The sequence below is a fragment of the Lolium perenne genome, chromosome 2, assembly GCF_019359855.2.
Source record: "Lolium perenne isolate Kyuss_39 chromosome 2, Kyuss_2.0, whole genome shotgun sequence".
NCBI classification, from domain to species: Eukaryota; Viridiplantae; Streptophyta; class Magnoliopsida; order Poales; family Poaceae; genus Lolium; species Lolium perenne.
This window is the reverse complement of record NC_067245.2, coordinates 115284645-115354649: the sequence shown is the minus strand read 5'-3', so window position 1 is coordinate 115354649 and position 70005 is coordinate 115284645. Positions and strand designations below refer to the sequence as shown.

Sequence of the window (70005 nt, the reverse complement as noted above, 5' to 3'; positions counted from 1 at the left end):
CTCCCTCCCACACAATGAATGCTAGGATCCATTTTATTCAAACAAAACAAAAACAAAAACAAACCGACGCTCCAAGCAAAGCATATAAGATGTGACTGAATAAAAATATAGTTTCAGGGGAGGAACCTGATGATGTTGTCGATGAAGAAGGGGATGCCTTGGGCATCCCCAAGCTTAGACGCTTGAGTCTTCTTAGAATATGCAGGGGTGAACCACCGGGGCATCCCCAAGCTTAGAGCTTTCACTCTCCTTGATCATGTTGCATCATTTCCCTCTCTTGCTCCTTGAAAACTTCCTCCACACCAAACTCGAAACAACTCATTAGAGGGTTAGTGCACAATAAAAATCAACATGTTCAGAGGTGACATAATCATTATTAACACTTCTGGACATTGCATAAAGCTACTGGACATTAATGGATCAAAGAAATTCATCCAACATAGCAAAAGAGGCAATGCGAAATAAAAGGCAGAATCTGTCAAAACAGAACAGTTCGTAAAGACGAATTTTAAAATGGCACCAGACTTGCTCAAATGAAAATGCCCAAATTGAATGAAAGTTGCGTACATATCTGAGGATCACGCACGTAAATTGGCATATTTTTACGAGCTACCTACGAGAGAGGTAGGTCGAAATTTGTGACAAAGAAAGAAATCAGAATCGCTTAGTAATCCAAATCTAGTATGAACCTTACTATCAAAGACTTTACTTGGCACAACAAAACACAAAACTAAGATAAGGAGAGGTTGCTACAGTAGTAAACAATTTCCAAGACTCAAATATAAAACAAAAATACTGTAGTAAAAACATGGGTTGTCTCCCATAAGCGCTTTTCTTTAACGCCTTTCAGCTAGGCGCAGAAAGTGTATATCAAGTATTATCGAAAGATGATGCTTCTTCAGCGGGGTTTGGAGTTTTCTCAACCATGCATAGTATATTGGATACATAAGTTTCAGCGGCTCCCTTTTCATTAGTCTTGGGCTTGCTACTCTCATCAAACAAATTTTCAGGAACAAGCCAAGCATAGTTATTTTCTAGCGCTTCATTCATCGCTAGGAGCTTACATGGTATTGGTGCTTTGATCTCCCCACCATCATTAATATTATTAGTGTACCTTACTCTCTCCATGTCCATCTTTTCAAGGATACTAACAAAATTGGTGCAAGAACCAAGCATCTTATATTTAATAAAGACCTTTCTAGCCTCTCTTGCTATACTACCAAATTCTCTAAGAAGGGTTTCTAAAACAAAATCTTTCTTTTCCCCTTCTTCCATATCACCGAGCGTAAGAAACATGTGTTGGATTATAGGATTGAGATTAACAAATTTAGTTTCCAACATGCGAACTAAAGCAGCGGCAATTTCATAAGTAGGAGCAAGTTCTACCAAGTGTCTATCTTCAAAATTTTCAACGGTACTAACATGATTGAAAAATTCTTCTATATTATTTCTCCCAACTATAGACCCACGTTCTACCGGTATGTCTTTTACGGTAAAATTAAAAGGAAACATGTTGAAATAAGTAAGCAAATATAAGTAACTAATTTTTTTGTGTTTTTGATATAGAGAACAAGGCAGTAAATAAAGTAAAGCTAGCAACTAATTTTTTTGTGTTTTGATATAATGCAGCAAACAAGAAAGTAAATAAAATAAAGCAAGACAAAAACAAAGTAAAGAGATTGGATTGTGGAGACTCCCCTTGCGGCGTGTCTTGATCTCCCGCAACGGCGCCGGAAAAAGAGCTTGATGGCGTGTAACACACACGTTCGTTGGGAACCCCAAGAGGAAGGTATGATGCACACGGTAGCAAGTTTTCCCTCGAGAAAGAAACCAAGGTTTATCGAACCGGAGGAGCCAAGAAGCACGTTGAAGGTTGTTGGTGGCGGGATGTAGTGCGGCGCAACACCAGGGATTCGGCGCCAACGTGGAACTGCACAACACAACCAAAGTACTTTGCCCCAACGAAGCAGTTGAGGTTGTCAATCTCACCGCTTCTTGTAACAAAGGATTAACCGTATTGTGTGGAAGATGATTGTTTGCAGAAAACAGTAAAGAACAATTATTGCAGTAGATTGTATGCGATGTAAAGAATAGGACCGGGGTCCACAGTTCACTAGAGGTGTTTCTCCCATAAGATAAATAGCATGTTGGGTGAACAAATTACAGTCGGGCAATTGACAAATAGAGAGGGCATGACAATGCACATACATGATATGATAAGTATTGTGAGATTTAATTGGGCATTACGACAAAGTACATAGACCGCTATCCAGCATGCATCTATGCCTAAAAAGTCCACCTTCAGGTTATCATCCGAACCCCTTCCAGTATTAAGTTGCAAAACAACAGACAATTGCATTAAGTATGGTGCGTAATGTAATCAATAACTACATCCTCGGACATAGCATCAATGTTTTATCCCTAGTGGCAACGACATCCACAACCTTAGAACTTTCTCACATCGTCCCAGATTTAATGGAGGCATGAACCCACTATCGAGCATTAATACTCCCTCTTGGAGTTAAGAGTAAAAACTTAGCCAGAGCCTCTACTAATAACGGAGAGCATGCAAGATCATAAACAACACATAGGTAATAGATTGATAATTAACATAACATAGTATTCTCTATCCATCGGATCCCGACAAACACAACATATAGAATTACAGTTAGATGATCTTGATCATGTTAGGCAGCTCACAAGATCCAACAATGAAGCACATAAGGAGAAGGCGACCATCTAGCTACTGCTATGGACCCATAGTCCAGGGGTGAACTACTCACTCATCACTCCGGAGGCGACCATGGCGGTGAAGAGTCCTCCGGGAGATGATTCCCTCTCCCGGCGGAGTGCCGGAGGTGATCTCCAGAATCCCCCGAGATGGGATTGGCGGCGGCGGCGTCTCAGTAAGGTTTTCCGTATCGTGGCTCTCGGTACTGGGGGTTTCGCGACGAAGGCTTTAAGTAGGCGGAAGGGCAATGCGGGGGGCCACACGAGGGCCCCACACGCTAGGGCCGCGCGGCCTAGACCTGGACCGCGCCACCCTAGTGTGGCGGCGCCTCGTGGCCCCACTTCCTTTCCCCCTCGGTCTTCTGGAAGCTTCGTGCAAAAATAGGACCCTGGGCGTTGATTTCGTCCAATTCTGAGAATGTTTTCTTTGTAGGATTTCTGAAACCAAAAACAGTAGAAAACAGCAACTGGCTCTTCGGCATCTTGTTAATAGGTTAGTGCCGGAAAATGCATAAATACGACATATAATGTGTATAAAACATGTAGATATCATCAATAATGTGGCATGGAACATAAGAAATTATCGATACGTCGGAGACGTATCAATGATTCAGTTGTTTAGTCATTATCTTTACCATTGCTTCGAATCACTTCATTCACTTCATATGCTTTACAATAATATTGATCAAGATTATGATAGTAGCATGTCACTTCAGAAATTATCCTTGTTATCGTTTACCTACTCGAGGGCGAGTAGGAACTAAGCTTGGGGATGCTTGATACGTCTCAAACGTATCTATAATTTCTTATGTTCCATGCTAGTTATATGACAATACTCACATGTTTTATATATACTTTATATCATTTTGATGCATTTTCCGGCACTAACCTATTAACAAGATGCCGAAGCGCCAGTTCCTGTTTTCTGCTGTTTTTGGTTTCAGAAATCCTACACAGGAAATATTCTCGGAATTGGACGAAATAAAAGCCCACGGTCTTATTTTGCACGGAGCCTTCTAGAAGTCCGAAGAGGAGACGAAGAAGGGCGACGAGGCGGCCACACCCTAGGGGGGCACGGCCCCACCCTTGGGCGCGCCGCCCTATGGGGTGGGCCCCTCGGGCGCCTCCCGACTCTGCCCCTTCGCCTATATATTCTCTCCGTCGCGAAAACCCTATTACCGAGAGCCACGATACGAGAAAAGTTACTGTGACGCTGCCGCCGCCAATCCCATCTCGGGGGATTCAGGAGATCGCCTCCGGCACCCTGCCGGAGAGGGGGATCATCACCGGAGGGCTCTACATCATCATGCCCGCCTCCGGACTGATGCGTGAGTAGTTCACCCTTGGACTATGGGTCCATAGCAGTAGCTAGATGGTTGTCTTCTCCTCTTGTGCTATCATGTTTAGATCTTGTGAGCTGCCTATCATGATCAAGATCATCTATTTGTAATGCTACATGTTGCGTTTGTTGGGATCCGATGAATATTGAATACTATGTCAAGTTGATTATCAATCTATCATATATGTGTTGTTTATATTCTTGCATGCTCTCCGTTGCTAGTAGAGGCTCTGGCCAAGTTGATACTTGTAACTCCAAGAGGAAGTATTTATGCTCGATAGTGGGTTCATGCCTCCATTGAATTGGGACGATGACAGAAAGTTCTAAGGTTGTGGATGTGATGTTGCCACTAGGGATAAAACATCGATGCTTTGTCTAAGGATATTTGTGTTGATTACATTACGCGCAGTACTTAATGCAGTTGTCTGTTGTTTGCAACTTAATACTGGAAGGGGTGCGGATGCTAACCCGAAGGTGGACTTTTTAGGCATAGATGCATGCTGGATAGCGGTCTATGTTCTTTGTCGTAATGCCCTAATTAAATCTCATAGTAGTCATCATGATATATGTATGTGCATCTCTATTTGTCAATTGCCCAACTGTAATTTGTTCACCCAACATGCTATTTATCTTATGGGAGAGACACCACTAGTGAACTGTGGACCCCGGTCCATTCTTTTACATCTGAAATACAATCTACTGCAATCTCTGTTCTCTGTTGTTTTCAACAAGAAAATATCATTCTCCACACCATACGTTTAATCCTTTGTTTTCAGCAAGCCGGTGAGATTGACAACCTCACTGTTAAGTTGGGGCAAAGTATTGTGATTGTGTTGTGCAGGTTCCACGTTGGCGCCGGAATCCCTGGTGTTGCGCCGCACTACACTCCTTCACCAACAACCTTCACGTGGCCTTCATCTCCTACTGGTTCGATAACCTTGGTTTCTTACTGAGGGAAACTTGCTGCTGTACGCATCACACCTTCCTCTTGGGGTTCCCAACGGACGTGTGCTTCACGCGCCATCAACCGCCCTTAAAAATCGAGGGGCAGAATCGTTGTGGAAGGTTCCTGAGCAGGCGATGAAGCCCTCGGAGCTAGGGACGAAGCGCACGATGCAAGGGGTTGTTGTTGTTGCGGCAGGCGGAAAAAGGGTTGGCCCAGTGAATGCAGACACTTTTCGCTTGGCCGTACTGGAGGCCCTGGTTTGCCGATGTGGTCGCCGTTGTCGCGGCTGTAGTTGCCCGAGGCCTCGAGCAGACGCCGGACGTGATTTTAAGTGTCCTCGCCAAATCATACTCGGTGTCGGTCACCATCTTGTCTAGTTGTTTAGCAGCCCATAGTTCTTGCGGCGTTTGCTGACGGATTTGGAAGGAGGCGGTGTGACGGGGCTGGAGGAGCACCGGCCATGGAGGGAAACACCGTATAGGGGTGAGCGAGTGGAAGTTTTGGTGGTGTGGGTAGTGGCATGGGGAGTTAACTCCCGAAGTGTATCGACTCCCTCTCTTCCATATGCGTGCAGACAAGCGCCACATTTCACTTGTTGGAGCTAGGTTAACTAGAAACGTGCAAATCATGAACTAGGTTCTTGATATTTTCAATTAGTTACACTATCATGAAAAGTAATGTATAGCATAACCTGAAGCACATGGTTTCCCAAAAACCATATTTAGGAACACATTGTGGAAAACCATGCCAAGAAAAGTTCTCCTAAACAAGATGCAAAAGAATAACAATAAAAGCATTTAGGTAAAATGATACTTGTTTGAGAAACATGTCACATATGAGCAATATAAACTACAATATCAATTCTACGTGATACAACCTTAAATGCTCACATTTTCTCTCCAAACGATACAACCAAGTTACTCATTCGAGAGTCCTCTTGATAGTACGGCCAACTATCCTAAAACCTGATCTCCCAACAACAACAACAAGACCGGTAAGAGAGAAAGCCTATCAAGAACAAACCTTGACCTTGCATATTCCACTTGATGGAGATCTTGACCGCTTCAAGATGGAACGCTTTGTTAATTATACTTGCTTGGTGAAGTCTTGCGGATTGATCCCCCATTATAAACTATATCAAAGCTAACCCTTTCTGCCGCAAGGAGATTACTTTGGGTACTGTTGATGGTCCCGTTTCCATCAATCAGGTTTTGGCACGATTGCATTTTCCCCTATTCACGAGCTGATAGTCCTGGACGTGCGGGGCTTCCTTTCCCTTTTTCTCGCGTGAAAAAATCAGATCTAACCGGCTTCTTCTGGTATTACTCCTTATGGTTTCCGGTTGCCCATCCCTTCTTACAGGTTTTTCTCTCTTCTATACTCACAATCCCCGGTTTCCCGGTTCACAACGTGGGACGGTCAAAGCGGCGTGGAGACCCCACATCGAGCAACCATCGATCTGCACGTCTCCATCGCTCCGATTCGCCATGCCAAGAAAAAATAGGAATTGACCGCTCTCCTCCTTCCCAACGCCGCCGCCCACATCCTTCCCGACGATCTCCTCTCCCTGCCTGCCCTTCTCTCTGCGGCTGGCTGACGAGAAGGTCGGACCCCTCCTCTCCTTTCCAAGGGGACTAGCGGTGCGGAGGAGCATCGGTCACCCTCTGCGCGCGGCGCCGTCGCGATAATGGAGGGTGTCGTTCGAAGATGTTCTCAACGGCCTCCGGCACCGTCATGTAGATGCACGCAGCGGCGAGCCAGCTAACGAGGTTCGGTCTCATCTTCTCTGTCGATGTCATCTCCTTCAGACCTCGCCGGATCCAGAAGAAACCATGTGGTCATTGATGTCCAGGAGGAGTATTGAATGTCTCCACCGACCCCTTTGGCTGATCTTCACATCTACATCCACCGGACTCCTCTCTCCCTGCCGCCATGGAGGATCCTCGAACCCTTAGGCCATGCTATCGATCTCCGCGATTTCGGCTTTGCACAGGTATTCCTCGGCGTCGGCCCGGACCTCTCACCGTCGTTCGGCTTCCGTGGAGGACCGGTGCTCGCGGTGATGCGTGGCAGACCTCGCCGTTGCCCTAGATCCTTCTGGAAGGCGAGCTGTTCGCGGTGATGAGATTGGTGGTGATGGACCTTGCTGGCTCTGTGTGCTGGATGGTCGGATGAAGAGGGAAAGCTTCCAAGACGGTGTAGCGAGAGACTCATAGAAATTTATATTAATCATAGAAATTTACCAGCAATGTCATGTTGTTTACTGATTGATTGATGTTGTAGGTTGCCATGCCACTGTTGATGCCATGGCCGGGAGGCATTCCTCAGTGGTTCCATCTTCTGTTTTGCATGCTCCATCTCCGCTTGGAAGATGTATGTCTGGCCGGGAAGCATTCCTCAGTGGTTCCATCTTCTGTTTTGCATGCTCCATCTCCGCTTGGAAGATGTATGTCTGCTGCTTCCATGGTACTTCTGATGAGAGAGTTGTTGGGTCATTTTCTGGTGGATAATTTTCCTCTTCTGGGTGGAATGTGAGTCGGTGATAGTCCTATTTGGTGCTATCAAAAGTGAAAAATGACATGGTTATGAAGAACTTGCATCATTTTATTTTATCATCATGGCTTACCTTTGGTGAATCTGATTTGGGAGCCTCCTGGTGCCAAAAATCTACCACTGCCGCTTATTACTTATGAGAGAGGGATTCAGTTATTATCTTGGAAGCTCTGCTTGCACCGAAAGAAATGGGAAATCTGGTATTAGCTGTCTTGATATTTGGATTGGCGATTTCTTAAGAACAAGAAATACTGCCCTCACATATTTTACTTTGTGAAAGATTAATGTTTTTTCAGTCCAGCATGTCTTCAACTGTGATAACTCCTGTGATATTTTCCATGTTCCTCTTTTAGAGGAGGCCTGCGATGCTCCTATTCTATTATTTTCAACAAAGCCTTCGTCTCGGAAAGCTTCAGGTTTTAGCATCCGAAGGTATATATAAAGTTCTCCCATGACACTATTCTCCCATAAGTTTTCATTTTCTATGAAAATCATACAGTCATCTAAACTGTTGTTGTTCTAACTTTTTTACTGATAGGCTTAATACATGAGGCCTGCTGCAGTGTTAGAATATTTCTTTGGAACATAATAGATGTGGATTTTGCAACAACTCACAATTAAGACACGAGATTATGTGGACATGCTGGAAATGTCTTTCTTTAGATTTCACAACTACAGATTCTATTCATACTATTATTTCATATATGTTGGCCGGCACTTTTCATATGGTTATCATCATACATAGGCTCATACGGAAATGATTCTGATTGAGGTGGATTGATGTAGGCTGTTAGGTTCGGATAACTTATAGACAATGATCATGGCCTGTTGTTTTATATGCGCTGTGCAATAAAATTCAGAATCATTTGTTAAGATACCAGCTAGCTTATAGATATTTTTCTTTTATGAGTTCAGTGTACTTTTTATAAGGTTATCGTCACACAGAGAGGTCCAGTGTTGTGAGAATCATTTCTCCTTTAAGAGTGTGTTCTCACAACTTTCTCTGAAGAAATACTTCGTGAAGCTTCATTTTGAGAGTACAATGGTCAGTGGAGTGAGACAGATAATTAAAACCATTGCGGTTATTCAAACTATTACGTTTGCTTTAAAGATAAAAGGCTAGCAAGTTACTCCCATATGCTCAGAATTTATGTTCTCTCAATACCTTTTCCGAGTGCATTATAAATTTGTTTAAAGTTTTGATAAAAAATGATCTATCCATACAAGCTTTTGATTCATTTGCTTGGTCATGATGGCTCTGTTATGATGCTACGATCTAGATTTTGTAACACTGAAGACCTCAGGGCATGCGCGAGCAGTAAATATAACCCTATGCACTGTTTTAAATTGATCATTGTTGCGGTGGTTTGTTTGCTCAATCAGTTCACACTTGATCTCCACACTTATCTTGCAGGAAACTTAAGAAAATAGAAATGCAGGCCCCTCCAGTAAAAGATGTCTCACCTCGATCTCGGCGGAATTCTATTTTGCATCTTCCACGGATCTTGGAGAACAAGGACCAAGAATAGAATGTGTATGAATTGGGGTTCACTGTCGTTGACCAACTGGTATCTCCTGAACATTCAGTTTCTTCATCCTCCATGCTGACCTACACATGAGATTCATGCATTTAGCTTAGCCATCTCATTCAATTAACTGCCGATATTTACTCAACCTTCAGATGATGAAATCTATGACAATATATTTCATCTGAACGTTTGGATTTTTAGTTCCACTGTTCATCTTCATATGAAACGCCTACAATTAGACATGTTCATCTTTTTACTAGCTGACATTACATATTCCTTTTTCGGTTTATTGTGCCAGTAATTATTACAAGAACTAGTGATTATTTACAATAAGCGTGTACTTAGACTTAGATGATATTGCAGGGCAACACAATAGAAAGGCTCCCTGCTAGCCAGCCAAATGGATCAATTCAGATAGAAGCTAAAAGAGGGCCAGATCTACAGGCTCCAACCTTTCATGGTTGTTGGTCCCTAGAAAAAAAATACATAACAGCAAACCACCCCATAGAATCAGTATTGCCTCAGAATACAATGTGCGGCAGCCTGAAAACTTCCCCCTATATGCATACGACACAAAGTCATTTGATGCTATTCTGCCACGCACAGGAAACAATGTGCTCTTATCAGGTTTCCATAAAAAAACAGACTACTTATTACAACCTGTATTACCTACCTCTCATGCTCATTCAGTTCTCTCCTTTACTGTCAATTTTAGATATCGTTGGAGTAGTGACCAGGCTAACTTAAAATACTAGACCGTTCAAGTGTTTGGGCAGAAGTTTAGGTGCATTTATTCTTTTCATCCTTTCAGAAACTGCACTGTCTTTTTATTTTATTTTCAGAACGGATCAGTGTTATTGATTAGCTAATAATGGGAATATCAATGAATGAGTGCAAATCCTGATGGTTCCTCAGAACAGCCAGACGGCAGTATGTATGTATAGTCATAAATGATGGAACTGATTAAACGAGTAAAAAAGAAAGAAGAATCACCGGTTCTTCATGCAAGTTCCATGCTCTGAAAAAAGAGTGCCAGGTTTCTTTATTGTACTTTCTACCCAGGCTCTGCTTTGGTAAATTTTATTAATTGCTCACCATTCTGTTCTTTATTAGTATGAACTAATAAAAGCTAATTGTTTAGACTTTACTACAGGAGCAGATATACAACCAGGAATTTAACTCTGAAAGTTTGCACGGTGAAGTGCTCAGTGAGCTGAGCTTTAGGTATCTACATATAACAGAAACTGTTGACTGCTCAGACTACTATCCACAGTTGCTGCAGATATCGACGTAACTTAGCATATGTGTCTGCATATAACAACAGTAGGTGTTGGATGTTCAAACTATTGTCTACGGCTGCTGCAGCCATGAATGCAGCTCATTTGGCGCACATCATATTAGTATATGTTTGCTATTGCCATCTGATTCTGTGAGATGGCACCGTCAATAGTTTTTTTGTGTGTATTTGTACAACTCTTCACAAATGTAATGAATATGTTAAAGGCTATCTTTTGTTTCCCCTATCTCTATACGACCTCTAATTTCTGTGATAAGTCGATGTGATAAACGGTTATACCGTCCATCTATTTTCTTTTTAGTTTTGCTTCTTCGGTTACAACTTATTTGGGCAGGCAGAAAAGGCGAAACATGATCTGTTGTGCAACCAGAAAGTAAGACTGAAGAAAGCAGGAGCTTCATGAAACTAATACAGGCCTAATATGAACAAATTAGTTCAAATGGTTCAGAAAAGAGGAACATACCAGGTGGTAGCACAACACGTCAATTCGTCTTCCTGTACTTTTTGTGTACGGCCTACTAGCTTAAATCAGCTTCCATGCCTTTTTATCCGATGCCATCGACCTCCTTTCTACCTCTTACCTTGAGGCTCAGTGACAAAATCAGTGCTCCCAAAGAGATAGATCTTGATCAGAAACAAAATCCTATCGCTGCATGTTCCAGCAGAATGAAACTTCAGTTGATTTGAACAAACAAAAAGAACAAATCTGAGCATGCTGCAAGATCTAAAGACATAGCATTCAGAGCATGCTTACCTATTTAGATAACCAACACGTCCTCCGCGTCCGCGACCTTGCTCACCGCATCCGCCTGATGCGTCCCACACGGACGGGTGTAGCACAGCCAGGGATACGCATGCAGAGATGACCGGGAAGAGGATAAGCCAGACCCGATGTCGCCGCGTCATCGGCGACCCCGCGACACACCTTCTGCCCGCCCAGTCCCTTCATACCCCTTTCGGCTGCCAGCTCCTCTTCCCTCCCGGCCAAAAAAAAAGCTCATAACATCAAAATCTAGTGGCGCAGCTCAGGTGGCTAAGATCGAAAATGCCAATCCGGCGTAGCCTCCCGGACCGATCTGCTTGCTTTCCATGTTGACTGCAAGCGACGGTGATCAAGTTTGCTCAACATTTCACAGGCTCTAACCTTGCTATTTTTTCCCCTTCGAAGCATCCTCTGGAGATGAAGACAGATGTAGGTGACAGCCTGACAGCTACTCTCCACCGATCAACTCACCCACGCAAACCACCTTTTTTGTTTTTCTGTAGAAGCACTGCCTCTTATCTGTTGCTCGCAGCCCACCAGTAATACTAAGTTACGGCCTAGATGGGCCGTATAAAGTGGTCCGGCTCATGTCTTCGAATTACATACTTAATTGCACGATTCTGGAAAAGAAAAGAAATAACATCTACCTTTTTTTGACAGAAAAATAACATTTACATGTTCCAGCCATAGATTACACATGTTTGTTTAGCAAATTTTGAAAGAAATCTACAGCACCCATTTGCTCACTCTTAGCATTCAGATTTTTTCCTTCAAAATATCTTCTCTTAATAATACTACCATATATGTTGTGAATTTGAGTTTGCCAATTATCTACAAAAGCATATGTACAGATTAACAAAAGTAAAACAGCCTAATGATACAGCAGATGATTCCACAATGACCCAGCAGACGGTGCCACTGAATCCAGATACGAGGCCGTATGTCTCCTTTATTCTCCACATCTATCTATTTATTGCTATCATTTTGGATCTCCTTTTTACACCTTTAATTTTACACGGACATCACTTCAACAGTAGCCATCGCTAATAAGATCGGGCTTACATATATTCTTCAGATCCATACCAAAATATACAGACTAAGCAAGAGACAGTGCCACAACACTACAAGGCACAACTTTAGTTCCCTAAATAGAAACACCTCGAGGAGGATGCCCTTACAGACCCCCGCCTTCTTCTGCCAGCCCCAACACAACTCCGTCCGCTACTCGCGTGGATCCTATTGCAAAGATCCATCCTCCGAGGAGGAAGCAGTGGTAGGTGACAACAGCTCCATCCACTCTTTTTTTTCGCTGAAACAACGCGCTGAAGCAACGCACGGGCCACTCACTGACTCTCCCCTCCGCCGGCTTCCTTATTTCGGACAACAACAACCCATCAGCAGTGCCACAATACAATCTAAATGGGCCTTGCAAAGCTCATGTAGATCTGCACTTCTGGCCCTCCCGACAGCAGATTCCCCGCCGCTTAGCCAATCCTTCGCCGAGCCCACGCCGACGCCATTCCCGGCGAGGCGTACATCAGGCGGTCTTCGTTGACATCGCGCCAACATCCCTTACTGATGTTGCCATGGATCTCACAAATTTCCTAAACATGACGAGAAAATAGTTTCTTATGTTCTCTGCTTAATTTCCCACTGATTATGTGGGTACATATTTTGATACTCTAACATGTATTGATACACTATATATCTTAGTGTGTCTTCTCTTTTCAGAAGTTCAGCTCAGATGGTAATACTAGAATATCCAAATTGACAAGTGAACTCCACCAAATTCATTTCAGCAAGCTTTAAGAAATCTGATCAGTTATCTCATACAAGTAGATTCCACAAAAATATCGATAAGATCTAATATATCATCAGCAGATATTATTTATAACTCCTAAAGTCTTATGTCATACAGTCAAACAATCACTTATACCGAATAGCCCCATCTAGCCTCCCCCTCTCGAAGTATTCAACAATCCACCAACACAAACTACACCTCCCACACCCTAGACAGCATGGGCGCGGCGTGCGCCGCGCCGCAAACTTCCTAGTACTTCACTATGAGTGAGCTTCTTCTTTGGCCTATCTTCACGTATCCATGACCACCATTTGGATGGCAAGCTCTGTATTCATCCCTCTCATTCACTGCACGCCTTCGTCTTCATCCATCTTCTTCAATTAATACACACCAATATCTTCATTCATCTTCTTGAATGCACGCCATTTCTTCTTTCTTCAAATTATTGATGTCTTGAAGATTCACATGATATCTCACTCCGTCTTCTTCTCTAGGACATAATTGTCACTTGATCTTCTTCATTTGCTTCTTCTTGCAACTTTGATGCCAACATATGGTTCAAACATTGTGTATGGACAAAACCTACAAGATATACTCAATGCAACCATTAGTCCATAGGGATTGCCCTCAATTACGAAAACCACACATGGGAATCCATGCGCTTTCACCATCCTTTATTGCGGGCTGTATGGACATAATGACTTTATATTTAAGAAAAGAAGCTTCCCATCTTTTATGCAGGTTATCCCTTTGGTCACACATTGGATCCATGTGTGGTCCTTCCTGCAGCTGGTGGAGGAACATCGAGACATAGATATTGGGTGCAACCGTTTGGCAACGGCCGCACGGGATTTCTACAACCAGTACGGTTGACGGTCTGAGAAAAAGCTCACATCATGATGATGCATCGCTTTTTTTTTTCTTCTAGCTTTTTTTAGGTGGCTTATCCATGTTGATACTCTAAGTGATCCCTGAGCTGTAATAATTGTGTACTGCTTTGGTGTGACTTTGTTTAATAAAGAGCAATATGCATCAATTGATGCAGAGGCAGGGTACCCCATTTCGGAAAAAAAATGCGCTTTCACCATGGCTCACCCCAAAATTTGAGAAATATTTTTTATACCCATGATTTGAGAAATATTGGCTATGTATATTACTCTTTGGCATTTTTTTTATCACAGTAAAAAAGAGTTGTGCCCACCCTCTAATTATTCAAATTTATCCTAAATCTCGAGAAAAAGTATAATTTTATTGGGTAGAAATGTTTGTACCATCCCCGTCCCCAGGCGCGGGTGGGGAAAGGAAGGTCATTTCTACTGTGATAAAAAATTATCCTAAATCTCAAGCGGTAGACGGCGAGGAGTAGTTGTTGGGTAATTGAATGAAGCAACAAACCAGAAAAAGGATCTAGTGGAGAACCAACCTAAGGTAGGGTGGTTAGGAGGATGGTTTTATCCCCAGCCCACCAGAGTTTAAACCCCAGATTTAACATTTATGTGTCTCATAAAAGCGGAATATTCATTCAGTGGCAGGCGATATTCCTGTCGATAGGAGACGCCTGTGGTGACTTAGTGTAAGGGTATTTCACCCTTATCCATTATTTTGGTAACGATGACACCGTGCTAAAGTATTTGGCCTAATATGTCTATAAGTACAATCTCAGGTATTAGGCAATGAGGCGTAAATGGTGTATCAAAGGAACAAGAAGGCTAAAGGTGACCCCCCATTTCAACAAACAATCAAAAAGGGGTTACAGGAGAAATCCGGTCACCTGCCCGGTCCAACCGGGCCAGCAACCGGCCAGTCCGGCGTGGTGGCCGGTCAACCGGGCGGCAACCGGGCTCCAAAGGAGGAGCCAGCAGATCCGGTTTGCGCCCGGTCAACCGGGCTCTCGACCGGCGTGTCCGGTGCTCCGTCCAGGTCCACCGGGCGGCAACCGGCTCCAAAGGAGGAGCCGGCAGATCCGGTTTGCGCCCGGTCAATCCGGGCCTCGACCGCGTGTCCGGTGCTCCGTCCGGTCCACCGGGCGGCAGCCGGCGCCAACCGGCCGCCAACCGGAGGAGCTCCAGGACCAGCAAAAGGTGTCCAGGTCATCGGCCGATCGGGCCCGGCCTCTCGGCGGGCTGTCCGGTCAGGTCTTGCCGACCGGGTTTGTCGAGGAAAAGCTGAGGTGGCAAGTGGCAAACGGCCATATTTCGAAGAACACTATAAATAGCCCTTCTCCTACCTCTAGACAGTTAGGCACTACACTACACACTGTTCTTGAGCTCTCTCTCTCATACTCCATTGCTAGAAACACCAAAAGCCTCGATCTCCCTCCTCCTCCACTCAAACTCAAATCCTTCCGGGAATCATTAGAGGAGGACCCGATCTACCGTTCTACCAAGCCAAATCTCATTCCCCCTTGTATTCATTGAGAAGCTTGCTTCCTAGGGTTCCTTGGAAACCCTAGGTAGGCAAGAGGAGTCCGGAAGCATCCGGGCTGTGGATTTGCTCCGGGCAAAGATTGTGAAGGTTTGGAGGCTACCTCAAAGTCTACCACAAGTGAGTGAGCTATTCCTTCGTGGGATAGGCTCCGGAGAATAGGGTGAGCCTTCGTGGCGCGGGGAATCCTTCGTGGGACCTCCACTCCTCCAAACGTGACGTACCTTGTTGCAAAGCAAGGGAACACGGGAATACATCCTCGTCTCCGCGTGCTATCGGTTATCTCTAACCGAACTCCTTACTTGTGATTTAATCGCACTGTGAGAGCCTTCGTGGTCGAGTTAGTTGTATCCTCATATAGGTTGCTTCACCTAGTTTGCATTAGGCTCATCTTTATATTCCGCAAAGCCTAATATTGCAAAGAAAGAATTAAAATTTGTAGAAACCTATTCACCCCCTCTAGGTTTACCATCTCTATACTTTCAATTGGTATCAGAGCCTGGACTCTTATTAAGGGCTTCACCGCCTTAAGAGTGAGATGGATAAACTCTTCGAGGGTCTAGATGAAGACTCTAACCTTTCGGTTAAAGAGATGAAATCTAGATTCTTGGCATATGAGGCCGAGAAGAAGAAAAAGGAGGATGAGCTACAAAACCAAATGGCGAAATGACTGCCATGCTTAAGAACCTAGCTGCGGGTGGAACTTCTAGTGGGGCTTCGGTCTCTAAGGAGTCCTACCATGATGTTAACTATAACTATCCTAGAAACACTTCACCCATGCCTCATATAAACCATAGTGGGACCGTTCCCCATTACGATGGAACTCACTTTCCACATTGGAAATCTGCTATGGAATCTCATATTCGCAGCTGCAGTGTGGAGCTATGGGAGCTCATTGTTCATGGATATCCAGGAGCCACAAGATCCCACTCGGTTGACCTCCACCGAGTTCTACAACCGTCAACTCAATGCATCCGCACGTGACAAGATTAGAAGTGGCATCAACCGCAAGCTTCTTGATCAAGTCGATGACATTGTCTCCGCTAAAGAGTTGTGGGATCGGATCGTAGTACTACAAGAGGGAACCGATTTGATCCAATCAGCTCTCTATGAGACCGCAAAGCAAGAGGCCTACCAATTCATGATTCGAGATGGAGAATCCATATTTGATGCCTATGCTAGGCTTGGTGCTCTGAAAGTAAGGGTCAAGGGACTTGGTGTTGAGAAGTACAATGACGGATTTGAGATGAATGAAGCCTTCATAAAATCCAAGGTCATTGCTATGATTGCCGTCAAACAAGAAGACACCAACCTTGGACTCAACTTGCAAATCATGACCAAGAGTGCCGATCTCAACTCCGATGATCTTGTCTCCTATGTGGCCGCCAATGAAAGCATGGCCAAAGCCGGAAAGAGGCTCAAGGCAATGAACCGTGTTGATGAAGCCTCACACAACCATGAAGCGTCACACAACCTTGCTCTCAAAGCTAGAGCCGACCATGAAAGCAAAGAAGACTATGAGATTGAAGAAGATGAAGAGATGACTTCAACTAGTGACATTGCTACCGACTTTGCTTTCTTTGCCAAGAAGTACAAGGCAAAGTTCCCAATGCTCCTCAATGACAAGAAGAAGAAGAGAACTTGCTACAATTGTGATGAAGATAACCACTTTGCAAATGAGTGCCCTTATGAGAAAAGGGTAGACAAGCCAAAGTTCATCAAAGGGGTCAAACCAAGATTGAAGCCGAACCCAATCAACGATCGGTACAAGAAGAACAAGGGAAGAGCTTTTGTTGGGGCCGAGTACTTGTCCGATGAAGAAGAGGAAGATGAGGAGAAGGAGGCGGAGTGGCCGGTTTAGCATACTCTAAGCCCGGGTCACTCTTCACATATGACTACTCCAAAGATTACTCCACGGAGAATGATGTTGGCTCTTCCTTCATGGCAAGAACAACTCAAGATGATGACTCCGATGACTCTCCCTCCTCTCCAATCATTGGCTCTTGTCTTATGGCAAGGGAAACCAAGGTAATGGAACCTCCACCTTCCCTATCTAGTGTTCTTGATGATGAAAACGAAGATCAAGAAGAATTAACTATGCTTAAGGAACTCTATGATGTTAGATGCACCCTTCGTGGTGAAGCTCTTGTCAAGTTTGATTTCTTGATGGACTCACTCAAAGAAAAGGATGAGTCCATTGAGGAATTAGAATATCAATTGAATGAGAAGGAACGGAGATTCAATCTCCTAAGACAAGAGCTAAAAACCGAAAGGTGCATATCTCAAGGCCTTAAGCAACAAATTGAAACTTATGAACTTGATAAAGTTAAGGACCTAGAAACTATTGATAGGGCTTAATTATTGACCCAAGAGCTCAATGCTTCAAAGGAGGAACTTGAAGTTGCTCATGCTTCTCTCACTAGGGATCTTGACCACCTTGAAAGAGCTAACAAGCTTGTCAAGGATGAGCTCAAGAAACTTGGAGAGAATCATGATCTACTTCAAGAATCCTACAAAAGGCTCTTGGATCAATGAAGGATCCCATTGATGTTGAAAAGCTTGCTTGTTCCTCCATTTCCTTTACTAGTGAGCATGCTAAACTTGTTGAGGAACATGTTCGTTTACAAGAGGAACTTTCTTTGCATGTTGAGACCAATGCATATCTTGAGTCCTTGGTGACCAAATATGGTCTTGACTATCATCCTAATGAATCTTCTTGTGAGCAAGCATCTATTCTTGAGGAAAATGTTAGGCTAACAAAGGAACTTGCAAAGTTCACCACCGCCAAGAACAAGATGGGATTGGATGACCTCTTGAGTAAGCAAAGGTCAAACAATCAAAAGTATGGACTTGGATATACTCCCAAGTCTCACAAGAAGAACAACTACAAGAAGGAGAAACCCGCTCAAGATAAGAACAAGAAGGTCACTAACAATGGCAAAGCCTCAAAGGGCAAAGCCACTAGTGGTGCCCACACGGGGCCAAACGATCACTATGCATTATTTGTTGATTATTATGGTGATGTCTATGCTAACTATGTTGGCCCTCCTAATGGCTATGCTTATAGAGAGTACTCAATTTGGGTACCAAAAGATATTGTTGCCATTGCAAAGGAACCCATTAATCGATGGGTTCCTAAATCCTCTACTTGATCTTGTAGGGGTATTCCTCCGGTGGTCCAAAATGGGTGTTTGATAGTGGATGCACCAATCATATGACCGGAGGAAAAGGTGTGCTTGATCAATTCATTGAAGATATCCACAAGAAGTCAAGCATTACCTTTGGTGACAACTCAAAGGGAAAGGTACTTGGATATGGCAAGGTAGCAATCTCTAAGGACTTGTGCCTTGAGACGGTTATGCTTGTTGAACACCTTGGCTATAACTTACTTTCTATATATCATCTTGCCGATGCCGGTTACAATTCATATTTCACTAAATATTATGTGCAAGTCTTTAGGAGTGACAATCTCAAATTGGTCCTTGTTGGATTTGTGGAGAACAACCTTTATGTGGTTGACCTCTCGAAAGAGAGCCCCTCCTTCTCCACATGTCTAATGGCGGCCAAGCATGACGAAGGATGGTTGTGGCATCGCCGCCTTGGTCATGTTAACATGAGGAATCTTAAACAACTCCTAAAGGGTGAACATATTGTGGGACTAACCGGTGTTTCTTTTGAGAAAGATCGTGTTTGTAGTGCATGTGTAGCCGGAAAGCAACTCAAGAAGAAGCATCCCATCAAGAGTATTGTTACCACATCTAGGCCTTTGGAGCTCCTTCATTTGGACCTTTTTGGGCCATCACACTATGATACTCTTGGTGGAAGCAAGTATGGACTTGTCATTGTTGATGATTACTCAAGATACTCTTGGGTCTTTCTCCTTAAGTCTAAGGACGAGACCCATAGAGAGTTCATCACCTTCGCCAAGAAAGCTCAACGTATGTATGAATCCGAGATCAAGGCAATTAGGACCGACAATGGCACCGAGTTCAAAAACTACACTATGCAAGAGTTTGTGGATGATGAGGGCATCAAGCATGAGTTTTCGGCGCCATACACCCCTCAACAAAATGGTGTTGTTGAAAGGAAGAACCGGACTATCATTGAGATGGCAAGAACCATGTTGAGTGAATTCAACTCACCCCACAACTTTTGGGGAGAAGCCATCTCTACGGCCGTCCACTACTCCAACCGGCTCTTCCTCCGTCCCCTCCACAACAAAACCCCATACGAGCTCCTTACCGGTAACAAGCCTAATGTCATGTATATTCGTGTCTTTGGATGCAAATGCCTTGTTAAGAACAACAAAGGAAAGCTCGGTAAATTTGAAACTAGAACCATAGAGGGTATATTTGTTGGATATGCGGAGAACTCTCACGCCTATAGATACTACAACCGGTCCTCCGGGACTATTGAAGTATCTTGTGACGTGGTGTTCTTGGAGGATAATGGCTCCCAAGTGGAGCAAGTTGTTCCATGTGTTGCAGGTAATGATGTTGATCCATCTAGTGCCATCAAGCATATGGGCATTGGACACATCCGGCCCATGGAGGTTCATAACGATGATCAAGATGATGGAGTAGATGTCTCAAGCACGCCACAAGTAGAGCCTAGCTCAACTCAAGCCGAACCATCAAGTGCAACTCAAGAACCATCCTCCACTCAAGATGAGTCTCAATCCGAAGAACAAGAAGAAGATCCTCATTCCATGGAGCAAGATCATGATGACGATCAAGAAACATCCTCTACTCATGATCAAGCTCAAGTGGTCCCTCATGATCAAGTACTTGCAAGAGATGAATTCATTGATCATGAAGGAACCATTCGGAAGATCAAGGCCGCTACAAGGGCAAGTGACATGAAAGTGGATCAAGTCCTTGGTAGCATCTCAAGAGGAGTGGTAACTCGTAGACACCATGCATTACTTATCACTTATTGTCAACATCATGCTTTTGTGTCTAGTTTTGAACCACTTAAGGTACATGAAGCCTTGGTTGATCCGGATTGGGTAATTGCCATGCAAGAAGAATTGGAGTGTTTCACTCGTAATGAAGTATGGTCTCTAGTTGAGAGACCCAAGGATCATCGCATCAATGTCATTGGGACCAAATGGGTATTCAAGAACAAGCAAGATGAGAATGGCATTGTTATACGAAACAAAGCAAGGTTAGTGGCGCAAGGGTTTGCCCAAATAGAAGGTATGGATTTTGAGGATACCTTTGCGCCGGTAGCCCGTCTTGAAGCTATTCGTCTTTTGCTTGCATTTGCATCTTTCCACAATTTCAAATTATATCAAATGGATGTGAAAAGTGCATTTTTGAATGGTCCCCTAAAAGAAACCGCATATGTGGCTCAACCCCGGGTTTCGAAGACCCATGCCGACCCAACCACGTGTATTTACTCCATAAGGCACTCTACGGTCTCAAGCAAGCTCCACGTGCTTGGTATGAGTTCCTTAGGGATTTCTTACTACATGATGGGTTTTGCATGGGTACGGTCGATTCCACCCTTTTCACCAAGCGGGTTAAAGGGGTGGCCTCTTTATATGTCAAATATATGTTGATGATATTATTTTTGGTGGAACTAACCCCAATCATAACAAAGCTTTTGAGCTATTGATGACTAGGAAATTTGAGATGTCCATGATGGGAGAGTTGAAGTTCTTTCTAGGCTTCCAAGTGAGGCAACTTGCAAAAGGCACCTTCATCTCTCAAGAAAAGTATGTGAAGGACATGCTCAAGAAATTCAACATGACCAATGCAAGTCCAATGAAAACACCCATGCCCGTAAAGGGGCAACTTGGTTCATGTGACGGTGAGAAGGATGTGGACATAAAGGTATACCGCTCCATGATAGGATCCTTGCTCTACCTTTGTGCCTCTAGGCCGGATATCATGCTAAGTGTAGGGATGTGTGCTCGTTTTCAATCCGCTCCCAAGGAGAGCCATTTAGTGGCGGTCAAACGGATACTAAGATACCTTGTTCTCACTCCTACTCTCGGGCTATGGTATCCAAAGGGGTCAACTTTTGAACTCATTGGCTATTCGGATTCCGATTGGGCCGGTGATAAGGTTGATCGGAAGTCTACCTCCGGGGCTTGCCAATTTATTGGCCGGTCATTGGTGAGTTGGTCATCCAAGAAACAAAACTCCACCGCCCTATCCACCGCCGAAGCCGAATACATATCCGCGGCATCTTGTTGCACTCAATTGTTATGGATGAAGCAAACCTTGAAAGACTATGGTGTGTCTCTTGGTACGGTGCCTCTTCTTTGTGACAATGAAAGTGCAATAAAGATCGCCAACAACCCGGTTCAACATTGTCGCACCAAACATATTGACATTCGCCATCACTTCCTACGTGATCATGTTGCCAATAAGGATATTGATCTCACTCATGTGGGAACAACCTACCAATTGGCGGATATTTTCACTAAGCCTTTGGATGAAGCCCGCTTTGTTAACTTGAGAGGAGAACTTGGTATTCTTGATCCTAAAAACTTGGATTGATTAACTTCTTGCACTATATTCTTGCATTTATCTTGCTATCTAGCTTAGAGGCATAGCACATATGGGGATAGTCATCTTACCATGTCTTGGTATGATGCATACCTATGTGTGCAACATAAATAGACCCAATGTCATTATATGGACCCAAGCATGTCTCTTCGAGGTCTCATGACATTTGCGCTTTCACATAGGGGGAGTAATCCCCCGCCCCTCATTGAGCCTTCATTACAACGTGATTTGACTATATAAGGCCAAATGATCTTATTGCAAAAACTATTTCAAAATGCTCTTATGATTCGTGATATACTTCGAATCATGCCCATTGTAGCTATTTGTATCTTGTTTGCATTTTCACTCCAATGGGTATGCCTAGAGAACTTTGTGTTTTCCAACCCCATGTCTATGCTCATCTCATCATCATCTATCTATCTATATGTACATGTCATCATTTGAACACTTACACACACTTACACACAGCATAGGGGCAAAAACGAGGCAAAATTAGAAAATTCTGGGCTGGCCGGTCGCTGGCCCGGTCGGACCGGGTCCCTGACCGGAAGGTCCGGTGGACCGGGCGGCAACCGGGGTCTGGGCCGGGTCTGCCGGTCACCAGCCCGGTCTGACCGGATGTATGACCGGACGCGCGGCCCACTATATATTGGGAAGAAATACCCCTTGGGGTCTTCTTCCCCATTGTTCCCCAATCCCCAACCTCCATGGCCGGCGCCCTCAACACCTCCACCAAGATCTAGCCACTTCCCACCACAAGAACTTCCCCAAACTTCACCACACCATAGATCGGGTCCATTGGAACATCTCCACCGAAGGATTTGGTCCCTCTCCAACTAGCTTGGGAATTTTTGGAGTTCTTGGTTTTCAAGCCCTACCTTGTGTTCTTCTTGTTCCCTTGATCAAGGAGGACAATGTCTTCGGGTAATGTACTCTCCTTTCCTTCCTAAGTTCTAGTCCTCCTCACACATTGCAAGTTCTTGCCAAAATTTGAGGAAATCTTAGGGTTAGGTTTAGGGTTTGCAAGTCCTCATGCCTTTAGAGTGTCTCTCCACACAAAGCACATTCTTCACTCTATTGCTATAGCATGTACTCAAGTTTTTCGAGTTTTTGCATGAATTTGTGGTAGAAATCTGGGCACAACATCACAAATCGACAGACCCGGTTTCCAGCCCGGTCGACCGGCCGCTCAACCGGCCGGCCCGGTGTGTGGCCCGGTCAACCGGTCGCAAACCGGATCGTCCGGTCTGCTGCCCGGTTTGACCGGCCTGTGCGCCGGGTTGCCCAGTTTTCGCACAAACTCATCACTACACTTGAATATATGCTATGCTTTTTGGATCCTCTCTTATTGATGACATGTACACTTACCCCACTGCTATCCTTGCTATATTTTTCTCATTCACAGGAAGTTGGAGTGGTGAGCCACCACGTGGCAATGTTGCCAAGCGAGGTAGGATGGCTGATCCTCCCCGCCGTTCTAGTAGCCGTGCACCCCCTCAAGCTCAGCAAGATACTGACACTGGCAGCTCAGCTCGGGGCAGAACCAAGTCTGTTGCTACCAAGCGCAAGGACAAGAATGTTGTCCAAGAGGATGATGAGGTAGTACCAACCATCAATGTTGGGGCTGCAAATCGTCTTGAGTGGCAGGAGTGGAGGACACTGAATCCGTATCGCTTTGAGAAGCCAACTTACACTCGTTCGGACAAGGCATTCTGGACCAACACACAGGCAGCCCTCTCGGGAGGGTTACTATGATTCTCATGAGTTTATGAAGCATGGTAATATTGTATCACCCAAGGCTATCAATCCCGAAGAACCGGCCTTGCATGAAGCCACCAAGTATCGGTTTGTGGTTCAAACCTTGAGGAGTCCGGGATTGTATGACCTTGTGTGCCTCAAGCCTCGATGATACTCAAGATGATCCTATCTTTTGTCCCCTCCTTGTCCGTCGCCACTGCTTGTCTTCTTCCATGATGATGAAGAACGCACCCTCACTTGGATGACCGGCAAGACCAAGTACTCATGCTCCTACTCTCGATTCCGTGCAGCCATGGGTTGTGGTGATGACAGTGATCCAGTGGTACAAGATTCATTCACGGTCCGTGCTCACTAGGGGTGACATCTCTTTCTGCTATCCTCCAAACCCTACGCCCGGACCTCCCACCATCTCTCGGGATGTACTACTCCTATTTGGTTCTTGCCAAGCTATTGGAGAACCTCATCGCAAGTCTGGAGATCACGGTGAAGTCCGGAACTATCACCTCAACTTGATGTACTATTGTCATCCCGACAGGGTGAGGAAGATTGATGGCTGTGATCTTATCTATCGTGAATCGAAGAGGGCAATTATGGACCGCATGACTCCCAACTACGCCCAATATGTTCAGCGGCTCCTCAACTACATTGTTCCCGCTCCTCGGAACGTTATTGGTGAGAAAGTCATCATGGATCCATTCAGGTTCCCCATTCAGAGGCCACTCGTCCCGCACGTTCCCTCCATGATGCCCACCACCGAGCGCCGCCTCCAAGGCACACCATGATCATGATGCTAGCTCCGCCACTCTCGGCGCTCCCAAAGCATGGGGCCGCTCGTTTCTTCACATGCATGTTCCAAATGTGCAAGAGAAGCCATGATGTTGCCCATCGACCCTTACTATTGTCCAAGAGACACGGAGGCGCCGGACTGAATTCATGGCCTCAAGGAACCACTCTGTTCCTCCTCCCGGCCCCGAGATGGAGCCCGTGATAGCACCTCAGCTGGGAGATGCCTCCTCTTACCGATGAGATGCTCCCGGTAACTTCGACTACTCTGTGTACGCTCATGGTGCTCTCCCTAGGCCTGCTCGTGCTCCTCCTGCTGGCTTTGCTGATGATGATGAGGGTGATGATGGTGCCGGTGATGATGATGCCGGTGCGGATGATGCACGCGAGAGCTCCTCCTCGCTTGGGTTTGGTCACTACTGATGGGTGCGATAGCATCTCTCCTCTTCGCCTTTTTGGTGTTCCGATGCCAAAGGGGGAGAAGAGAGTAGAGTCTAGACCACGGGGGTTCTTTGATCGCCACAAGCCATGGGAGTTGCTTTATTTGGATTTTATATGGCTTGTGCTAGATTACTTTGAGTTTTCCAAGAACCATTTGCTATTCGTGTATGGATATGTATGGATGACTATTATGTGTGCTACTCCATGTTAGGATGATTATGCTATGCTTATATATCTTGATATGCACATCTCCATACCATGCTTGTTTCCTAAAGATATTGGGGGAGCTTCTCATATTTCTCAAATGGTGCACTTTGCATTCAAACGCAAATTCTCCAAGTGCACACATTATGGGGGAGCTTTCGTAATATCTTATATGGAATCAAGGTTTAGAGCTTATCATAATATCTATTTGTGACTCTAGCTCGGTTTGTCATCGTATACCAAAAAGGGGGAGATTGTAAGGGTATTTCACCCTTATCCATTATTTTGGTAACGATGACACCGTGCTAAAGTATTTGGCCTAATATGTCTATAAGTACAATCTCAGGTATTAGGCAATGAGGCGTAAATGGTGTATCAAAGGAACAAGAAGGCTAAAGGTGACCCCCCATTTCAACAAACAATCAAAAAGGGGTTACAGGAGAAATCCGGTCACCTGCCCGGTCCAACCGGGCCAGCAACCGGCCAGTCCGGCGTGGTGGCCGGTCAACCGGGCGGCAACCGGGCTCCAAAGGAGGAGCCAGCAGATCCGGTTTGCGCCCGGTCAACCGGGCTCTCGACCGGCGTGTCCGGTGCTCCGTCCGGTCCACCGGGCGGCAACCGGGCTCCAAAGGAGGAGCCAGCAGATCCGGTTTGCGCCCGGTCAACCGGGCCCTCGACCGGCGTGTCCGGTGCTCCGTCCGGTCCACCGGGCGGCAACCGGGCGCCAACCGGCCGCCAACCGGAGGAGCTCCAGGACCAGCAAAAGGTGTCCGGTCATCGGCCCGGCCAGACCGGCCTCTCAGGGCTGTCCGGTCTGTGGCCCGGTCGACCGGGTTTGTCGAGGAAAAGCTGAGGTGGCAAGTGGCAAACGGCCATATTTCGAAGAACACTATAAATAGCCCTTCTCCTACCTCTAGACAGTTAGGCACTACACTACACACTGTTCTTGAGCTCTCTCTCTCATACTCCATTGCTAGAAACACCAAAAGCCTCAGATCTCCCTCCTCCTCCACTCAAACTCAAATCCTTCCGGGGAATCATTAGAGGAGGACCCGATCTACCGTTCTACCAAGCCAAATCTCATTCCCCCTTGTATTCATTGAGAAGCTTGCTTCCTAGGGTTCCTTGGAAACCCTAGGTAGGCAAGAGGAGTCCGGAAGCATCCGGGCTGTGGATTTGCTCCGGGCAAAGATTGTGAAGGTTTGGAGGCTACCTCAAAGTCTACCACAAGTGAGTGAGCTATTCCTTCGTGGGATAGGCTCCGGAGAATAGGGTGAGCCTTCGTGGCGCGGGGAATCCTTCGTGGGACCTCCACTCCTCCAAACGTGACGTACCTTGTTGCAAAGCAAGGGAACACGGGAATACATCCTCGTCTCCGCGTGCTATCGGTTATCTCTAACCGAACTCCTTACTTGTGATTTAATCGCTCGTGAGAGCCTTCGTGCTCGAGTTAGTTGTATCCTCATATAGGTTGCTTCACCTAGTTTGCATTAGGCTCATCTTTATATTCCGCAAAGCCTAATATTGCAAAGAAAGAATTAAAATTTGTAGAAACCTATTCACCCCCCCCTCTAGGTTTACCATCTCTATACTTTCACTTAGTCAATTTCAAGATCCAATCCGCCGTCTCAGTCTTCCGAAGGTAGTCTTTCGAAGGTGCTCATAGACTTCCACATGTTAACAAAAGGAAGTGACTCACACTTCGCAACAAAATTGCGCAAGTGGAGATGATGAGTTTTCCCTAACCACTAATACTCTCGAACCATAGTTACTAGTTGAATGCCCGTGCGTTGCTACGGCCCTCTAGCTTTAATTTCATGTACATCTAAAAATAATAACCCTAAAACTCTAAGTTGATACAACGAATATATACAATTGAAAAAAATACTCTATCTCTAAATAAAGAAATCTACAATGCAAAAAAAAGTTGACGACAATGTAGAAAATGAAAAAAATGAACGTGCAAATTTCAGTCTGATTTTTCATAAGGCCTCCAAAACAAAATCTTGACATATGACACACTTTAATGACTATTTCTTTCTCTCCCGACCTACTTTTCCTCTCCCGCGATCCCCAATCTCGCGAAGGTGCCCAGCCCAGCCCGTGCGAGCCACGCGCCTATCGTGACGTGGATAGCCCCAGAGGGCTCGCCAGTACCTCGCACTTGCTTGTTCTCAATAGTCCTACAAATTTGGATGTTCCTGGTTCCACAAAAATATTGGCATGCTATTTTATTGGCTTACCATGTTATTGTAATACCAGCACATATACCCCAAAATTATATCCCAAAATGCCTTTTTCGGCAATGAATTGTAACAACTTGAGACCGTGCTTCAAAAGAAATAAAAAATACTTCAGTCAAAGGGAAAACCAAAACTGTTCCCGGGTACATATATGCACCTGGTGTGTGTAAAACATATTTTAGAACATAATTTTTTATAGGAAAATAATTTAGCATGTAGGGGGCATATAGGAAAACAATTTAGCATGTAGGGGGCATATGTTCTATGTGTGCATGTAATGTTTCACATAAAACCAACATTTTTTGTCCCCTGTGTAAAAAAGACAAATAATGTCTTGACGAAGCGGCTCCTCTACCAAATCATGAGCAAGTCACCAACGTCTATCTTGGAGACAATCCTCTCTAGTGGTCATCCCACTTGCGAACCTTAATCGAGGCCGCCGAAGAGAGACAAAAATCATCGTCCACCAGCCCGCTACAAGCCCGGTCATCTTTTTGTCTCTCTGCGGCGGCCTCGATTAAGGTACGACGCACGCGATGGCGACCGCCCTCGCCATGGCCGCGTAGACGGATCACTCTTCCTTGCAGCCGTGTGGGCCGTGCCGATCGTGTGGGCCGGTGACACTGAATCAGGACTATGTATGAAGGACGGGCGAGCCGTACAGAAAAAAATCGGATGCTTGGCCACGAGTACATGATTTCAACACTATTTTTTAACGTACCAGGGAAAGAACTTTTTTTCATACCAAAACTTTGATCCGATTTTTTACCCACCAACACCACCGATTGTAATCTAAAACTTCCTCGGTCTATAAATAAAACGTCTAAGATTTGTCTAAATATAGATGTATTTAGACACTAAATAGCGCTTAGACATATCTAGATTTAGATAAATCTTAGACATATATTTATGGGCAGAGGCAGTGATAAAGATCATCTTGAAAATGTTGATCGCCCAATTAGCTTGTGCAGATGGTAGTACGTACAGCTTCTCCTAAAAATGGCAGTATGAAGATTATTGTTTTGCACTCATATTATTATTCATAAACTTACGGCAAGCAAGTGATAATATAGTAACATGAAGCTACCTAGGATCACCACAATCAAAAGGAGCTCCTTGGCATAAAATAAAAGGGTCAGCTCAATCAATTTGTTATTTAGAGACTAACTCTTGTGCAACATAAAAGGAAGTACTTTAGGGGGAAAATGAAAGAAAAAATAATCACAATACAGTTAAATATTCTCACAGAGGAGTATTTAATAGAAGATCAGCTGTTAGCACAAAGCAATGGCATACAAACTAATGATTATGGAGCGAAAAGAACAAGACAACAACAATTATGCCTAACTTTTGCAGTGGATTAAATACAGGAGTTTGAGTTTGTACACCGGCAGTGTCACATTACAGGCTGAACTGCAACCTCGCACGTCGGGCCCCTTGTTCCAGGTTCCACTTTGTGTTTTATGATATGTACCTGCGGCAGAAGAAACATAGCAGCTGCCATGATCATAAGTTGCACGATCTGAAACCAAAAAAATAACCGTCAATACACGCCATCAGTTAGTGGTGGTGACGCTTCTTATCACTGAAACATTGTACTAATCGCCGATACGCCTCCGCATGGGTAGTGGACACAACTGGCCAACCGTGAGGATCGCCTTTTTTCCTTGGCCAGAGCAATCGTACTGCCTCTCGGATGGCTACAGGGTAACCATCGTCGTGAGAGGTCCAAACTTGATGAGCAGTGTAGTTGACGTCGAGCACGCGATCTACCGGGATGAGCTGACACAATTTGGAGTGGACGCTGGAAGGTAGTGCCTGAGAGCATCTCCACTCGTCTCCCCACAGAGCCTTTTCATCCGGACGGCGAAAAACGGCCCAGTCAGGCCCCCGGTTCCTCGTTTTGGTCCGGATTTGAGCCTATTTTCGTCCGGACTCCCCATGCCATCCTCGGTTTCCCGGGGGTCTCCCGGGGACTCCGGATGAAGCTAAACCAACCGCCCACGCCCACGTGTCTCCTCTTTCGTCCGGATTCCCCGAGCCATCCTCTTTTTCCCCGAGAAACGCCGCTTGGGGAGCACACGACTGGGAAACTACTCCTCCCCACGCCAAATCTTCCTCCAATCCGGACGAAAATTTCGCCGGATTTGGGCGTGGGGAGCGCCAACGAGTGGGGATGCTCTGAGTATGGCAGGGGCGTCATCGACCGGGATGGAGAAAAGGAGGACTGGCGCGTACAAGAAACAGGATCGTCGAGCGCTGATGAGAAAGAGAGCGAGGAAAGGAAATAAATAAGTCAGCACATAATTAGGGTAATCTAGAGTTATTCGCTAGCATTTGATGACCCGTGAGCTGTTGAGCATTGCATGCTCATGCACCACCATGCAAGGAAAAAAAAAAGCAATGCTAGCCTTAAATGTAGAGCGAATAAAAGGAGCAACCCAACCTGATGGAGAGCATGCTTGGTATAGAATCAAAATGGTATCATACCACAACTTAATTAGCGGTAATGATAAAAGAGGAAGTGACTCGCGCGGAAACCAATCAGTGGCCAAATATTGAGTAGAGACACAAGGTTAGATTGGACGGCCCAGATGCTTTCAATAACGACCACCAAACGCGATGATTTAAAAGAGAGCTTACGGTAAGACACTGCTCACGGTGAGTAGGATGTATAACATCGAGAACAACTAATTTTTCATGTGACGTGGGCAAAGATTGTACCAAATATTAGCAGTTTTTGCAAGAAGAGCAACGCTAACTTAAGCTCTAATCTTTGTCAATCACGCGTTTGGTGGAATATACAGGGAAGGAAATTATGTGGAGGAGACATGCACTGTAATTTTCTCTTGGAAGGTAATCGGACGATTGGAAAGTCTTGATTGCTTTCCATGTATTTTCGAATTCCTATGATTGAGGGGATCCCTGATTGACGGCAGTCACATATTTGACGCGGGATACCCAGATATACTTCCTTAAATGTTGTTTACTAACAAATTTGACGCGCATGTGATCAGACCATGTTTAGTGGGCGTTTGTGAGGGTGATCTACGGTTAGGATTGCTTCAATGTTTGATGTCAAAGTGACACACCATCCCCAACTCCAATTTAATAGTAAACTAGTGGAATGCCCGTGCGTTGCTACGGCTCCTATTTCCTCCCGTAATATGTCAATAATTGTAAAAATTGACATGTATAAAAAAGACAGCCACATGATATATAAAAAACTCATAAGATTCTGCTATGTTTGAAGTATATTTTAACAACCGTCATAAGTGACATGTTTGAGTAGGAAATAAGAAATCGACTAACTATTTTATATTAAAAAATCTCCTCCTCGATGCTCTTTAGAATATGGCGTACAATGTATAGAATATTTTCTTCTGCTTCATTTTTATCGTACTTGAGCAAGCGTACCAAAAAGTTCTTCCTCAGCTCGGCCACATTCTGCACAACAATACTTGTCATTAGCATGTATAGTTTTCATGAAAAAATAAAACTGCAATGTAGATTACCCACCGTGCTTATTGGATGAACCACCTTTTTGCCATCACATGAGATCATAATGTAAAAAACAAAATAACCCGACGCATTTCTGTAAATGAATGTTTCGTCAATACCTTTATTATTGAAAGCAGAGTAAAACATTTATTTTCAGAGGTACTCACATGCTTGGACTTTGCGGAATACCAACTGGTGATCTACGTGGCCAGAAAAATATGTCAGCATCCCAACCAGGTTGTGCTAGTCCAAGTGCATCGCTTAGGTAGATTGCAACTCTTTGTAACTTCAATGAAGTTTTATGTGATCGAACCAGTTTACTCTCCGATGATGTCGGCATGGAAACAGGATCAATAATATACACAGAAGAGTTGTGCTTATCGATGGAGAACAAATTAAAGTGGTCCATAGATGCATAAGGAAGCAAAACCTTCAAAGGGACAACCATTAGAAACACATATACACGTGACAACGTTAAGTAAGAAAATATATTTACCACTTTGCGTGAAGAGATTTTGTAGTCTATCCCAGGCCAACTATCAAATAACTTTGCCAACGACTGGATATTTGGCTTTACTCTAAATTTTTTACCGCGTGTAGAATTGACCATCGCCGTCTGAGAAAAAGGTTGTTTTAGAAACATAGTGATACCAATGAAAATATGAAATTATAGTAACTTACACAAAAACGTAGATCCATGTAGTGTACATCAGTCTCTACCATCTGCAGGATCTCGTTGCATGCCACTATGCGTATGCCAAAGTTGAAGCACTCATTGTCCATAGGTTGGTCCATCCGGAGTATGTCCTGGATTTTTTTAAGACTCAAGCCTATTGGAAATGGTTTAGAACTGCGCAGCCATTCCTGTCTATAAGGAAAATGTTAAGAATGATGAAATCATATCAATGCATATTATCACTTTCTTTTTTCTAACATATTGCTTACTCTAAAAGTTGGGCATCTTGAATGTTCAAGATGTATTGGCAAAGCTCATTAACCAACTTGTGTTGGTCCGTGGGCATAATGTGGACTTCTAGTTGGTTTGGACCCTCCACAATAGCACAGTCAGAATTAGACACAATTCCTTCATTGTTAGGTTGATGGTATATTGGTTTTCCTTTTAGTTTATTCAATTCTGACTCTAGCAATATGACGATTAATTTTTGGCGAAATTTTTTCATATCGTCCTGCAAAATAATATTAAAAAACATCTCCTTAAGGCCATTATAAAAGATGTAAGCAGGTAGTAATGCTATCAGGAAGAAAAACGGGAAGAAAAGTCAGTCGGTCGACAAACGGAGATATAGCAGATCCAATGGTGAAAAAAATCTAAATTCATGCGCAGCTACTCATGTGATCACCAAATCCACTCTCAAACAACATACCTGAGTGAAATCATCAGACAAAATATCACCTGTCCAATATTCCATAAAGTTAAGCATGAATAACCCGCATGATGAGCTACAAAATTGTCAGGCACCGATTTAGTCTCTCATGTAGAAAAATTAACATAAATATACATTTGAACCTATGCGCTATTTGTACACACATAAATGCATCCATTAAAAAAGAGAGATTATAAGAAGTGTTCAACATACCCATCAGTTTGCACACGTTCTTGAAACTGCTCTACTATTGGCCATTTTGTGACATCAAGATCCTTCCACTTTTCACCTTTGTCGAAGTCTTTCATTTGGGATGCGATTTTCAGATGCTTCTCAAGTCCCTGCAGCTTTTATATGAGAGAGAGGTATTAGATATTGAGGTAAAGACAATGTAAAGAGGAAATCAAAATCAATATTAGATATTTACCAAAAGAGTGAGATCACTCCGGCTCATTGCATCACCAAGTGAGTCCAGTACTTGTATCAAACGTTTTTTTGCATTGATGACCACTAAATACCAGTGAGTCTTAGGAATGTTTATTGGAAATAATACCTGAAATAAATATTGTGTAAAACTAAGAAACACACATCTTTAAAACATATTGAATCAGATCCGTAGGTAGTAAGTTAATTCTTACCATGTCATGCTTTAGATAAAGTTGCAACCGTTGTTTCATGGCACGGCGATGTTCTGATTTTTTCAGCACTTCAAAGGCGAATGTGTTGTTGAGATATACCTTTCCATCTGCCCTATCCCGCAGATGATCATATGCGTTTATACAATAAATGTATGCATTTACAACCTATAATTAAACACATAAATTATGTAAGTTCAATATATTTATTATTAGTCATTAATATGTAAGTAGTGGTCCATGTTGTTGACTTACGTCGCCCGGCAAGAATGCATCATCACGTGTAAGACAACTCAAGTCATCATTGGTTAATAAAGCATCACCGATGTCGACAAACTGGGTTAATTTAGGTGCGGACATGATTGATTTAATAACAGTCAAATCTTCAGCAGTGCAGATATAGTCTGCCACGATATAAACATGTGCAAGATAAGTTAGGTAAAAATAATCTAGCGGAAATGAAATGAGGATAAACGGGGCTGAACTAAGTACCTTCAGGCATAACATGTATGTTCTCTTTCTTTGGTTTATTATGTCGTGAATTGATTGTCTGCAAATGCACCTCTTCTGGTTGTGTAAAAGCCCGTGAGTCTAAAGTCGATGAGTTATCTATCTCTTCTACCAACATCGCATCAGATCCGGTGAGTTCTTTCAGAGCATCAGCAATATCTGTTTCCGCCCCAACCATGATCTACAAAGGTGAACATATTATTATCAAACAAAGTCTGCATACCGAAATATGGAACATTCATCATAAAAAAAACAATCTTCTCATTGCACCTCTTTTGGCTGTGTAAAACTCGGTGAACTTTTGTTCTCTTCTAGTGTCATCGTGTCCGGACTTATTATTATCTCCATAGAATGTGATCTAGAAGATATAAAGTAAAATAAAATAAAATAAATAACTGATAAGTATACACTCGTAAAGCAAAGAGTATATACATACACCTAATAATATATAAAAATCTCTTTAAAACAAGTAAGAATAAGAACAACCGGTGCACACTCTCTCTATCCTATTCCCCTAAATCAACTTTCCCCAATCGTGGTCTGCGCTCAAGCTCCCCTGCCCCGTCGCTCTTCCTCCCTTTGACTCGACCAACTCAATCGAACCGTAGCACCGCTAGTCAATCTCGCTCGCGCGGCCGTCCTCTGCCTTGCCGGCGCGGCGCCTGCACGCCGGAGTCCAGTCCCGCGCGGCCGTCCTCCGCCTGGCCTGCGCGGCGCGTGCACGCCGGAGCCCACTCCCGCGCAGCCGTCCTCCACCTGGACTGCACGGCGCCTGCACGCCGGAGCCCACTCCCCCACGCCCACTGCAGACCACCGGCGCCAGACGCGCCCGCTCACCCGTGATGCCGCAGTGACCCGATAGGAAGGCCTAGGTGCGCGGCGCTGACGGACGGATTCGAGGGCGCGGCGTCGAAGGGAGAGGGATTTGGTGACGCACCTCTCCTCCATGGTCGCCGATGAGGATTCGCGGTGCCGACGAGGATTCGTGGTGGTATTTTTTTTGTACGGGAAGAATTCGTTGCGGTATTGGATTGGTGAAGGTTGATCAGCGAGGAGAATAATAGGTAATCTCTATTTATATGGGTACATATGATTGGTATTTGGTAGGTGTTGGAGCACATAATATTTTATTTCCTGTTTATTTTGGTGTAGGATCATGTTGTTTTTATTGACGAATCCTGAGTACTTCCTATTTATTTTGGTGGCCTAATATACTTGTAGTTTCCTTCTTTGATTAAACTTGAAAATAGCATACCAATGTATGGTGGTATTATTTGCTATAAGATCAGTTTGTTGCCAACTTTTAACAGTCACCACTTGAAAGAAAATCTAAAATGAAAACTTACTGACTCTAATATGTGGCCTGTTCTTGAAAGAAGAATCATCTTACTGCGAAGAGCTTCCACTTATCCTTCTCTTATCTTAGGGTGGGACTGTGGGAGAGGGGAAGGCATGTGCACTCCTTTTCGTTTTTAAGGTTTTATTATTCAACCAGATTCAGTATTACGATGTTAAAAGAAATGTTTCACAAGTGAGATTGAATTGTATTGTGCACGCTCCTTGTAGGATTTATTAATTTTGATAATCATTATTGTGATGTAGGGGGCAACTCTAATCCTTTCTATCATAGGATCAGCATGAACCAACTCGAATCAGTGCTATGACAAACATAATCAGTGAGTTTTTGTAAGTAAAATCGAAGCCATCTGCCCAAGAGATAGTGAGCTTACATTTGATCTTGAAGGCAGGCCTAACAAGATCAATGATTTCGTTTTCAGATGTGTTGCCAGTCAGGACCAGAAGTTTCAACATCACCATTGAGGGCCTTATGGCATTCAGATATGAAGTGTTCCAGCTGATTGGGTTGGCATCAACGTCAAACAGGTTAGTTTCATTTGATTTACAGATTTCCCCTGTTCAAACAGAACCATGACAGTTATTCCCGCATGAAAACTACTATTGTTTTTTTAAAAAAAAAATGGATGGACAGTCTCGATAAGAAGTAGCAGGTAGAAAAACAAATGCACATATGAAACATTCATATAACCATTATTACACCTTAAAAGAAGCCGGTAATTAACATGATGTTCTCGACAATAATCCTCATGGAAAGCTGCTAAAATTAGATACGACGTCTTTAAGCGGTAAGGACTTCCTTGTAGACAATGTTTTTCATGGTACTTACCAAGTCATCTCTTTTTCGCTTCTTGGTATTATTGGTCTGGTCGCTGCCATTGGCTTTGCCTTTGCCTAATGGGCCATTGACGATCTCCTTGCCCTTGTCCTTTTTTTTTACGACGAGGATCTTAATGTTTACCTTTGCGGTAGCTCTAGACAAGGCGACGTACAGCTGACCATGGGAGAATACGGGTTCTGGTAGGTAAACACCGACAGTAGGGATGGTCTGCCCTTGCGCCTTGTTGATCGTCATGCCAAAGCTGAGTCTGATCGGAAATTGCTTCCTTTTAAATTTAAATGGGAACATTTCGTCGTCGGACGGGCAGAGAGGTATCCGAGGAAGGAACACCTGTTGCCGGCGTGTTGTCCAAGCACGATCTCAGCATCGATAGCGTTCTTCTGGAACCCCCGAACGACAAGCCTCGTGCCGTTACACAGTCCGTTCGCTGGATCAATGTTCCTGAGGAGTATAACGGGACAATTAATCTTCAACTTAAGCTCGTGGGGGGGCAGCCCATTAGGAGTTAGCGAGTGTAGGAACTCTTGAGCGTAGTAGCCATGCGGATCATCCTCTGCACTGTCAAAGCTGTGGTATATCTTCTCCTTGCCATTAAAACGTTTTATCATGATCTTGTTTATACCGTCGACATAGTCATTTTTGGTTGAGAGGATCGCTCTAGAAGTCATGTAGTTTGGATCATCCATGTTATCGCTTAAAGAAGGAAATACATGCTCGATCAGCTTCTCTAGGTCGTCCTTATCCATGTCCGTAGATGGTATACATATATCCTCTGGGAGCCGTATGTTACCTTCCATGTCAGCTTCCTCGGTGCCATTCCCTACCCTCAGCAAGTAATCTGCGAACCATTTGTCGCTATGGGCCCTCATGTTGGTGACGAGCGGCAGCTGATGCATGCCCTTCCAGAGGTATGAACTCCGCAGGGCCGCGTCTATTATCTCCGCCCGTGACCCCTTCCTTACGACAGGCAACACCTGCCTAAAATCTCCACCAAAAACGATAGTCTTTCCGCCGAATGGTAGGTCCCGTCGCCCCATTATGTCACGCATGCTGTTGTCCAATGCCTCAACTGCCTGCCGCTTCGTCATGGTGGCCTCATCCCATAAGATGAGCGACGCCATCCTTAAGAGCTTGGCTGTCCCGCTTTGCTTTGTGAAGTTACACGATGACCCATCTTCGAGGTTCAGTGGGATCTTGAACCTTGAGTGGGCGGTTCGGCCTCCAGGCATAATGGAAGCGGCAACGCCAGACGTCGCTGTTGCGATAGCAATCTTCTTCTGGCCTCGGACCTTGGCAAGGAGCGCCCTATACAAAAAGGTCTTCCCCGTGCCTCCTGGGCCATCGACAAAGAAGACACCTCCTTCAGCGCTGTCAACCGCTGACAATATCTTGGCATAGGCACACCTTTGCTCAGGATTTAGAGAGGACTCAAGATTCTCGTCCCTGGAATCAACCTCGATATTTCTCTCTTCGATGATCTCTCTGGCCTCGCCTCCTGTGGTGTCATATGTCTCGTCTATATCGGGAAGATCAAACATCTTTATGTCTTTGCCCATGGATTGCAACATGCCACTAATGTCAAGCAACACCTTCTGCTCTACTATGTTTGGGCTCGTGTGATGTCGCCGGAAGTCATCAGACATTGCCTCTTTGTGCCTATCCCACAAACCTCGCACATCACCAGGCTCGCAGAATACCAAGATTGTTGCGAAGAGCCTCCTCGGCGAAGCCGCGCATCGCAAATCTGTTACGACTCGGTGAGACAATCGTCGAGCGTGTTATCTGCATCTATGAGACCTCTCATCTCAGCGGCTTGGCGAAAGCTGCCACACAAGACACCATCGACGGTCTTCAGATCATCGAAGGACGTCGATCCTGGTACGTGGTTTAGCAGCACCCTCAGGAAGTATCGATCCCCCTCGGCTGGATGGGCTGACACAACTCGACCAACTTGATGACGTTCTTGCCTTGGCTTCCAATACTTTGACGTTTGCCATGTGAAGCTTCCGGGAAAATCCCTGTACAAAATATGTCGAGCCCACGGGTGATTATTGTTAGCCACAAAATACTCTGTGAGCATTGAACTCTCTGCCTTATCCCGTGCGAGAACATCAGTCAGATTTTCTCCTGCTTTGAAAGTAACTCTGTGCATATATGGGAGATGAAGCGGCAGCTGTAGGACCGATGGTGAGTTATCACAGAGCTTGAAGCCAAATATCCTCCACATGGCCTCCGGTGGAGTAACCCACCGTGCGTCAACATATCTTTTGATCTCATCTATGTTACCGTCATTGTCGGGCTGGTCGATGTTGAACGAAGTCCGATCGTGGCCCTTGTATATGTACTTATAAAGGTACTTAACAGCCTTGATGCTGGAGCACACCTCAACATTGATGTGGCAGTTAAACATCCGCAACAAGTATGGGTTATAAGGCACAACCCATCTATTGTCCAGAATCTGGCCACGGACCTTAGCGTGACGACCATCTTTCCGTCTGCGATAAACAGGGTAGGAGTCCTTCCCTTGTACGGTGGTCTCATTGAAAGCTCGCGGGTATCTGCACTTGCACACCCCATCCTGCATGCACACGTTGTTGGGCTTGAGAACACCGCATGGGCCATGCATCATATGCTTTACTACCATGGCATAGAGGTCTGGGTACTTATTCTTGTCAGGGAGCTCGGCAGATATGACCTGGTCGTCTTTGCTACCGGCACAACGAGTTTATATGTTGAATCCATGATCAAGAGGAAATGGGCATGTGGGAGGCCTCTTTTACGGAATTCGACCACATATACATGTGCTTTGACAACACCCAGGATGTGATTCTTGAGGAGCATCTCCTTCATCGTTTCCAGTTTTGCTCTAAACACACGGGCAACCAGATCTGGTCGATCTTGCGGGGTCTGGCCAGGATATAAATCATCAAGTATCTCCTGCCAGTTTGGGTTGCAAGTCATTGTTAGGAAAATGTCAGGCTTGCCGTATGTTTGCACCAATGCCATTGCGTCCATATGTCTCTTCTTCATGTCTCGATAACCACCCTTGAACGACCATGGGAGCACCGTCCTTATGCCAACAGCGCTCGCTCGAGTTTCTCCTGCAGTGATGCTATCAACAATGCCTTTATACAGGTCAGCACGTATCTCCTTCTGATGGTCCCTAACCCAGTTCAACCTGCAACCCTCTATCTTGATGTACATGTCGACCGCAAACTGCTGGAACAATCGTCCTCCATGCAATATGGGGTTGAATATGGCAGGTCGTGTTTGCAGCCTGTGGCAGTAGTAGTCCCTCACAGAGACGCACAACCTGCTTCTTCCTTCTGTAGAAAGGCAAAAAAAAGGAAAATATTAGGCAACAATTGGGAATTAAAAGGTACAACATGTAGTAAGAAAGGTGAAATCAAACCTGCATCGTTATCCCGGTTTGCTCTTGACCTTTGCGCAGCTTCATATGACACACCAAATTTTGGTATATTAGGATGCCACCCGAGCTCCCCATTTGGGAAGAACAGGGGGTATGAGAGCGGGTCGTAACAGCCCTGTGTGGCTTGTATACTGTATTTCTCATTGTTATTACCATGGAGGATAATGCTTCGCTCAAACCTTTTCGCTAGGTTGCTACCCTCAACCCAAATAGCAGCTACCTCATCTGATATAGGTTTGTTATATCTCCTTTGGTCTAGCTTCTGGTCAGTGTTCAGCTCTATCCGGTACTCATCGAGGTTTTCCGTCTGGGCTCCTAATCTCCTTAATTGTTTGGAGTATGGATTTTCTTTCAGGATGTCCACTAACATCTTGACGACGGACTGATCTAAATTCTCGGTAGATTTCTTACGATGGTCTAGGTTCGGGTCATCATCGTAGAAGTACAGTTGCAGATGTTCCGGACGAGAACCTGGCCCGAACGAATGCACGTTGTGGTACATGGTTTTATGTGCCCGAAATGTGTACACCCCGGACTTCATGTTTGTATAGTTGTTGTCGAGGCTGACGCCAAGGGTTGTGAAGGAGAAGTGTCCGTTGAAGAACCGGATGCTGTCCCTGAAATGCCGAGAGTCCGCATCAGAGCTAGACCAGAGCCTCATGAGCTCCGGTATAGGTTCCGGTTCAAGCAACTCGGTTTGCCCATTCCGACAGCAGAAACCATCGGTCTCGTACTCGAATTTCTTGGCTGTGCATAGCAAGCAGTTGTCGGCGTGCTTAAGGATGTGTGTGCTGTCTGGCAGGTTTGAGTACACAAAGTCAAAAGGATCCTCGTCTACAGAGCCTGTGCCGTTCGACTCTGGTTCCTCAAAGTCCATGTCATTAGTGTCGGAACCTGCACCCATTATGCGTTATATGTTAGCTCATAGTAATGATGTTACATCGTTAGGCTTGCAGTTGTACCTTCACCGGCGAATAGATAATATTCCTCGTCCATTAGGTTGGTTGGGTTGGGATTCTCCTCCATGAGCCTGGCAAGAAACGCCTCCATATCACCTTCAATAGTTTTGTATCGGTAAGTACATAATATAATCCTTAAGGAATTATTAAAGTGCAAGATAAAGATGCATATAAATTACCGTCTGTCCCGACAGTGTAATCTTTTGTGGTTTCCCTAGCTGATTCTGGAGGTGATGCTTGTCTGATTGACGACGGGTTGGGCGCAGATGAGGTAGATGCACCGGGGCATGACATTATTATGGATTCGGCGTGTGGGGTGTTCTGCTTAGCCGTGAAACGAGCATTCGAACGTTCTTGATGTGCATGCCTCTCCCCATGTGGTATGTTTTGTCTGTTTGCTCTCCGATGTGCATTCTTCTGTCGCATATCTGCAACTTGCATCCGTTCTCTTTCAGCTCGTTCCCGAGATCTTCGATGAGCTCTGTTCTCACCATACGCTCGCTTTGGTTGATTCATTAGGAGATTTGTTTGCTGATCATCGGTTGCATTGCGTGAATCCCATGAAGTTATCATTGAAGAGATCAGTGTCTAATGTCCTCGCTTAGGTATTCGCTGTAACATGATCAGACAGGTAAGTAATAGTTTCATGAGACTGCTGGGAGTAAATATGATGAATTACCGTCGATCTCGGTCTTTGTGGTTGGACGTGCACACTGATTGTGACGCATGAGCTGCAGCGGATGCCTCCACGGTGGGTGAGGGGTTTGTGACTGTTGGTGGGAACAACAAGTTTGATTCTGATTGCAAACTAAGAGGGCACTTCATCGCGATGGATTGAGCGCATGGAGTGTTCCGCTTAGCCACGGCTTTTGCATTGCGATTAGCTAGCATAGTTGCCCTCTTCCCGGGTGATAGGTTCTGCCTGTGAGATCTTCGTTCTGCATTAATGACTTCTATCTCACTTGATGTTAGCATTTCCCGACGTGCTCGTTCACGCTCTCGCCTAGTAGTATTTTTGCCAATGTCATGCGTCTCTGAACATGATTGACCTGCTTGAGAAATCCAGAGTTTTTTTTATTTTCTTAAGCATAGTCGTTGGCCAAATAAATAATTTCAAACATTCCTTCATGATTTGTAAGATATCTTACCTTGCACAGTAAGAGCTGCAGCCTTTTTTTGTTGTCGTGCAATCTTTTGTTTATGTAGGTATTCTTTTTTCTTCTCAGCAGATAATCGTGAATACCAACTGGTACTATTACTTTTTTTTCGTTCCAGATTTACATCTGTAGGAGCGGATAGTGCTTGGTCATTTAACGGGGTACACACTCCTGGTAACAAAGAGTTAAGTCATGTTGTTGCTATAAAAATAATGACACAGCAATATTCAGTTTACATGTACCTGCAAGCTGAGTTGGTTCGTCAATATTGTCACACGTGGTATGTGCAGGCTTCTCAGTTTGATCGAAGGAAGCGAGGAGATTTTTTCCGGTAATGTTTTGAGAACACGGTCTACCTGTATGGTTTGATTACATGGTTCAGACAACATAAGATATCCGGATTAGTATTTAAATACCTTGCCTTTTTATATATCGTGTGTGGTTTTGCAGTATACCAGCATTTGGAGCTGCATCCTTAACTTGTTGGCGTCCTATCCGCAGCTTCATTAGGTATTCTTCTTTCTTGTCAGCAGACATTCGAGCATACCAACTGGTAGTACTGCCACGTGCCCGATTTTCCTCCGTAGCTTTGTTGGTTATATCATTAAACGGGGTACGATCTCCTGTTTATGAATGAAAAGAACAAAAAGTACTTTATGTCATGGTATATATTTCAGTGTGAATGCAACACAGGCTAAGTTGGTATGACATGCCTTGCTGTCGAGGCTGATTTAGAGGTGCAGGCTTTTTTTTCTGCCGGGCTATCTGTTTATTTTGTCGGTATTCTTCTTTCTTCTCAGCGGACAATCGAACATACCTGCTTGTACTTTTTGTTTTTCCAGTAATTTCACCCATATTATTGTTTGTTAGATCTTTAAACGGGGTACGCTCCCCGGGTGGAGATTCATTTGAATTATCTTTATCTATCATCTGCTAAGAATATACTGTTAGCAACACATTCATATTAGAGTAGTTGACAAGATGAGTAATAAATGCTGAGAATGAGTCATTTAAAGATGCTGGTTCTAGCAATGTGACTGAAGGGCTAGACTGGACCAAAATCAGGTATGTACTTACACTGTTAGAAGGAAAACAAAATCATCTGCTAAGAATGAAAAGCTAGATGCAGGATGAATGGTAAGGTGATGATGATCCCACGGTGGCAGGCACGAAGCTTGACGTGGTTCTAGCCCGCTTATGATTCCAGAACTCAACGGTGGCGACAATGTACCTGGACGTGGGAGGCGACTGCTGCTGGTGTTTGGGAGGCGACTGCTGCTGGTATTTGTGTGCGACGGCGGGTGAGCGCGGACAGCAGCGTTGCTGGTTGTGTGCGACGGCGGGTGAGAGCTCCAGCGGCAGTGTTCCTGGTTGCGTGCGACGACGGGATAGGGGGCGACTGCTGCAGCGGCGACTGGTGATTGCGTGATTGCGTGATTGCATCATTGCGTCATTGAAAGATGGAAAGAAGGAAATAATGATTTGATTCGGCATTTAATAGTATAGATGGTCGTTTTAATGTTTTTCCAGTCTGTTGTTGTTTATAAGGAAACAATGATTCGATTGATATTGTCTATTTATTTGCAGCGATAATAACAATAATGTGGATTAAGCGGAGACGTTGATTAACATTAGATGGCTGAGATGTTTGCAATGTTGAGCCCAAAGTGGGCAAACAGACGTACCACCAACTCCAATATAATAGTATAGAGATATAGAATTATACAGCTTTGTATAGAGGCATACCAAATTAGTCATCGTTAGATAAATGTTACAGTAAGAGTTCTTCCAAATAAAATGACATTATGAATTCATTTCATTCCTGGGAACCAAACGAGTTGTGCCACCCACATTCCCCGGTCACGAAAGCTAACCCAAAACCTGGCCGATCCTTTCGTGCCAGGCGTCACACGCACTTCCGTTTTCAAACCTCCCAGTACAGAGCCAACCCACCGCCACCGCCATGGGGAGACCCAGGGCTACCGCCGCCGTGGCAGCACGGGCCGCCGGGGCCGCCGCATCCAGGTCCAGGAGGGCCAACCCCAGGTCCAAGCAGACCTTCCTTTCCCCACCCGCGGCGGCGACCGCCGCCACCCGCAAGCGCAACCGTGGAGCCTCCTCCTCGCCGTCTCCGTCCCCGTCCCCGTCCCCGTCACCTTCCTCCCCCGGCTACGTCAGCTTCGTCTCGTCGCCGTCCTCCGCCTCCCCGGAGCCCGAGCCCAAGTCCAGGCCGTCCAAGCCCAGGGCCAAGGCCAAGGCCAAGGCCAAGACGGCCGCGCGCTCGCCTCCGCTCGCCAGCCCCCTCCCCGCCTCCCCTCTCTCCGCCGCGACCCCTGCTGCTGCGACTTCGTCGATCTCAAGCGTCGGGGACCTTAGGGGCGCCGCAGCGTCGCAGATGGAGTCCCTCAGGCGCCGCCTCGACGGGCTCCACTCCCGCGCGCACACCGACCTCGACGCCTCACTCTCCCACGCCTCCAAGCGATTCAAGGTGACTTCCCCGCTCCGCCTTCCCCCCCTTCGCGTCTCGGAACTAGCTAGGGTTCGGTAATTCCGTTTGTTACTGTGGTCACATGCGTGGTTTTGCGTCGCTCGATTGGTGGATAAAAGCGCATGCGAGATTACCAGTCCGCCTAGTTGATGCGGCTACGGATCTACTCTATTGTGCGAGAGATGATGCTTGATCTCATTGATTTTCTAAGGTGACTGTTATTTTTTATACGTATCGTTGCTGTGTCATAGCAATCTATCACGTGTAGTGATTGACGTAGCTGTTTGGGTATATGCACGTTCATGTTTCTATGTGTGAATTGGTAGTTGCCATGTTTGGAGTTTGGACATATGCACGCAGCATCCTCAAGTGATAGGGTTGCTCTGCTCCAGCTATGAACACTTGAACACCTGCAATGTTTTGCCCGATTAGCAACGTGGTTTGCTGTGAAGTACTATCCTAATTTTGAATTGCATAACTTGGAGTCTTGTGGAAGGATATATGGGATATATCAGATGTTTGGAACTTTGATCATGACATGTATATTTACACTGATGAGTATATTCAGGGAACAGATGTGAATTGATGAATGGATCACACATGTCTTAGAGTACTGCGGGATAATTTTGAGTTATCTGTGTTGCTAATTATTCCCATTTTATCCTTCTGTTATAAAGTGGCATTGGATCATATCAGTTTTTCAGTCTTCAGAACATCCACGCCAATGTATACATGTATATTTGTTCAGCGACTACGGGGATAATTTTCCTCACAAATTGGAAGTTAGTTTCTCTGAAATATTTGATGAACAGTACCTTAGGAGATCCACATGAAGTTACAGTTGCAATCGGGAAAGTGAGATGAGCCAATAGCTTTTACTTACTATCCTCACTGAAGATCTGTTCACCTGGTTTAAAAACTTAAAATGCATTCAAATGTCTGTCGTTCTCAGTGCAGATTTTGTTATAATGGTCTTTCTATGCCAATAGCTTTCATTCACTGTCCTTACTGAAGATCTGTCCACCTGGGTTATAACTTAAGATGCACTCAAACGTCGTCTTTCTCAGTGCACATTTTCTTACAATGTTCTTTCTATGCCAATACGCTTGCTTACCCCTTATAGACTTATACACCCATTCAATATTTTAATATACATATATGGATTTTCTTTTCTTGTGACATTTTAGTTGCTCTACAATGTGTACAATCTCAATGTCTTTTCAGACCCAGAACCAGGCTTGTCAGCAGCTAACAGACGCAGTGGACAAGGAGTATAAGAATATGGCTGACAGTATAAAGGAAACAGAAGAGAAGATCAAGGTACAATTAGGTCTTGTTCACAGCAGGTGCAATTTTTTATTTCTTTGTTTTGATCCCAGTTTTTTTCCTTTTGCAGGCCAAGTACAAGCTGAGCATGGCAGAGACAAGGTCATCCACATCGCATGGTACTCTGAATTCCTCACCACTATTTTTCACCCTAACAGCACTCTGTTGCTTGCAAGAATAAACACATGATGTATAGAAGCTATTTAGTTGAAAGTGATCAAACATTTTGTTTCGTGTCTCGATGGTTTAACACTCAGGATTGGATAGACTAAAACTAACTGGTCCTGTAATAAAACTTTGTTCTCGTGCCGAACAGAGATACGCCATTTATTACATTTCAATTTATTATGTGGATTCTTCAATACAAAATTCTAGTAAAGGTTTGCTGATGATGACATGCATTTATGATGTGCAAGGGAAACTGACTTTTTCTCTACATTATCATTTCATTAAGCCCCATTTCTTCAGTATTTGTTTTTTTTGAAACTTCGGCATTAATCCCCATCTTTTAATTTATTATATAGATCCATTGAAGTCCAGTTGAAGTTTTAACCATTTGAAGTTCTCATCTCTTTCTCATTATTAGTGTCCAAGGTGACTATCCCTGAGATTACAAAATCTGTGGAGAAGGCAATTGATGGTCTGCGCAGACGCTATAATATCTCAATGCCAGTCTAGCTAGTTGGCAGTTCAAGTTCTGCATACAACTATTTTGTGTAAGAACCAACTATTTATGAACTGATGAACTTAAATAATCCTTCGGAACTTTATCGGCTGCTACTTCAATTGGCACAGAAGCATTACATGGATGCATGATCCTTGGCTTGTCTCTAATATCTTGTTTAGTTCACCCTTGTTGGCTAAAATTATGACACCACGGTAGAATTAACTTTCTGGTTGATGCTCACTAACCTTGGGTTGTCAACTAATCTCTTGTTTGACATCCCTCCTCTTGGCTATAATTTCTACTCTCTGATGCTACAACCCGTCTGTTTGAAAAACAAACTTAGAATATGAAACTTTCATAGTATGCCATATTTGACAAAGCACACTTGAGTCAATATTGCAACGCAGTTAATTCAACTATATATAGTTGTCTTTGACACAATAGATGTTACGCTTCTGTCTGTATGTGTCTTACCACAGTCCACTTTTTACTTAGTTGACTAAAATAATGTCAGCAGGATTTGGTGTAAATGGTCACTGATTAGCGCACTGTTAGACAAGTTCAGCATGAAATGTGAGCGCACACACACATGCACACATCTCAAATTTCTGTAGTTACCCTGTTGCTTCAGGTTATCCATGTAAGGCTTTGCATGGATAGGCTGGGATTGGTAGGATTCTCAACCTGGTTCATTACCAGTTTACAACCTCACCCTTCTTAAGCAAAAGTAGTACAAAATTTATGGCACAGTCCATGATGGACCCTTCCTAGGATGTGTTAGTTTACCGTACAATCCTTTAGTTTACCAAGTACTATAAGTTTTTATTTAGCTCCAATAAATATAAGTTGTATTGACTAAGATCAATTGCTAGTGTAGAGAATTGAAAATCTATATTTGATGCCGGGGCAGTGTGCTATCAGGTCTATATTGATGCAATTTCCACTTTAGCTCCTTCCTCTTTCTAACTTGCCATGTGTTTACATTCCAGTTGCACCTAATTTTGTTAAATCTGGCAGGTACAAAATAGTTGTACTAGTTAACTGATGTTGTCAGCTTTTCATTTGTGAATTTCCACCTTACTTTTTTTTTTGCTGAGTTATGATGTTTGTAATTTCTCGGGTACCTGATCCTTGTATCCTTTTTTCCCAGGTGGCCTTCTTCACATCCAATCAGATCTTGAATTCACTGTTTGGACATCCGTAGCAAACATCAAGAATGGCTCAATAGGTGGAGACAGCTTAGACCATCCAGTGGTAGTTCATCATTATATGAATTATACAACATCAAGAATGTGTTCATCAGTACTTTTATCTGCTTTTCATGATATCAGAAAGCTGTTCACTTCTTGTGAAGCGGGTCATTATATAATTTTTGTCTCTCGATTATATATCCAAATATGAAGAACAGAAATTATCATGCTTGCAAGCATTAAACTGTGATGTGTTTGTACGCCACATGTTAATACTTGATGCATTGCTTGATTTCAGTTATTTTAACATACTACCAATGTGAATCAGACTGTAGAAATGTTGCGGATCCCAACAATGAATCTGATTACATTTTTTACTGCTTTATTAATTCACCACATCCAACAGAAGCAATGCACCATAATTTGAATGATGCAATGAAACATAGTTAACAGCACTAACAACTTTGTATCCCGCTCCACTGCAATCATGTCATCGCAACTGACAAAAACTATATGAATTCTCAAATCATAGCACAATGGCACTACCAACGTTCCTTACACATCCTCCATAGGCAACAACGGATTCGTCTCACACTCCTAACAAGCAACCGGCTTGTAGCATTACCCAGAATGGCACTATAAGACTTATAAGTTGTACAGTACATTGTCTGGCTCTCTATCCTAACTTGATGAGATGATCTGCAGAGGGGTTTGAAGTAGCATGTTGCACTTTCAAAGGAGTATGCAACCCTTGGATGTGCTGTAGAGCTATTTTTTTTGCAGCAAAACGTCAGGCTTGATCCAGCTTCTGAAGCTGAGCTTTCGCCATATCAAGTTGCTCTAAGAATTAACAGTGAGGAATCATGTTAGCACAGCAACAGCATAAAACAGGCATAGAAGCAGAGAACAGCAGCAAAAAAGAAGAAGAAAGGGGTGAAACACGAATAGCACCATACTCTGTTCAGACGTGACCGCCGATTTGGTGTTCTTGCGGAAGAAGATGTTGCAGGTCTTCTGGTATGCGGCCTGCATATTTGTGAATGGGTGAATTGCTACTGGTATTCTCTCCTATGGTCAGTTGTGTTGCTACTTAATCAATCTATCACATTTTTTGAGGAATATCGAGTTATCACATTACCACAGCCGAGTTGTTCATTGCTATCATCGTAGGAATTGCCAAATCGATGAAGAGATTTATCCCAAAAAATTCAACCTATCAAAGATGTGGCGAGGTAAAGGGGAGAGGCTTACCCGGGAGGGAGGCAGGTTGTTGAGCTCGCCGATCGCCACCTCGTGTGCTCGAATCTTCACAAATCGAACCGAATAATACACGCGGAAGTCTCTTTTAGTGTCAAACAAATCGAAAGAAAAAGAGATGCAAGGCGAAGAACGTGGAGTAGCAGTGGGGAATCCAGCAGTACCTCCTTCATAAGCTCCATCTTCTTCTCCACCTCCTTCGCCGTCGTCGCCGCCGCCGCCATGTCTCGCCGCTCTCCAACTCCGAGAAACCCTCTCTACTCTAGTCTACGAGTTGTGTACCCGGCCCTAAAGCAAGCGAAAAGCCATCGAGTCAACAACCTGAAAGCCCAATCCGGATTGGCCCAGCCCAAACCCATGTCCACTAATAATTTCTCAGAGGCCCACTTCTGATCATGCCTAAGGAACTAGCAATGGAGGCGTCTCCTTGCTAGACAATCTTGGAGAATATTACAGGAACTAAACTTATCTTCTCAATGCCATCTACTTCCCAAATGTGGAAGCCGAGTTAGGATCTCACCCTTCTAAAATATGGCGATCAATCATTGAGGAGAGGAATGTTTTGAACCAAGGATTGATTCAGCGTATTGGCGATGGGAGATCGACCAAGATTTGGGAGCACAATTGGCTTCCTAGGGATACTAACATGAGACCCATTGTTTCAGTGAAACAAAACCCACCCCATTGATGAAACAACAGCGACCTGGAAGGAGGAAGTCATCCCAGAGTTTTTCTTGCCAATGGACGCATTGGTCATCATGAGTATTCCACTATGCACAAGACGACATGATGATTTCTGGGCCACATGCAATACCGAGGGGCCGAACATGATGATCGCAGAGTTTCTTATATTGTCGGCAAAAAATGATGATCACAGAGTTGCTGCTGCATTCTGTCGTGATAGTAATGGCATTTCACCAAGTCCATCCGACCCTCGCGTACCCCCTCGCGTCGTCTCCTCTGGGCGACCGAGGGGGCGAATGCTAACCCCCACCGCTGCCTCCCCCCCACCTCCAGTCCCTCCCCTCTCCATCCCCTGAGGCTACTGCCGACGAAGCCCAACAGAGCTGGCGATGGGGCGGCGGGGATCTGCACGCGGACCCCCTGGCGCGGTGGCATGGAGGCTGACTGTCATGTGTGGGGGGCATGGCCTCCGCCTCTGGATGCTCGGTAGCCCTCCTCCCCCGTCTCCCTCTCTAGCTCAGCCTCGCCGGTGCTTGGCCGGCGGCTGGGGTGCCGCCCGGCGCGGCCTTGGCTGGGTCCATGGATCTGGGTTTTGGCCCTTTAGGCTGGTCGTGTTGAGGACCGGGGGAAACCCTAGGTCGGCTGGACCGGTGATACGTTGCAAACGTATCTATAATTTTTGATGCTCCATGCTTATTTTACACCAATTCCTATATGTTCTGTTTAGACTTCATTGCACTTTTATACATTTTCCGGCACTAACCTATTGACAAGATGCCACAGTGTCAGTTCCATGTTTTCTGCTGTTTTGTATTTCAGAATAGTTGTACAGGAAATATTATCGGAATTGGATGAAACAAAAACCGAAGTTCTTATTTTACCGTAACGAAGACGGAGTCCAGAGGAGAGACGAAGAGGCTCCATAGGGTGGCCACCCTTGGCCTTGGCGCGGCCCATCCCCTGGCCATGCCATGGGGTGGTGTGGACCCCCTAGGCGTCCACCGACCTCGCCCTTCCGCCTATTTATTCACGATGTCGGGAAAAACCTAAATACCCGAGCCTCCATCCACGAAAAGTTCCGTCTCGCCGATCCTAGCTCGGGAGGGTTCTGAAGCTCTTCCCGGCACCCTGCCGGAGAGGTAGATCATCATCGGAGGCCTCTACATCTCCATGCCCGCCTCCGAAGTGATGCGTGAGTAGTTCATCCTGGACTACGGGTCCATAGCAGTAGCTAGATGGTTGTCTTCTCCAATTTGTGCCTCATGTTTAGATCTTGTGAGCTGCCTATCATGATCAAGATCATCTTTATGTAATGCTACATGTTGTGTTTGCTGGGATTCGATGAATATTGAATACTATGTTGACATCGATTATATACTTGTCATATGTTATTCATGATCTTGCATGCTCTTCGTTGCTAGTAGATGCTTTGTCCAAGTAAATGCTTGTAACTTGTCAACACCCGGGTTTTTAAGTCCAGATGCCTATTATGCCATACGTCGTAATCCCAGGAAGATTGTTGTTGCGAGACATAACAGTTGATATCATAAGTCATCATTCATTACAAACCATAGTCGTCTTACAAATTTAGATCACATGATCCAATATTACAAAAATAGTTGATCTAATGATCAACGAACACATTACAGAGCGGAAGCGTAATAGAAGTGGACTATCTAAGTTAACTATAAAAGGAAGCTTTGATAAACACATTAAAAACTTGTAAGGGCAAAACTTGGGATGGGATCATTGCACATAAAGTAAAGATAATGTTGCCTTGCTCAGATAGAGCTTTGCACTTGCAAGAATATTAGCTTGCCTTGGTTGGTGTACTGATCAAAGTGGTCTTCCTCTTCCTGGAAGTAGACCTCCTCCTCCTGGTACTCCTCGGTACTAGCATCTAAAAACGGATACGAGATCACAATCACCAAACAAGGTTTAAGAGCTAGACTAAGCACACAAAGGGGTTCACACAAACTATTCTAGCATCATCACAAACATAACATGTTGGTTGAATTTGTTTTCTTCCTTTAAGAAAAATAATTTCCTCTCATTACAATTATTAACTAGTGCTTCTCTTTTGTTCTTTGAGGAAATAATTTCCTCTCATTGAATCTTGTTAAGATTTAATTTCCCCCAACAACTCGTGCATGAATCCATGTTGACCAAGGTCAACCATTCATCATTATCATTTTAGGAAAATGATTTAAATGAGGTAAAGTACCTCATTCAATTTAACACTACCTTTATCATTATTTAACATCATCAAGTAATTCAATCATGAGATGATGTAGACCATGATCACTAACTCATGTTGTGTTACTTGAGACAAGATTTAAATGAGGGGAAACCTCTCATAAGTTTAAATAATACTTTTGGACAATATCAAAGTACTAGAAATAGCCCTAGAGCCATTATTCAAGCTAGACCATGATCACACAAAGTAACCATGGGATATTTTTACACAAACATGTAGAGTATGTGAAAACTGATCTATGAGAGTTGAAATTGATGGCGCGTGATGCACACGTCCGTTGGGAACCCCAAGAGGAAGGTGTGATGCGCACAACAGCAAGTTTTCCCTCAGAAAGAAACCAAGGTTATCGAACCAGTAGGAGATGAAGGCCACATGAAGGTTGTTGGTGAAGGCGTGTAGTGCGACGCAACACCAGGGATTCCGGCGCCAACATGGAACCTGCACAACACAATCAAAATACTTTGCCCCAACTTAACAGTGAGGTTGTCAATCTCACCGGCTTGCTGTAAACAAAGGATTAAACGTATGGTGTGGAGAATGATGTTTGTTTGCAAAGAACAGCAGAGAACAATGATTGCAGTAGATTGTATTCAGATGTAAAAAAATGGACCGGGGTCCACATTTCACTAGTGGTGTCTCTCCAATAAGATAAATAGCATGTTGGGTGAACAAATTACAGTTGGGCAATTGACAAATAGAGAGGGCATGACAATGCACATACATATCATGATGACTAATATGAGATTTACTTAGGGCATTACGACAAAGAACATAGACCGCTATCCAGCATGCATCTATGCCTAAAAAGTCCACCGTCGGGTTACCATCCGCACCCCTTCCAGTATTAAGTTGCAAACAACAGACAATTGCATTAAGTACTGTGCGTAATGTAAACAATACAAATATCCTTAGACAAAGCATTGTTGTTTTTTCCCTAGTGGTAACAACACATCCATAACCTTAGAACTTTCTCACATCGTCCTGCATTCAATGGAGGCATGAACCCACTATCGAGCATAAATACTCCCTCTTGGAGTCACAAGTATCAACTTGGCCAGAGCCTCTACTAGCAACGGAGAGCATGCAAGATCATAAACAACACATATATGATAGATCAATAATCAACTTGACATAGTATTCCATATTCATCGGATCCCAACAAACACAACATGTAGCATTACAAATAGATGATCTTGATCATGATAGGCAGCTCACAAGATCTAAACATGATAGCACAAGAGGAGAAGACAACCATCTAGCTACTGCTATGGACCCATAGACCAAGGATGAACTACTCACGCATCAGTCCGGAGGCGATCATGGTGATGTAGAGTCCTCCGGGTGATGATTCCTCTCTCCGACAGAGTGCCGGAGGCGATCTCCTGAATCCCCCGAGATGGGATTGGCGGCGGCGGCGTCTCTGGAACTTTTCTCGTATCGTGGCTCTCGGTAATAGGGTTTTCGCGACGGAGAGAATATATAGGCGAAGGGGCAGAGTCGGGGGACGCTCGAGGGGCCCACCCATAGGGCGGCGCGCCCCCCTTTTGGCCGCGCCGCCAGGTGGTGTGGGGCCACCTCGGCTCCTCTTCGTCTCCTCTTCGGACTTCTGGAAGGCTCCGTGGAAAATAAGACCGTGGGCTTTTATTTCGTGCAATTCCGAGAATATTTCCTGTGTAGGATTTCTGAAACCAAAAATAGCAGGAAACAGGAACTGGCGCTTCGGCATCTTGTTAATAGGTTAGTGCCGGAAAATGCATCAAAATGATATAAAGTGTATATAAAACATGTGAGTATTGTCATAAAACTAGCATGGAACATAAGAAATTATAGATACGTTTGAGACGTATCAAGCATCCCCAAGCTTAGTTCCTACTCGCCCTCGAGTAGGTAAACGATAACAAGGATAATTTCTGAAGTGACATGCTACTATCATTAATCTTGATCAATACTATTGTAAAGCATATGAGATGAATGAAGTGATTCAAAGCAATGGTAAAGACAATGACTAAACAACTGAATCATATAGCAAAGACTTTTCATGAATAGTACTTTCAAGACAAGCATCAATAAGTCTTGCATAAGAGTTAACTCATAAAGCAATAAATTCTTAATAGAAGGTTTTGAAGCAACATAAAGGAAGATATAAGTTTCAGCAGTTGCTTTCAACTTCAACATGTATATCTCATGGATAATTGTCAACACAAAGTAATATGATGAGTGCAAATAAGCAAGTATGTAAGAATCAATGCACACAGTTGACACAAGTGTTTGCTTCTAAGATAGAAAGAAGTAGGTAAACTGACTCAACATAAAAGTAAAAGAAAGGCCATTCGCAGAGGGAAGCAGGGATTACTTATGTGCTAGAGCTTTTTATTTTGAAAACATGGAAACAATTTTGTCAACGGTAGTAATAATTCATATGTGTTATGCATAAAACATCCTATAAGTTGCAAGCCTCATGCATCGAATACCAATAGTGCTCGCACCTTGTCCTAATTAGCTCGGATTTCCATGGATTATCATTGCATTACATATGTTTCAACCAAGTGTCACAAAGGGGTACCTCTATGCCACCTGTACAAAGGTCCAAGGAGATAGATCGCATTTGATTTCTCGTTTTTGATAGATCTCAACTCGAGGACATCCATACCGAGACAACATAGAAAACAGATAATGGACACCTCTTTAATGCTTAAGCATTCAACAACAGATAATATTCTCATAAGAGATTGAGGATTAATGTCCAAACTAAAACTTCCACCATGATACATGGCTTTGGTTGGTGGCCCAATGTTCTTCTGTAACAATATGCATACTCAAACCATTCAACTCATGGCAAATCACCCTTACTTCAGACAAGACAAACATGCATAGCAACTCACATGATATTCAACAAAAGTGTGATAGTTGATGGCATCCCCAGAAACATGGTTACCACTCAACAAGCAACTTATAAGAAATAAGATACATAAGCTACATATTCTTTACCACAATAGTTTTTAGGCTACTTTCCCATGAGCTATATATTGCAAAGACAAGGAATGAAGTTTTAAAGGTAGCACGCAAGCAATTTACTGGAATGGCAGAGAAATACCACATAGTAGGTAGTTATGGTGGACACAAATGGCATAGGTTTTGGCTCAAGGTTTTGGATGCACGAGAAGCATTCCCTCTCAGTACAAGGCTTTGGCTAGCAAGGTTGTTTGAAGCAAACACAAGTATGAACCGGTACATCAAAACTTACATAAGAATATATTGCAAGCATTATAAGACTCTACACTGTCTTCCTTGTTGTTCAAACACTTTTACCAGAAAATATCTAGACTTTAGAGAGACCAATCATGCGAACCAAATTTCAACAAGCTCTACAGTAATTCTCCACTAATAGGTTCAAACTACATGATGCAAGAGCTTAAACATGATCTATTTGAGAGCTCAAAACAATTGCCAAGTATCAAATTATTCAAGATAATATACCAATTACCACATGAAGCATTTTCTGTTTCCAACCAAATAGCAATGAACGAAGCGGTTTTTAACCTTCACCATGAACATTAAAAGTAAAGCTAAGAACACAAGTGTTCATATGAACAAGCGGAGCGTGTCTTTCTCCCACACAAGGAATGCTAGGATCCGAGTTTATTCAAACAAAAATAAAAACATACAGACGCTCCAAGTAAAGCACATAAGATGTGACGGAATAAAATATAGTTTCACTAGAGGTGACCTGATAAGTTGTCGATGAAGAAGGGGATGCCTTGGGCATCCCCAAGATTAGATGCTTGAGTCTTCTTGAAATATGCAGGGATGAACCACGGGGGAATCCCCAAGCTTAGACTTTTCACTCTTCTTGATCATATTATATCATCCTCCTCTCTTGACCCTTGAAAACTTCCTCCACACCAAACTCAAAACAATCTCATTAGAGGGTTAGTGCATAGTCAAAAATTCACATGTTCAGAGAGGACACAATCATTCCTAACACTTCTGGACATTGCCCAAAGCTACTGAAAGTTAATGGAGCAAAGAAATCCATTCAAACACAGTAAAGGAGGCAATGTGAAATAAAAGGCAGAATCTGTCAAAACAGAACAGTCCGTAAATACGAATTTTGTAGAGGCACTTAACATGCTCATATGAAGAAGCTCAAATTGAATGAAAGTTGCGTACATATCTGAGGATTACTCATGATTTTTCGCAGATGTTTCTGAGTTTCCTACAGAGAGATCTACTCAAATTCGTGACAACAAGAAATCTGTTTCTTCGCAGAAATCCAAATCTAGTATCAACCTTACTATCAAAGACTTTACTTGGCACAACAATGCAATAAAGTCAAGATAAGGAGAGGTTTCGACAGTAGTAACAACTTCCAAGACACAAATATAAAACAAAAATTACAGAATTAAAATAATGGGTTGTCTCCCATAAGCGCTTTTCTTTAACGCCTTTCAGCTAGGCGCAGAAAGTGTAAATCAAGTATTATCAAGAGATGAAGCATCAACATCATAATTTGTTCTAATAATAGAATCAAAAGGCAACTTTATTCTTTTTCTAGGGATGTGTTCCATACCTTTCTTAAGAGGGAATTGATACTTAATATTCCCTTCCTTCATATCAATAATAACACCAACAGTTCGAAGAAAGGGTCTTCCCAAAATAATAGGACAAGATGCATTGCATTCAATATCCAAGACAACAAAATCAACGGGGACAAGGTTATTGTTAACCGTAATGTGAACATTATCAATCCTCCCCAAAGGTTTCTTTATAGAATTATCAGCAAGATTAACATCCAAATAACAATTTTTCAATGGTGGCAAGTCAAGCATATCATAGAGTTTCTTAGGCATAACAGAAATACTTGCACCAAGATCACATAAAGCATTAGAATAAAAATCATTGACCTTGATTTTAATGATGGGCTCCCAACCATCTTCCAACTTCCTAGGAATAGAAGTTTCAAGTTTTAATTTCTCTTCTCTAGCTTTAATGAGAGCATTTGTAATATGTTTTGTAAAGGCCAAATTTATAGCACTAGCATTAGGACTTATAGCAAGTTTTTGCAAGAACTTAATAACTTCAGAGATATGAAAATTATCAAAATCTAAACCATTATGATCTAAAGCAATGGGATCATTGTCCCCAATATTCTGAAAAATTTCAGCACTTTTATCACAAACAGTTTCAATAGTTTCAGCAGTTTCAGGCAGTTTTGCACGCTTTGTATTGGGAGTAGAAACTTTGACAACAACAATTATTTTACCATTGATAGTAGGAGGTTTAGAAACATGTGAAGCATCAACATTACTAGTGGTGGTAATAGTCCAAAGTTTAGCTACATTATTCTCTTTAGCAAGTTCTTCTTCTCTTTCCCACCTAGCATGCAATTCAGCCATCAATCTAATATTTTCATTAATTAGAACTTGGATAGCATTTGCTGTAGCAAATGACTTAATATCTTTAGTTTCATTAGGCATAACTTTCAGTTTTAAAAGATCAACATCAGCAGCAAGACTATCAACCTTAGAAGCAAGAACATCAATTTTACCCAGCTTTTCTTCAACAGATTTGTTAAAAGCAGTTTGTGTAATAATAAATTCTTTCAGCATGACTTCAAGACTAGAGGGTACACTCCTACTATTGTTGTAAGAATTAGCATAACCATTACCATTATTAGAAGGATATGGCCTATAGTTATTACCAAAATTATTCCTATAAGCATTGTTGTTGAAATTATTATTTTTAATGAAGTTCACATCAACATGCTCTTCTTGAGCAACCAATGAAGCTAAAGGAACATTATTAGGATCAACATTAGATCTACCATTAACAAGCATAGACATAGTAACATCAATCATATCACTCAAGGAGGAGGTTTCTTCAACAGAATTTACCTTCTTACCTTGTGGAGTCCTTTCAGTGTGCCATTCAGAGTAGTTGATCATCATATTATCAAGAAGCTTTGTCGCGGCACCCAAAGTGATGGACATAAAAGTACCTCCAGCAGCTGAATCCAATAGGTTCCTCGAAGAAAAATTCAATCCTGCATAAAAGGTTTGGATGATCATCCAAGTAGTTAGTCCATGGGTAGGGCAATTCTTTACCAAAGATTTCATTATTTCCCATGCTTGGGCAACATGTTCATTATCCAATTGCTTAAAATTCATTATTCTACTTCTCAAAGATATAATTTTAGCAGGAGGATAATATCTACCAATGAAAGCATCTTTACATTTAGTCCATGAATCAATACTATTCTTAGGCAAAGATAGCAACCAATCTTTAGCTCTTCCTCTTAAGGAGAAAGGAGACAATTTCAGTTTTATAATGTCCCCATCCACATCCTTATACTTTTGCATTTCACAAAGTTCAACAAAATTATTAAGATGGGCAGCAGCATCATCAGTACTAACACCAGAAAATTGCTCTCTCATAACAAGATTTAGTAAAGCAGGTTTAATTTCATAAAATTCTACTGTAGTAGCAGGTGGAGCAATAGGTGTGCATATGAAATCATTATTATTTATGCTAGTGAAGTCACACAACTTAGTGTTCTTAGGACTATTCATTTTAACAATAATAAAAATAAGTAAAGCAAACTAAATTAAGTAAAGTAAAACAAGTAACTAAATTTTTTTTGTGTTTTTGATATAAAGAAAGCAAACAAGACAGAAAATAAAATAAAGTAAAGCAAGACAATAAACAAAGTAAAGAAATTGGATGTGGGAGACTCCCCTTGAAGCGTATCTTGATCTCCCCGGCAACGGCGCCAGAAAACAGTCTTGATGGCGCGTGATGCACACGTCCGTTGGGAACCCCAAGAGGAAGGTGTGATGCGCACAACAGCAAGTTTTCCCTCAGAAAGAAACCAAGGTTATCGAACCAGTAGGAGATGAAGGCCACATGAAGGTTGTCGGTGAAGGAGTGTAGTGCGGCGCAACACCAGGGATTCCGGCGCCAACGTGGAACGTGCACAACACAATCAAAATACTTTGCCCAACTTAACAGTGAGGTTGTCAATCTCACCGGCTTGCTGTAAACAAAGGATTAAATGTATGGTGTGGAGAATGATATTTGTTTGCAAAGAACAGCAGAGAACAATGATTGCAGTAGATTATATTCAGATGTAAAAGACTGGACCGGGGTCCACAGTTCACTAGTGGTGTCTCTCCTATAAGATAAATAGCATGTTGGGTGAACAAATTACAGTTGGGCAATTAACAAATAGAGAGGGTATAATAATGCACATACATATCATGATGACTAATATGAGATTTACTTAGGGGATTACGACAAAGAACATAGACCGCTATCCAGCATGCATCTATGCCTAAAAAGTCCACCTTCGGGTTAGCATCCGCACCCCTTCCAGTATTAAGTTGCAAAAAACAGACAATTGCATTAAGTACTGTGCGTAATGTAAAAAATACAAATATCCTTAGACAAAGCATTGTTGTTTTATCCCTAGTGGCAACATCACATCTATAACCTTAGAACTTTCGGTCACTGTCCCAGATTCAATGGAGGCATGAACCCACTATCGAGCATAAATACTCCCTCTTGGAGTCACAAGTATTAACTTGTCCAGAGCCTCTACTAGCAACGAAGAGCATGCAAGATCATAAACAACACATATATGATAGATTGATAATCAACTTGACATAGTATTCCATATTAATCGGATCCCAACAAACACAACATGTAGCATTACAAATAGATGATCTTGATCATGATAGGCAGCTAACAAGATCTAACATGATAGCACAAGAGGAGAAGACAACCATCTAGCTACTGCTATGGACCCATAGTCCAAGGATGAACTACTCACACATCAGTCCAGAGGCGATCATGGTGATGTAGAGTCCTCCGGGTGATGATTCCCCTCTCCGGCAGGGTGCCGGAGGCGATCTCCTGAATCCCCTGAGATGGGATTGGCGGCGGCGTCTCTGGAACTTTTCTCGTATCGTGGCTCTCGGTAATAGGGTTTCCGCGACAGAGAGAATATATAGGTGAAGGGGCAGAGTCGGGGGACGCTCGAGGGGCCAACCCCATAGGGCGACGCCCCCCCCCCTCTTGGCCGCGCCGCCAGGTGGTGTGGGGCCACCTCGGCTCCTCTTCGTCTCCTCTTCGGACTTCTGGAAGGCTCCGTGGAAAATAAGACCGTGGGCTTTTGTTTCTTCCAATTCCGAGAATATTTCCGGTGTAGGATTTCTAAAACCAAAAACAGCAGAAAACAGGAACTGGCGCTTCGGCATCTTGTTAATAGGTTAGTGCCGGAAAATGCATCAAAATGATATAAAGTGTATATAAAACATGTGAGTATTGTCATAAAACTAGCATGGAACATAAGAAATTATAGATACGTTTGAGACGTATCAGAAATCAACTTAAAAGCATTTTTGGTTGATTTTTAAATAATGTTTGAAGTTTGAAAAGACCTTGCCTTGTTATTTTTGTCACATTAATTCTACAACGAATGGCCAGTGTAGTTAGTTAGGAAATTTCATGAGCTTTCCAACGATATGTAATTCATCAAAATTTGGTTGAGCCAATTTGATTCTATTCAATTTTGAACAAAGCATTTGTAAGTAATTTTGATTTAAACTGAAATTACGAATTTGAATTCGTGGGCTGCACGGGAAAACTAAATAGGGCCGAATCGCTTCAGACGCGAGGAAACCAGCCCACCACGCGTCCAGCACGCATGGGCTGCCTGACAGGGTGGCTCCACCCGTCAGCCTCTGTTAAAACACGAAAGGGTACGTTTCTGGGCATGTCCATTTGCAGACCAATGCTGGGATTTTGTATGCCCGCAACGAAATAAAAGATTATCAATACTGGAGGCTTTAGAGGAAATGAAAAAAGGATTAATCTACCTTTTGCTATGGAGATCATTATGCTGTCAGCTTGGGGCATTTGGATTATCAGAAATAACAAAGTTTTTAAAGACCAGAATGCAGAATACGCTAGTTGGAAAGCTATATTCTATCAAGAACTGAGGCTACTAGTACATAGAATGAAGAAAAAGCACTTATCTCTCTTCAAGGATTGGATTCAGACTCTTACATAGTTTTTTGTTGTCTTTGTTCTTTTCTTTTCTTCTTTTAGAGAGTTTCTCACTCTCTCTTTGTATTCAGTACTCTGTTCTTTCCTTATTGTAAATAAATAATAAAAATTGCAGTGGGTTTTACCCACTGTTTTACCTCAAAAAAAAAAGGGAGCCGCACGATTAGAACTTGATCCAATGGATCTCGTTCATCGTCTTCGACGGCGAGAAGAGCTCACTGGCGCGGTGCAGGTGGGGGGTCGGAGGCTCACCGGTGGCGCGGCGATCATCGGAGGGGTGCTGCAGTGATGTTGTGGACGACGGCGAAGCTCCTGGTACCAGCAGCGTCTCCTGGGGCTGCGTCAATCGCCGGCGAGCTTCTGCGGCGGCTCACGGGTAGTGATTAAGCAATTGGAGGGCGGCGGTCGCTAATTGAGGAGAGGAAGGGGTCGAGGAGGATCAGAGATGAGAGGGGAAAGCGCTGGTGTGGTGAGTTGAGCGAGGGGAGCTCGCTATTTATAGCGGCGGAAGGGGACCGAGGCGCTGCGGCGAAGGCGAGCATGGCGATGAGGCTGCAGCGAGCTAGCGAGCTAGGCGAGGGCGCGGCACTGTTCAGCGTGTCCAGGCGGTCCTCCTGGCGGCAACGGCGCAGCTGGGCGGTGCCTAACTTGGTCGGGCGGTCGCGGTGTGCTGCGCGTCCGTGGCGGATGGGTTAGTCCTCTCCGGCGACGGCAGGTGCGGGTCGGGGCCAAGGAGGTGTCCGCGGTGTTCCTTGTACAGTGGTGGTGCTCGGGGCAGACGCGGGGGTCCAGGCGAGCTGTGAGTGGATGGGGCGACGCATGCCTGTGGCGCGCTCCGGCGTGCACGCGTCGACGTGGCCATGCCGATCCTGGCATGACTGGGCATCGTGGGCGCATGCCTGTCTGCGCCGTGTCGTGCTCCTCTTGACCAACGGCGTGTACCAGGAGATTCAGGGGATCAAGGAGAGGCAGAGGGACATGGTGGACAGGTTTGGAGGGGAGAGAAGTGAGAGGGAGTAATGGCATGGTGAGTATGGCCGGCATGCCATTGGCATGGTTAGGTTGGCCTAGTTCTAGGGTTTGCAATGTAGGGCAAAATGTTGGAGGGGACCAGGGGACAATGTTTGAACAAGTTGGTTGCAGAAATTGGGCCAAACACTATTTGGAATAGTGGTAGGGGATTTGGTTTGATCTTGCTCACAATGTGTTTGTTGTAATGGCCGCATGAAATGCCATTTGAAAATTTTGAATGAAATTTGTTGGACTTGCTTCATGTGATCAAAGACACACAATGGTGGTGGTGGTGTTCAAAATTAAAATGAATTGTGAAATTTTAAAATAGGCACTAACTAGAATCTGTTAAAAAGTTTCAACTTTGCCTGAGCATAACTTTGATCTAGCATGAATCTGCAGGGGTGTGCTTTACCAAAGTTGTTCACCTTGATGTGGTCTTGGATGAGATGCAAAGATTTGGATTTGTTTGGTTTTAAAATCTCTTAATACAGAGGCTCAAAGTAGGCATCAGGTTAAAATTGGCAGATTTGACCATTAGTGCATGTGAGCACAATTTGATTTCAAATTTGATTTGATTTTAGTTTCTTTGATTCCAAAAGTGTTTATAAGTGTTTAGTAACATTATCCAACTAATGGTGGCAAGCCAACATGGTCTAGGTTGAAGATTAGCAAAAATGACATAAACCATATGTAAGGGTTTTGTGATTTTTCTATTTATTTTGTTTTTCTTTCTCTTTGATTTTCTTAATGATCTTCAAAGGATCAAGTTAGGGTTTTAGGTTGTAGCACATGGTACAAGGTTGCATACACTCCTTATGGCAAACACACAAAGAATTGAGTATGAGCACTATGCATGGCACATGTGTTAATAAAAGTTTTTGTTGGTTCCAAAATTTGAGTAATTGAAATTCTTCTTCTTCATTGATTTGAAATTTGGGATGTTACAAACCCTTCCCCCTTACAAAAGATCTCGTCCTGAGATCGTAAAGAAAATTAGGTACTAAAGAGATCTGGGTATTCCTTCTTCATATAGTCTTCTCGCTCCCAAGTGGCTTCTTCTTCGGTATATGGTTGCTCCATTGAATCTTCAGGAACTTAATACTCCTTGTGCGAGTGGTTCTGAAAGATTCCTCCAGGATGCGAATAGGCACTTCGCGGTAGGTCAAGTCGTTGTTGATATCCACCGATCTGTGATCAATATTCTTGAAAACCTCGGTCTTCTCGGGCACTTCTAGACACTTCCGGAGTAGTGAGATGTGAAACACGTTGTGCACGGCCGACATTTCTTCCGGCAGTTCTAGTTGATAAGATACTTCTCCTCGGCGACTCAGGACTTTGAAGGGTCCAACATATCGGGGTGCAAGCTTTCCTCTAAGCTGGAATCTCTGCATTCCTTTAAGGGGGATACTTTGAGATAAACAAAATCTCCGATCTCGAAGGTCATCTCTCGGCGTCTCTTGTCGGCGTAACTCTTCTGTCTTGACTGCGCAGTCTTGAGGTATTCTCGGATCTTGTGCACCTTTTCTTCAGCTTCTCGAAGAACATCTGGTCCAAAGACTTGTCTCTCTCCGACTTTCGACCAATTCAGAGGGGTACAAAACTTCCTTCCGTACAGGGCTTCAAAGGGGGTCATTCGTAAACTGGCTTGGTAACTGTTGTTGTATGAGAATTCTGCGTAAGGCAGGTAGTCTTCCCACTTAGATCCATATTCCAGTACGCAGGCTCTCAACATGTCTTCGAGTATCTGGTTGACTCTTTCAGTCTATCCATTGGTCTGCGGGTGATATGCGGTGCTGAAATTCAGACAGGTTCCTAGTCCTTCATGCACTTTCTGCCAGAATCTTGAGGTGAATTGGGATCCTCTATCTGACACAATTGACTTCGGGGTTCTGTGCAGGGCGACTATTCTGGAGATGTATAACTCAGCTAACTTTGGGCCTTGGTAGGTGGTCTTGACGGGGATAAAATGGGCTACCTTGGTTAATCTATCGACCACTACCCAAATAGAATCATTTCCTTTGCTAGATTTGGGCAGACCCGTGATAAAATCCATTCCTACTGAATCCCACTTCCATTCCTGCGGGTCACTGATGTTCCGCCTTGACTCTCTGACAGATATCACACTTGGCGATGTAGCTTCCAATTTCCCTCTTCATTCCATCCCACCAGAATTGTTCATTCAAATCTTGATACATTTTGGTTCCTCCGGGATGAATGGAGTAAAGGGTGTCATGGGCTTCTTTCAGGATGACTTGCTTCATCTCAGAATCTGCTGGCACACATAGGCGTCCGTTGTACCAAAGAACTCCTGCTTCATCTTCGGTGAATCCGGGTGCTTTCCCTGCAGCTATTTGGTTCTTGATTCCATCGATACTAGCATTTCCCTTCTGGGCTTCTTTGATCTGGCTAATCAAGGTAGGCTGAAGCTCTATGCTGGCTAGGAATCCTTCACTAACTAGTTCAAGTCTAAACTGCTCAAATTCTTGAAACAAGCTGGGTTGCTCTTCTGCGATCATGGAGTTCAACTGACACGACAGTCTACTCAGGGCAACCGCTACCACATTGGCCTTGCCGGGGTGGTAGTGAATTTCCATATCATAATCCTTGATTAATTCTATCCATCTCCTCTGCCTCATATTCAGCTCCTTCTGGGTGAAAATGTACTTCAGGCTCTTGTGATCCGAATAGATCTCGTATCGATTACCCATGAGGTAATGATGCCAAACTTTCAAGGCTAAGACTACGGCTGCAAGCTCTAAGTCTTGGGTTGGGTAATTCTGCTCATGTTGCTTCAGTTGCCTTGACAGGTATGATATCACTTTGCCTTCTTGCATCAGCACACATCCAAGACCAATCTTGGAGGCGTCGCAGTAGACGTCAAATGGCTTGGTGATGTCCGGCATGATCAAAATTGGGGCTAAGGTCAATCTGCTCTTGAGTTGCTGGAAACTCTCTTCACACTTATCAGTCCATTCAAACTTCTTGTCCTTCTTCAACAGTTGGGTCATTGGTCTAGCTATGCTTGAAAAGCCTTCCACAAATCTGCGGTAATATCCGGCTAATCCAAGAAATGCGCGGACCTCGGTCTGGGTGGTTGATACGTCCAAAACGTATCTACTTTCCCGAACACTTTTGCTATTGTTTTGCCTCTAATTTGTGTATTTTGGATGCAACTAACACGGACTAACGCTGTTTTCAGCAGAACTGTTCTGGTGTCTCGTTTTTGTGCAGAAATCCAACTTTCAGGAAAATCCTCGGAATTTATGCAGAAGGCCCTATTTTCCCAGAATATTGGCGGAGCCAGAAGGGCAAGCCAGGTGGGGGCCCGAGGGCCCCACACCATAGGCCGGCGCGGCCTAGGAGGGGCCCGCGCGACCCTATGGTGTGGCGGCCTCGGTCAGCCCACTAGTAGGAAAAGCCTCATCAGTGGCGCACGAAAATTTGATTCTGTGGCGCATGGAGGGTGCGCCACAGAAACGTCGCCACAAAAATAAGCTTTCTGTGGCGCATCTGGCCGTGCGCCACATAATTAAGGTTTTTGTGGCGCACTTGGGCCGGTGCGCCACAGAAATAAGTAGTTCTGTGGCGCATGTGATATAGCTGCGCCACAGAAATAGGTGCGCCACAGAATTATTTTTTGGTGCGCCACAGAACTATCTACAGGTATACTCGATTTTGTGCTCCCTGGTGTATTATACAGGTTTTATACTGGTTTTATACATGATACAGGTTATATACTGATATAATATAGACAGATATAATATGGACATATATAATCATCACATCATCATCACATTACTTAGAGCCCGATCGAGTTATACATATAGCTCCATACAACTCATAATCCATGCAAATTAAGAAAGTTCTCATCATCTCTAGATACAAACGAAGTGACACCGGCCGCCGCCTACACTAGGATGAAATAGAGTACCGCCGCGACGATGGTGAGCAAGAGCGAGAGCACAAGGAAGGCCTTCATCTTGCTCTTGTTCGCTTGGTGCGCCCTCCACTTGGCAACCGCCTCGTGTCTAGTCGGGTACCCTTTGTAGCGATTGCCGCTGAACTTGTGCACTGTTTCGTGCACTCCTCCCACTCCTCGTACACTCCTGGAACCCGCCCCTCGAACACGACGTAGTACGTCATCTCTATGGACACAAGGCATATTAGTATATAACGCAATGGAAAGAGTTAGAGGGTTCACATGCATACATATTCACAAGAATTAAAGCAAGGAAATAATAATAAACCTAAAAGAAATATAGCATCGGTATCACATAAGTAATATGGTTCAACGATAACGACTACAATAGAAATTGAAGTCCAACAACGACGACCACCGTTTCGAGCAAATTAAGCAAGTTTAGTTTACAACACGGTACAAATTGTCTATCGATTCAAAGTAATGCTAGGCACACCGGCCTCGGTCAACGAGACGTCTTCTTGAGCGGCTCCGGGAACGGCTTGTACAAGTCCTTCGTCGTCCACGTCCTTCCATCACCCTGCCTATGTAGGCGTTCTTCGATATCCCTCTTAGGCAACGCTCTGGCTGCGTGTAAGAGCCCCGATCCGTTGGATACATCTTGTAAGATAATTTCGAGAGCTTTACTTGGATGCGATGGAAGTCTTCTCTAAGATCATCATCACTGATTTCCCCCGACATTTTAATGGGGTCTCGCTTACTAGGTGGCAGAGACATCATCTCTGCATCCTCGACAAACCCTTTAAGGTGATGGAGGACATAGAAGGCCTCCTTAATGCTGCCAACTGGCTGCTTGATACAAGGGAAGTTGATCACGTGCTTGAACCCGATCTTTTTAGTGTCCGGCCTGATATATTGCCCATTCTTGTCGAAGGTGCCTCCACTTTTGGAGTAGCCAAGGATAGCCTCATCGAGAACACCCCTTATTCTCGTGTAGTCTTTCTTCGTCGTCGTACTCGACGAGTCGAAATACTGGGCTAGTGACCACTTTGGATCTAGGATGATGAGTGTGCGATTTGTCCCTGCTCAACACATGCAATTGAAATGGAATGTTGGAAATGATCGGCAATGGAAGAAATATATAAGAAAGCATAAGTTACGACGGCCGTGAGCGGATGTGTACTTACTCGGGAAAGACAGGCGAAGAATGGTGTTGCTCTCTTTGTGCATGAGCATGAAGTTCTGGAGGTACCGCACCGCCTTGGTCCGTGTCCTTGAGCCGTCCTGGAGCTGGCTATCGCGCATGTAGTAGGGATCCGCTACCGCGATGTGGCGGGGTCTCTCTCTGTTGATCTTCATCTGAAGATTGATCGCGTATAGGTGCACCAAGTTATAGTCGAGCCGTTTCGAGTGAAATAGATTGAAGACGTCCTCGAACGCTATGAAGAAGATATCCGCGGGGTCTTCATTGACGAAGTTCTGGTCGGACGGCACCTTGACCGAGAACACCGGGTAATTTGGATCCTTTTCTTTAAGAAGGACGCTCTCTTGATAATGAATAGAGTGCTGCAAAGGGAGCATTTGTCCACTTGCGAGGTGTTCCATGTCCGGAGGCAGTATAGGTTTACCAGCTTCATGACACCGGGGCAAGCCATCCGGGGTAGGTGGTACCATGTCGTCGGCCCGGATCCTCTTAGGAGCAGGCTAGCTCGAAGATGCGCCCTTCTTGGCTCCTCTCTTCCTTCCCTTCTTCACCTGACCTACTGGGGGTGCTTGTGGTGCTGATGGTGGTGCTTCGGGTGCTGGTGGTGCTTCTGAGGTTGCTGGGGTTGATTTGGGTGGCTCCCCGATGATCGTCTTACGCAGCGTGTTAGGGCTGAAAACGGTAGCAGGCTTGACTTGAGCTGGATTGCCAGCCTCCGGAGGAGTGTCTTGAGAAAGACCCGTGAAGACCAGGCGCTGCTTCGTGACTGTAGGGGGACGAGTAAGTTGATCGCCGTGTGTGCGGAAGGCTTGTTCATCCATAGGAGGCATGTACATATCTTGGCTGCAGGCGCCAGTGTTGATGTAGGCATCGATGTCATCATCATCATCTACATCGTTGCCATCAAGTGGCGCCATGTCCTGGACCTTAGGTGGTGGCGGTTGCGATGCCGCCGCTTGGCGTACCGTGTGTCTAGTAGACGGTCGTTGCGGTAGCGCTCCCAACAACTGTTTGTGGCGTCTGGTGGTGACGGCGATCGTCGGTTCCTTCCGGGTGGCAGCGGCGACCGCCGGTTCCTTCAGGGTAGTGGGGGCGGTGACCGCCGTTTCCTTAAGGGTGTCGTCGGCGCTGGCGATCTTGGGCCGGATGATAGGGGAGGTGGCGCCGGTGCTTTTCTTACCACTCGGAAGACCCCCAGCACGAATCTGGTTCTTCGGCCATGTCATAAGCCATGAGGTGCAATCCCCAAGGGGCAAAACGTCGCCTTCGTCTGTGCCCGGAGGTTGAAAGGGGGGGATGGCGTAGCGGTACTCCGGCACTACCATTACCAACTTGACCTTCGCCACGTCTTTCGCCAATGTAGTGCCGTGCATAACGCGGGAAGCCATGACATAGCCGCTAGCAACTTCCACCAACTTGCCGTCGGGCTCCACCGTTTGCAGAAGTATGCATTGTTCATCCTGAGTCAGGGGCGCCATGTTGGGCATCGTGAGATGGCAGTCACGAAAGGCATATATAGTTAAAGAAGATGACGCGAAGGAGTAACTAATGAGTTTACCTCCTTGATGGCGTCGATCTCGGCTACTGTCGATACAAGGGCGGCGGTTGGGGGCATCGATGCGACCAGTTGGAGCTGCGGCGGCGGTTGGAGCTGCGGCGGCGTCTGGTGGAGCCCCGACGCCGGCGTCGGGTGGAGCGGCACCGTCGGTGACACGTGGAAGCTTGAGTTGCTGCCGCTAATGCTGGGCACATGTATCGGCCCCACTTGACCTCCCGCATTCCAGGCAGCTAACCCCTCCATCAACCCAGGGGGGATGATCTGCCGAATCTTCTCGTCCAATAACTTGTTCATCATCTCCGTGTTCTCCAGAGGCTTTTCGGCCACCAGCTTCTCTAGTGACTCCACCTTCTTCTTCAGCTCCTGAACCTCGGATTTATCCTTTGCCGATGACCTCCTCTCCAGCTTTCTCGTCTTGGCATCCGATCCGTAGTACTCGGATAGCTTCATACTTGTGCCAAAGCCGGACACACGGCCACCCGACGTCGGTGGCTTGTCTAGCTCCCTCTCCTTGTATTTGTTCATCGCCCTGTTGAAAGGCGTGTCCCATGGTTCCGTCGACCCCTGGGACGACGGGCCAGCCTTCGTCAACTCTTCATCCTTCAGACAAAGGAACTTAAGGTTAGCCCATTTGGCTTCATTGCCTAATAAGATGAGCGAAATAATATAGAACTATCCTTACCAGGTACTTCTCGAAATCCTTCACGTCTTCGTGATCCGTAATAAATTCCCCCGTCTTCCAGTCTAAGTAGTAGCAGGACCGGACAAAGTTCCTAGCCTGTTCATCCTGGATTTTGTGCCAGGGGTTTTCTTTCCCCAGACGTACCATCTCGGCATCCTCCTTGTCCCAAGTGGGCTGTTTTCCTCGGTAACCGCCGCTTCCGCAATGGTGGGTCCCTAAGTTCAAATCCCGCATTTTCTTCCCCCAGGCGGTCCATTTTTTAACATCGTCACTCTCTAAGTAAGACTTGAATGCATTAAAGTCTTCTAAGGAGAGCGACGGTTCTTTGCTACTTATCCTCTCCCAGCTTTCACCGGCGTCGATCTTTTTCTTCAGCCGGTTCTTCCAGCTGCTCAAGGCGGTGCTCATCTTCGTGAGAGCTAAAGAGTCCACCTTCTTATTGAACGGCTCCGGGAACGTGTATCGTTGGTGAAGCTTCGGAGGAGGGATTGGACGATAGCCTCGTTCTCCTTGCTTCTGAGGTCATGAGTTAGGATCGGCACGGTTTCACGGACGATGCACCCTAGTTGCATGCCGTACCCTTTGGCAACCCACGAAGGCTCCATCGGTAGGCCACTTTGGGAGACTACCGTGACAACATCGGTGACGTTGGCGAGCACTTGCGGCCTCCGATCCCTCCTTGGCCTCCTCGCCGTCCTCTTCTTCTTACCCTCCTGAGGGTTGCCGCCGCTATCACCTTCCGTGCGGTTGGCCGCGTTCTCTTCACCGGTCGTCTCTTCACCGGTCTGGGCGGTGTCGTCCCAGGTATCGTCATCGTCGCCGGTGTCGGCGGCGGCCCCCCGGCCCTCTCCCTCGGAGGCAGTGTCCCGGCCCTCTTCCTCATCGTCGGGCGACTCGGCGGCGGCCTTCCGGGGCTGCTCGTAGCCCTCCCAGAAGTCCTTGTTGGCCTCTCTCGCTTCTTCGTTCTGGCTCCTGGGCTTAGAAGTGTTGCCCGACATGTTTATTTTTGCACTTCATTAAAAAGAGGCAACAAGTTAGTACAAAAGTCAACCAAAAAATTCGGCATGACCTTTGCTATTTTTTCTACGTAGGAGTGCCCATTTCTCAACCGAAACGGAAGTTAATCAACGCTTCGGGAGAAATGGGCAACTCAATGAAATCCCTGCAAAACCTGGAGCCCACATTCATCACCATATTCACAGATTCTAACCATGTTCATCATCATACAAAATTGTATCCAAATACTACTACATCAAAACCTGGAGCTACAACTACATCAAAACCTGGAGCATCAAAAACCTGAAGCATCAAAACCTAGAGCATCTACAACAAAACCTGGAGCATCAAAAACCTGAAGCATCAAACCCTGGAGCTACAACTACATCAAAATCTGAAGCATCAAAACCTGAAGCATACAACTACATCAAAACCTGGAGCATCAAAACCTGGAGCATTACAGTTATACTTACAGTAGCACTAACCACTTATACTTACAGTAGCACTAACCAAAGTAGCATCATTAGCTTGAACCAAGAATTGCTAACAAATCCTAGCTAGCAGTAGCTAGCAATAAAGAACATCAACATATAA

The 70005-nt window shown here is 44.5% G+C and overlaps 7 protein-coding genes and 1 long non-coding RNA gene across 8 annotated transcripts; 1 reads left to right on the top strand and 7 right to left on the bottom strand.

Moving 5' to 3' along the window:
* Positions 1-31332: 31332 nt before the first annotated feature.
* LOC139835198 (uncharacterized) lies at positions 31333-31989 on the bottom strand. The gene is made up of 3 exons (XR_011750946.1): positions 31776-31989; positions 31512-31698; positions 31333-31446 (listed from the first exon to the last, which is right to left on the bottom strand). It is a non-coding gene; the product is annotated as an uncharacterized lncRNA (long non-coding RNA).
* Positions 31990-32179: 190 nt separating this feature from the next.
* LOC139835575 (uncharacterized) lies at positions 32180-34308 on the bottom strand. Its single transcript, XM_071825440.1, has 7 exons — positions 33964-34308; positions 33343-33541; positions 33106-33254; positions 32854-33018; positions 32643-32768; positions 32429-32562; positions 32180-32291 (listed from the first exon to the last, which is right to left on the bottom strand). The coding sequence occupies exons 1-7, from the start codon at positions 34306-34308 to the stop codon at positions 32180-32182; spliced, it is 1230 nt and encodes a 409-aa protein (XP_071681541.1).
* An 826-nt stretch (positions 34309-35134) lies between these two features.
* Positions 35135-37200, bottom strand: LOC139835574 (uncharacterized). The gene is made up of 3 exons (XM_071825439.1): positions 35888-37200; positions 35546-35804; positions 35135-35215 (listed from the first exon to the last, which is right to left on the bottom strand). Exons 1-3 carry the CDS (start codon positions 37198-37200, stop codon positions 35135-35137), a joined length of 1653 nt encoding a protein of 550 aa, XP_071681540.1.
* Positions 37201-37304: 104 nt separating this feature from the next.
* On the bottom strand, positions 37305-38761 carry LOC139835573 (uncharacterized). Its single transcript, XM_071825438.1, has 2 exons — positions 38357-38761; positions 37305-38135 (listed from the first exon to the last, which is right to left on the bottom strand). Exons 1-2 carry the CDS (start codon positions 38759-38761, stop codon positions 37305-37307), a joined length of 1236 nt encoding a protein of 411 aa, XP_071681539.1.
* Positions 38427-40421, bottom strand: LOC139835197 (uncharacterized). The gene is made up of 3 exons (XM_071825140.1): positions 40126-40421; positions 39950-40042; positions 38427-39881 (listed from the first exon to the last, which is right to left on the bottom strand). The coding sequence occupies exons 1-3, from the start codon at positions 40385-40387 to the stop codon at positions 38854-38856; spliced, it is 1383 nt and encodes a 460-aa protein (XP_071681241.1). The 5' UTR covers positions 40388-40421; the 3' UTR covers positions 38427-38853.
* A 106-nt stretch (positions 40422-40527) lies between these two features.
* On the bottom strand, positions 40528-42067 carry LOC127328827 (uncharacterized). The gene is made up of 5 exons (XM_071825437.1): positions 41559-42067; positions 41346-41459; positions 41095-41274; positions 40626-40995; positions 40528-40558 (listed from the first exon to the last, which is right to left on the bottom strand). Exons 1-5 carry the CDS (start codon positions 41638-41640, stop codon positions 40528-40530), a joined length of 777 nt encoding a protein of 258 aa, XP_071681538.1. The 5' UTR covers positions 41641-42067.
* Positions 42068-42988: 921 nt separating this feature from the next.
* On the top strand, positions 42989-47010 carry LOC127333593 (uncharacterized). Its single transcript, XM_051359967.2, has 5 exons — positions 42989-43591; positions 44816-44911; positions 44988-45036; positions 45504-45633; positions 46735-47010. Exons 1-4 carry the CDS (start codon positions 43067-43069, stop codon positions 45593-45595), a joined length of 762 nt encoding a protein of 253 aa, XP_051215927.1. The 5' UTR covers positions 42989-43066; the 3' UTR covers positions 45596-45633; positions 46735-47010.
* A 259-nt stretch (positions 47011-47269) lies between these two features.
* Positions 47270-48333, bottom strand: LOC139836045 (uncharacterized). Its single transcript, XM_071826194.1, has 4 exons — positions 48196-48333; positions 48026-48079; positions 47731-47800; positions 47270-47614 (listed from the first exon to the last, which is right to left on the bottom strand). Exons 1-4 carry the CDS (start codon positions 48253-48255, stop codon positions 47565-47567), a joined length of 234 nt encoding a protein of 77 aa, XP_071682295.1. The 5' UTR covers positions 48256-48333; the 3' UTR covers positions 47270-47564.
* Between the last annotated feature and the right edge of the window lie 21672 nt (positions 48334-70005).

Excerpts from the sequence above, each read along its gene's own strand:
- LOC139835573 (XM_071825438.1), bottom strand. The coding sequence starts at position 38,761 with ATGTACATCAAGATAGAGGGTTGCAGGTTGAACTGGGTTAGGGACCAT. Across the intron at positions 38,136-38,356 it reads TGGGTGTTGTCAAAGCACAT|GATGGGGTGTGCAAGTGCAG; the intron begins GTATATGTGGTC and ends GTGTGCATGCAG.
- LOC127328827 (XM_071825437.1), bottom strand. The coding sequence starts at position 41,640 with ATGTCTGCTGACAAGAAAGAAGAATACCTAATGAAGCTGCGGATAGGA. Across the intron at positions 41,275-41,345 it reads CGAACCAACTCAGCTTGCAG|GAGTGTGTACCCCGTTAAAT; the intron begins GTACATGTAAAC and ends CTTTGTTACCAG. Across the intron at positions 40,996-41,094 it reads TGCAGCTCTTACTGTGCAAG|GTCAATCATGTTCAGAGACG; the intron begins GTAAGATATCTT and ends TTTCTCAAGCAG.
- LOC139835197 (XM_071825140.1), bottom strand. The coding sequence starts at position 40,387 with ATGCAAGTTGCAGATATGCGACAGAAGAATGCACATCGGAGAGCAAAC. Across the intron at positions 40,043-40,125 it reads TTACACTGTCGGGACAGACG|GTGATATGGAGGCGTTTCTT; the intron begins GTAATTTATATG and ends AAACTATTGAAG. Across the intron at positions 39,882-39,949 it reads TTATCTATTCGCCGGTGAAG|GTTCCGACACTAATGACATG; the intron begins GTACAACTGCAA and ends TAATGGGTGCAG.
- LOC139835574 (XM_071825439.1), bottom strand. The coding sequence starts at position 37,200 with ATGTCTGATGACTTCCGGCGACATCACACGAGCCCAAACATAGTAGAG. Across the intron at positions 35,805-35,887 it reads GGACAACACGCCGGCAACAG|ACTCAGCTTTGGCATGACGA; the intron begins GTGTTCCTTCCT and ends ATTTCCGATCAG. Across the intron at positions 35,216-35,545 it reads AGCGAAAAAGAGATGACTTG|CTGGAACACTTCATATCTGA; the intron begins GTAAGTACCATG and ends CAACCCAATCAG.
- LOC139836045 (XM_071826194.1), bottom strand. The coding sequence starts at position 48,255 with ATGGCGGCGGCGGCGACGACGGCGAAGGAGGTGGAGAAGAAGATGGAG. Across the intron at positions 47,801-48,025 it reads ACAACCTGCCTCCCTCCCGG|GCCGCATACCAGAAGACCTG; the intron begins GTAAGCCTCTCC and ends ACAAATATGCAG. Across the intron at positions 47,615-47,730 it reads GGCGGTCACGTCTGAACAGA|AGCAACTTGATATGGCGAAA; the intron begins GTATGGTGCTAT and ends GTTAATTCTTAG.
- LOC139835575 (XM_071825440.1), bottom strand. The coding sequence starts at position 34,308 with ATGGAGGAGAGGTGCGTCACCAAATCCCTCTCCCTTCGACGCCGCGCC. Across the intron at positions 32,563-32,642 it reads GGAGTGATCTCACTCTTTTG|CTGCAGGGACTTGAGAAGCA; the intron begins GTAAATATCTAA and ends CTCATATAAAAG. Across the intron at positions 32,292-32,428 it reads GAACGTGTGCAAACTGATGG|CTCATCATGCGGGTTATTCA; the intron begins GTATGTTGAACA and ends ACAATTTTGTAG.
- LOC127333593 (XM_051359967.2), top strand. The coding sequence starts at position 43,067 with ATGGGGAGACCCAGGGCTACCGCCGCCGTGGCAGCACGGGCCGCCGGG. Across the intron at positions 44,912-44,987 it reads AAACAGAAGAGAAGATCAAG|GCCAAGTACAAGCTGAGCAT; the intron begins GTACAATTAGGT and ends TTCCTTTTGCAG. Across the intron at positions 45,037-45,503 it reads AAGGTCATCCACATCGCATG|TGTCCAAGGTGACTATCCCT; the intron begins GTACTCTGAATT and ends TCTCATTATTAG.